A 72,089-nucleotide genomic window follows, 5' to 3' on the forward strand; every position below is an offset into this window, starting at 1 on the left:
GTACAATAAATACTGACCTGGACATGGCAATAAATAATGCCCTGGAGAGAGCAATAAATACTGACCTGGAGAGAACGGTAAATACTGACCTGGTGAGTACAATAAATACTTACCTGGGGAGTACAATAAATACTGACCTGGTGTGTACAATAAATACTGACCTGGAGAGTACAATTAATACTGACCTGGAGAGGACAATAAATATTGACCTGGACAGTGCAATAAACACTGACCTGGACAGTACAATAAATACTAACATGGAGGGTACAATAAATACTGACCTGGAGAATATAATAAATACTGACCAGGAGTGTACAATAAATACTGACCTGGAGAGTACAATAAATACTGACCTGGAGAGTACAATAAATACTGACCTGGAGCGGGCAATAAATACTGAACTGGAGTGTACAATAAATGCTGGCCTGGAGAGTACAATTAATACTGACCAGGAGAGGACAATAAATACTGACCTGGACAGTACAATAAACACTGACCTGGAAAGTAAAATAAATACTGACCTGGAGAGTACAATAAGTACTGACCTGGACAGTACAATAAATACTGACCTGGATTTTACAATAAATACTGACCTGGAGAGTACAATAAATACTGACCTGGAGAGTGCAATAATTTTATCACCTGGAGAGTGCAATAAATAACGACCTGGAGAATATAATAAATACTGACCTGGAGAGTACTATAAATATTGACCTGGAAAGTACAATAAATACTGACCTGGAGGGTACAATCAATACTGACCTGGAGAATACAATACATACTAACCTGAAGAGTACAATAAATACTGACCTGGAGAGGTCAATAAATACTGACCTGGACAGTACAATAAACACTGACCTGGATGGTACAATAAAAACTGACCTGGATATTCCAAAAATACTGACCTGGAGAGTACAATAAATACTGACCTGGAGAGTACAATAAATACTGACCTGGAGAAGGCAATAAATACTGACCTGGAGAGTACAATAAATACTGACCTGGAGAGTACATTAAATACAGACCAGGAGAGTACAATAAATATTGACCTGGAGATTACAATAAATACAATAAATACTGACCTGGAGAGTACGATAAATACTGACCTGGAAAGTACCATAAAAATGACCTGGAGAGGGTAATAACTACTGACCTGGAGAGTACAATAAACACTGACCTGGAGAGGGCAATAAACACTGAACTCGAGAGTACAAAAAATACTGACCTGGAGAGTACAATCAATACTGACCTGGGGAGTTCAATAAATACTGACCTGGAGTGTACAATAAATACTGACCTGGAGAGTACAATAAATACTGACCTGGAGAGTACAATAAATACTGACCTGGAGAGGGCAATAAATACTGACCTGGAGAGTACAATAAATACTGACCTGGAGAGTACCATAAAAAATTACCTGGAGAGGGTAATAAATACTCACCTGGAGAGTACAAAATGCACTGACCTGGGGAGGGCAATAAATACTGACCTGGAGAATACAATAAATACTGACCTGGAGAGTACAATATATACTGACCTGGAGAGCACAATAAATATTGACCTGGAGAGTACAATAAATATTCACCTGGAGAGGGCAATAAATACTGACCAGGAGAGGGCAATAAATATTGACCAGGAGAGTGCAATAAATACTGACCTGGAGAGTACAATATATAATGATCAGGAGAGAACAGTAAATACTGACCTGGAGAGGGCAATAAATATTGACCAGGAGAGTACAATGAATACTGATCTGGAGAGTTCAATAAATAGTGACCTTGAGAGTAAAATAAATACTGACCTGGAGAGGGCGATAAATACTGACCTGGAGATTACAATAAATACTGACCTGGAGAGTACAATGAATGGTGACCTGGAGAGTAAAATAAATACTGACCTGGAGAGTACAATAAATGCTGAATTGGAAAGTAAAATAAATACTGCCCTGGAGAGTGCAAAAAATACTGACATGGAGAGTGCAATAAATAATGACCTGGAGAGTACAATAAATACTGACCTGGAGAATACAATAAATAATGACCTGGAGAGTACAATAAATAGTGACCTGGTTGGTACAATAAATACTGACCTGGAGGGTACAATAAATACTGACCTGGAGAGAGCAATACATACTGCCCTGGAGAGGCCAATAAATACTGACCTGGATAGTACAATAAATACTGACCTCGAGTGTACAATAAATACTGACCTGTTGAGTACAATAAATACTGACCTGGAGAGTACATTAAATACTGACCTGGAGAGTACAATAAATACTGACCTGGACAGGGCAATAAATACTGCCCTGAAGAGAGCAATAAATACTGACCTGGAGAGAACAGGAAATACTGACCTGGAGAGTACAATAAATATTGACCTGGACAGTGCAATAAATACTGATCTGGAGAGTACAATAAATACAAACCTGGAGAGTACAATCAATACTGACCTGGAGAGTACAATAAATACTGACCTGGAGTGTACAATAAATACTGACCTGAAGAGTACAATAAATACTGACCTGGAGAGTACAATAAATACTGACCTGGAGAGGGCAATAAATACTGACCTGGAGAGTACAATAAATTCTGACCTGGAGAGTACATTAAATACTGACCTGGAGAATACAATAAATACAATAAATACTGACCTGGAGAGTACAAAAAATACTGACCTCGAGTGTAAAATAAATACTGTTCTGGTGAGTACAATAAATACTGACCTGGAGAGTACAAAAAAATACTGACCTGGACAGGGCAATAAATAATGCCCTGGAGAGAGCAATAAATACTGACCTGGAGAGAATAGTAAATACTGACCTGGAGAGTACAATAAATATTGACCTGGTGAGTACAATAAATACTTACCTGGGGAGTACAATAAATACTGACCTGGAGTGTACAATAAATACTGCCCTGGAGAGTACAACTAATACTGACCTGGAGAGGACAATAAATACTGAGCTGGACAGTGCAATAAACACTGACCTGGAGAGTACAATAAGTACTGACCTGGAGAGTACAATAAATACTGACCTGGAGAGAGCAATACATACTGCCCTGGAGAGGGCAATAAATACTGACTTGGAGAGTACAATAAATACTGAACTCGAGTGTACAATAAATACTGACCTGAGAGTACAATAAATAATGACTTGGAGAGTACAATAAATAGTGACCTGGTTGGTACAATAAATACTGACCTGGAGGGTACAATAAATACTGACCTGGAGAGAGCAATACATACTGCCCTGGAGAGGCCAATAAATACTGACCTGGAGAGTACAATAAATACTGACCTCGAGTGTACAATAAATACTGACCTGTTGAGTACAATAAATACTGACCTGGAGAGTACATTAAATACTGACCTGGAGAGTACAATAAATACTGACCTGGACAGGGCAATAAATACTGCCCTGGAGAGAGCAATAAATACTGACCTGGAGAGAACATGAAATACTGACCTGGAGAGTACAATAAATATTGACCTGGACAGTGCAATAAATACTGATCTGGAGAGTACAATAAATACTAACCTGGAGAGAAACATCAATACTGACCTGGAGAGTATAATAAATACTGACCTGGAGTGTACAATAAATACTGACATGAAGAGTACAATAAATACTGACCTGGAGAGTACAATAAAAACTGACCTGGAGAGGGCAATAAATACTGACCTGGAGAGTACAATAAATACTGACCTGGAATGTACATTAAATACTGACCTGGAGAGGACAATAAATACAATAAATACTGACCTGGAGAGTACAATAAATACTGACCTGGAGAGTACCATAAAAAAATGACCTGGAGAGGGTAATAAATACTGACCTGGAGAGTACAAAATGCACTGACCTGGGGAGGGCAATAAATACTGACCTGGAGAATACAATAAATACTGACCTGGAGAGTACAATATATACTGACCTGGAGAGCACAATAAATATTGACCTGGAGAGTACAATAAATATTCACCTGGAGAGGGCAATAAATGCTGACCAGGAGAGGGCAATAAATATTGACCACGAGAGTGCAATAAATACTGACCTGGAGACACAATAAATAATGATCTGGAGAGAACAGTAAATACTGACCTGGAGAGTACAATAAATATTGAACTGGTGAGTACAATAAATACTTACCTGTGGAGTACAATAAATGCTGACCTGGAGATTACAATAAATTCTAACCTGGAGAGGTAATAAATACTGACCTGGAGAGTACAATAAACACTGACCTGGAGAGCAAAATAAATATTGACCTGGAGAGTACAATAAATATTCACCTGGAGAGGGCAATAAATACTGACCTGGAGAGGGCAATAAATATTGACCAGGAGAGTACAATAAATACTGATTTGGAGAGTACAATAAATACTGCCCTGGAGAGTGCAATAAATACTGACATGGAGAGTGCAATAAATAATGACCTGGAGAGTACAATAAATAGTGACCTGGAGAGTACAATAAATACTGACCTGGAGAGTAGAATTAGTCGTGACCTGGTTGGTACAATAAATACTGACCTGGAGTGTACAATAAATACTCACCTGGAGAGAACAATACATACTGCCCTGGAGAGGGCAATAAATACTGACCTGGAGAGTACAAAAAATACTGACCTCGAGTGTACAATAAATACTGACCTGGTGAGTACAATAAATACTGACCTGGAGAGTACATTAAATACTGACCTGAAGAGTACAAAAAATACAATAAATACTGACCTGGAGAGTACAATAAATATTGACCTGGTGAGTACAATAAATACTTACCTGGGGAGTACAATAAATACTGACCTGGAGTGTACAATAAATACTGACCTGGAGAGTACAATTAATACTGACCTGGAGAGGACAATAAATACTGAGCTGGACAGTGCCATAAACACTGACCTGGAGAGGGCAATAAATACTAACCTGGAGAGTACAATAAATACTGAACTCCAGTGTACAATAAATACTGACCTGTTGAGTACAATAAATACTGACCTGGAGAGTACATTAAATACTGACCTGGAGAGTACAATAAATACTGACCTGGACATGGCAATAAATACTGCCCTGGAGAGAGCAATAAATACTGACCTGGATAGAACAGTAAATACTGACCTGGAGAGTACAATAAATATTGACCTGGACAGTGCAATAAATACTGTCCTGGAGAGTACAATAAATACTAACCTGGAGTGTACAATAAATATTGACATGGTGAGTACAATAAATACTGACCTGGTGAGTACAATAAATACTGACCTGGAGAGAACAGTAAATACTGACCTAGAGAGTACAATAAATATTGACCTGGTGAGTACAATAAATACTGACCTGGGGAGTACAATAAATACTGATCTGGAATGTACAATAAATACTGACCTGGAGAGTACAATTAATACTGACCTGGAGAGGACAATAAATACTGACCTGGACGGTGCAATAAACACTGACCTGGAGAGTACAATAAATACTAACCTGGAAAGTACAATAAATACTGACCTGGAGAATACAATAAATACTGACCAGGAGTGTACAATAAATACTGACCTGGAGAGTACAATAAATACTGAACTGGAGAGTACAATAAATACTGACCTGGAGAGGGCTATAAATACTGACCTGGAGAGTACAATAAATACTGACCTGGAGAGTACAATAAATACTGACCTGGAGATTACCATAAAAAAATGACCTGGAGAGGGTAAGAAATACTGACCTGGAGAGTACAATAATAACTAAACTCGAGTGTACAATAAATACTGACCTGTTGAGTACAATAAATACTGACCTGGAGAGTACTTTAAATACTAACCTGGAGAGTACAATGAATACTGACCTGGACAGGGCAATAAATACAGCCCTGGAGAGAGCAATAAATACTGACCTGGAGAGAACAGTAAAGACTGACCTGGAGAGTACAATAAATATTGACCTGGACAGTGCAATAAATACTGACCTGGAGAGTACAATAAATACTAACCTGGAGAGTACAATAAATATTGACATGGTGAGTACAATAAATACTGACCTGGTGAGTACAATAAATACTGACCTGGAGAGAACAGTAAATACTGACCTGGAGAGTACAATAAATATTGACCAGGTGAGTACAATAAATACTTACCTGGGGAGTACAATAAATACTGACCTGGAGTGTACAATAAATACTGAACTGGAGAGTACAATTAATACTGACCTGGAGAGGACAATAAATACTGACCTGGACAGTGCAATAAACACTGACCTGGAGAGTACAATAAATACTAACCTGGAGAGTACAATAAATACTGACCTGGAGAATACAATAAATACTGACCAGGAGTGTACAATAAATACTGACCTGGAGAGTACAATAAATACTGACCTGGAGAGTACAATAAATACTGACCTGGAGAGGGCAATAAATACTGACCTGGAGAGTACAATAAATACTGACCTGGAGAGTACAATAAATACTGACCTGGAGATTGCCATAAAAAATGACGAGGAGAGGGTAAGAAATAATAACCTGGAGAGTATAATATTCACTGACCTGGAGAGGGCAATAAATACTGACCTGGAGAGGACAATAAATACTGACCTGGACAGTGCAATAAACACTGACCTGGAGAGTACAATAAATACTAACCTGGAGAGGTAATAAATACTGACCTGGAGAGTACAATAAATACTGACCTGGAGAGCAAAATAAATATTGACCTGGAGGGTACAATAAATATTCACCTGGAGAGGTCAATAAATACTGACCTGGAGAGGGCAATAAATATTGACCTGGAGAGTGCAATAAATACTGACCTGGAGAGTACAATAAATACTGATCTGGAGAGAACAGTAAATACTGACCTGGAGAGAACAATAAATATTTACCTGGTGAGTACAATAAATACTTACCTGGGGAGTACAATAAATACTGCCCTGGAGTGTACAATAAATACTGACCTGGAGAGTACAATTAATACTGACCTGGAGAGGACAATAAATACTGAGCTGGACAGTGCAATAAACACTGACCTGGAGAGTACAATAAATACTGACCTGGAGAGTACAATAAATACTGACCTGGAGAGAGCAATACATACTGCCCTGGAGAGGGCAATAAATACTGACCTGGAGAGTACAATAAATACTGAACTCGAGTGTACAATAAATACTGACCTGTTGAGTACAATAAATACTGACCTGGAGAGTACATTAAATACTGACCTGGAGAGTACAATAAATATTGACCTGGACAGTGCAATAAACACTGACCTGGAGAGGGCAATAAATACTGTCCTGGAGAGTACAATAAATACTAACCTGGAGAGTACAATAAATATTGACATGGTGAGTACAATAAATACTGACCTGGTGAGTACAATAAATACTGACCTGGAGAGAACAGTAAATACTGACCTAGAGAGTACAATAAATATTGACCTGGTGAGTACAATAAATACATACCTGGGGAGTACAATAAATACTGACCTGGAGTGTACAATAACTACTGACCTGGAGAGTACAATTAATACTGACCTGGAGAGGACAATAAATACTGACCTGGACAGTGCAATAAACACTGACCTGGAGAGTACAATAAATACTAACCTGGAGAGTACAATAAATACTGACCTGGAGAATACAATAAATACTGACCAGGAGTGTACAATAAATACTGACCTGGAGCGTACAATAAATACTGACCTGGAGAGTACAATAAATACTGACCTGGAGAGGGCAATAAATACTGACCTGGAGAGTACAATAAATACTGACCTGGAGAGTACAATAAATACTGACCTGGAGATTACCATAAAAAATGACCTGGAGAGGGTAAGAAATACTGACCTGGAGAGTATAATATGCACTGACCTGGAGAGGGCAATAAATACTGACCTGGAGAGGACAATAAATACTGACCTGGAGAGTGCAATAAACACTGACCTGGAGAGGGCAATAAATACTGACCTGGAGAGTACAATAAATACTGATCTCGAGTGTACAATAAATACTGACCTGTTGAGTACAATAAATACTGACCTGGAGAGAACATTAAATACTGACCTGGAGAGTACAATAAATACTGACCTGGACAGGGCAATAAATACTGCCCTGGAGAGAGCAATAAATACTGACCTGGAGAGAACAGTAAATACAGACCTGGAGAGTACAATAAATATTGACCTGGACAGTGCAATAAATACTGACCTGGAGAGTACAATAAATACTAACCTGGAGAGTACAATAAATATTGACATGGTGTGTACAATAAATACTGACCTGGTGAGTACAATAAATACTGACCTGGAGAGAACAGTAAATACTGACCTGGAGAGTACAAAAAATATTGACCTGGTGAGTACAATAAATACTTACCTGGGGAGTACAATGAATACTGACCTGGAGTGTACAAATAATACTGACCTGGAGAGTACAATAAATACTGATCTGGAGAGTACAATAAATACTGCCCTGGAGAGTGCAATAAATACTGACATGGAGAGTGCAATAAATAATGACCTGGAGAGTACAATAAATAGTGACCTGGACAGTGCAATAAACACTGACCTGGAGAGTACAATAAATACTAACCTGGAGAGTACAATAAATACTGACCTGGAGAATACAATAAATACTGACCAGGAGTGTACAATAAATACTGACCTGGAGAGTACAATAAATACTGAACTGGAGAGTACAATAAATATTGACCTGGAGAGGGCAATAAATACTGACCTGGAGAGTGCAATAAACAATGACCTGGAGAGTACAATAAATAGTGACCTGGACAGTGCAATAAATACTGACCTGGAGAGTACAATAAATACTGAACTGGAGAGGGCAATAAATACTGACCTGGTGTTTACAATAAATGCTGGCCTGGAGAGTACAATTAATACTGACCAAGAGAGGACAATAAATACTGACCTGGACAGTACAATAAACACTGACCTGGAGAGTAAAATACATACTGACCTGGAGAGTACAATAAATTCTGATCTGGAGAGTACAATAAATACTGACCTGGAGAGTGCAATAATTTTATCACCTGGAGAGTGCAATAAATAATGACCTGGCGAATATAATAAATACTGACCTGGAGAGTACTATAAATATTGACCTGGAAAGTACAATAAATACTGACCTGGAGGGTACAATCAATACTGACCTGGAGAATACAATAAATACTAACCTGGAGAGTACAATAAATACTGACCTGGAGAGGACAATAAACACTGACCTGGAGAGTACAATAAATATTGACCTGGAGAGTACAATAAATACTCACCTGGAGAGGGCAATAAATACTGACCTGGACAGTACAATAAACACTGACCTGGAGAGTACAATAAATACTGACCTGGAGAGTACAATAAATACTGACCTGGAGAGTACATTAAATACAGACCTGGAGAGTACAATAAATACTGACCTGGAGATACAATAAATACAATAAATACTGACCTGGAGAGTACGATAAATACTGACCTGGAAAGTACCATAAAAATGACCTGGAGAGGGTAATAAATACAGACCTGGAGAGTACAATAAACACTGACCTGGAGAGGGCAATAAATACTGACCTGGAGAGTTCAAAAAATACTGACATGTTGAGTACAATAAATACTGACATGGAGAGTGCAATAAATAATGAGCTGGAGAGTACAATAAATATTGACCTGGAGAGTACAATAAATACTCACCTGGAGAGGGCAATAAATACTGACCTGGAGAGGGCAATAAATATTGACCAGGAGAGTGCAATAAATACTGACCTGGAGAGTACAATGAATACTGATCTGGAGAGTACAATAAATACTGACCTTGAGAGTAAAATAAATACTGACCTGGAGAGTACAATAAATACTGACCTGGAGAGGGCGATAAATACTGACCTGGAGATTACAATAAATACTGACCTGGAGAGTACAATAAATACTGAACTCGAGTGTACAATAAATACTGACCTGTTGCGTACAATAAATACTGACCTGGAGAGTACATTAAATACTGACCTGGAAAGTACAATAAATACTGACCTGGACAGGGCAATAAATACTGCCCTGGAGAGAGCAATAAATACTGACCTGGAGAGAACAGTAAATACTGACCTGGAGAGTACAATAAATATTGACCTGGACAGTGCAATAAATACTGACCTGGAGAGTACAATAAATACTAACCTGGAGAGAACAATCAATACTGACCTGGAGAGTACAATAAATACTGACCTGGAGTGTACAATAAATACTGACCTGAAGAGTACAATAAATACTGACCTGGAGAGGGCAATAAATACTGACCTGGAGAGTACAATAAATACTGACCTGGAGATTACTTTAAATACTGACCTGGAGAGTACAATAAATACAATTAATGCTGACCTGTAGAGTACAATAAATACTGACCTGGAGAGTACCATAAAAAATGACCTGGAGAGGTCAATAAATACTGACCTGGAGAGGGCAATAAATATTGACCAGGAGAGTGCAATAAATACTGACCTGGAGAGTACAATAAATACTGATCTGGAGAGTACAATAAATACTGCCCTGGAGAGTGCAATAAATACTGACATGGAGAGTGCAATAAATAATGACCTGGAGAGTACAATTAATCGTGACCTGGTTGGTACAATAAATACTGACCTGGAGTGTACAATAATTACTGAGCTGGAGAGAGCAATACATACTGCCCTGGAGAGTACATTCAATACTGACCTGGACAGGGCAATAAATAATGCCCTGGAGAGAGCAATAAATACTGACCTGGACAGAACAGTAAATACTGACCTGGAGAGTACAATAAATATTGACCTGGTGAGTAGAATAAATACTTACCTGGGGAGTATAATAAATACTGACCTGGAGAGTACAATAAATACTAACCTGGAGGGTACAATAAATACTGACCTGGAGAATACAATAAATACTGACCAGGATGTACAATAAATATTGACCTGGAGAGTACAATAAATACTGACCTGGAGAGTACAATAAATACTGACCTGGAGAGGGCAATAAATACTGACCTGGAGTTTACAATAAGTGCTGGCCTGGAGAGTACAATTAATACTGACCAGGAGAGGACAATAAATACTGACCTGGACAGTACAATAAACACTGACCTGGAGAGTAAAATAAATACTGACCTGGAGAGTACAATAAATACTGATCTGGAGAGTACAATAAATACTGACCTGGATTTTACAATAAATACTGACCTGGAGAGTACAATAAATACTGACCTGGAGAGTGCAATAATTTTATCACCTGGAGAGTGCAATAAATAATGACATGGCGAATATAATAAATACTGACGTTCGAGAGTACTATAAATATTGACCTGGAAATTACAATAAATACTGACCTGGAGGGTACAATCAATACTGACCTGGAGAATACAATAAATACTAACCTGGAGAGTACAATAAATACTGATCTGGAGAGTACAATAAATACTGACCTGGATTTTACAATAAATACTGACCTGGAGAGTACAATAAATACTGACCTGGAGAGTGCAATAATATTATCACCTGGAGAGTGCAATAAATAATGACCTGGCGAATATAATAAATACTGACCTGGAGAGTACTATAAATATTGACCTGGAAAGAACAATAAATACTGACCTGGTGGGTACAATCAATAGTGACCTGGAGAATACAAAAATACTAACCTGGAGAGTACAATAAATACTGACCTGGAGAGGACAATAAATACTGACCTGGACAGTACAATAAACACTGACCTGGAGAGTACAATAAAAACTGACCTGGATAGTACAATAAATACTCACCTGGAGAGTACAATAAATACTGACCTGGAGAGGACAATAAATACTGACTTGGAGAGGGCAATAAATACTGACCTGGAGAGTACAATAAATACTGACCTGGAGAGTACATTATATACAGACCTGGAGAGTAAAATAAATACTGACCTGGAGATACAATAAATACAATAAATACTGACCTGGAGAGTACGATAAATACTGACCTGGAAAGTACCATAAAAATGACCTGGAGAGGGTAATAAATACAGACCTGGAGAGTACAATAAACACTGACCTGGAGAGGGCAATAAATACTGACCTGGAGAGTTCAAAAAATACTGACCTGTAGAGTACAATAAATACTGACATGGAGAGTGCAATAAATAATGAGCTGGAGAGTACAATAAATATTGACCTGGAGAGTACAATAAATACTCACCTGGAGAGGGCAATAAATACTGACCTGGAGAGGAAAATAAATATTGACCAGGAGAGTGCAATAAATACTGACCTGGAGAGTACAATGAATACTGATCTGGAGAGTACAATAAATACTGACCTTGAGAGTAAAATAAATACTGACCTGGAGAGTACAATAAATACTGACCTGGAGAGGGCGATAAATACTGACCTGGAGATGACAATAAATACTGACCTGGAGAGTACAATGAATAGTGACCTGGAGAGTAAAATAAATACTGACCTGGAGAGTACAATAAATGCTGAACTGGAGAGTACAATAAATACTGCCCTGGAGAGTGCAATAAATACTGACATGGAGAGTGCAATAAATAATGACCTGGAGAGTACAATAAATACTGACCTGGAGAGTACAATAAATACTGACCTGGAGAGTACAATAAATAGTGACCTGGTTGGTACAATAAATATTGACCTGGTGAGTACAATAAATACTTACCTGGAGAGTACAAATACTGACCTGGAGAGTACAATAAATACTGAACTCGAGTGTACAATAAATACTGACCTGTTGCGTACAATAAATACTGACCTGGAGAGAGCAATAAATACTGACCTGGAGAGAACAGTAAATACTGACCTGGAGAGTACAATAAATATTGACCTGGACAGTGCAATAAATACTGACCTGGAGAGTACAATAAATACTAACCTGGAGAGTACAATCAATACTGACCTGGAGAGTACAATAAATACTGACCTGGAGTGTACAATAAATACTGACATGAAGAGTACAATAAATACTGACCTGGAGAGTACAATAAATACTGACCTGGAGTGGGTAATAAATACTGACCTGGAGAGTACAATAAATACTGACCTGGAGATTAAATTAAATACTGACCTGGAGAGTACAAAAAATACAATTAATGCTGACCTGGAGAGTACAATAAATACTGACCTGGAGAGTACCATAAAAAATGACCTGGAGAGGTCAATAAATACTGACCTGGAGAGGGCAATAAATATTGACCAGGAGAGTGCAATAAATACTGACAGGGAGAGTACAATAAATACTGATCTGGAGAGTACAATAAATACTGCCCTGGAGAGTGCAATAAATACTGACATGGAGAGTGCAATAAATAACAACCTGGAGAGTACAATAAATAGTGACCTGGAGAGTACATTAAATACTGACCTGGAAAGTACAATAAATACTGACCTGGACAGGGCAATAAATACTGCCCTGGAGAGAGCAATAAATACTGACCTGGAGAGAACAGTAAATACTGACCTGGAGAGTACAATAAATATTGACCTGGACAGTGCAATAAATACTGACCTGGAGAGTACAATAAATACTAACCTGGAGAGTACAATCAATACTGACCTGGAGAGTACAATAAATACTGACCTGGAGTGTACAATAAATACTGACCTGAAGAGTACAATAAATACTGACCTGGAGAGTACAATAAATACTGACCTGGAGAGGGCAATAAATACTGACCTGGAGAGTACAATAAATACTGACCTGGAGATTACTTTAAATACTGACCTGGAGAGTACAATAAATACAATTAATGCTGACCTGTAGAGTACAATAAATACTGACCTGGAGAGTACCATAAAAAATGACCTGGAGAGGTCAATAAATACTGACCTGGAGAGGGCAATAAATATTGACCAGGAGAGTGCAATAAATACTGACCTGGAGAGTACAATAAATACTGATCTGGAGAGTACAATAAATACTGCCCTGGAGAGTGCAATAAATACTGACATGGAGAGTGCAATAAATAATGACCTGGAGAGTACAATTAATCGTGACCTGGTTGGTACAATAAATACTGACCTGGAGTGTACAATAATTACTGAGCTGGAGAGAGCAATACATACTGCCCTGGAGAGTACATTCAATACTGACCTGGACAGGGCAATAAATAATGCCCTGGAGAGAGCAATAAATACTGACCTGGACAGAACAGTAAATACTGACCTGGAGAGTACAATAAATATTGACCTGGTGAGTAGAATAAATACTTACCTGGGGAGTATAATAAATACTGACCTGGAGAGTACAATAAATACTAACCTGGAGGGTACAATAAATACTGACCTGGAGAATACAATAAATACTGACCAGGATGTACAATAAATATTGACCTGGAGAGTACAATAAATACTGACCTGGAGAGTACAATAAATACTGACCTGGAGAGGGCAATAAATACTGACCTGGAGTTTACAATAAGTGCTGGCCTGGAGAGTACAATTAATACTGACCAGGAGAGGACAATAAATACTGACCTGGACAGTACAATAAACACTGACCTGGAGAGTAAAATAAATACTGACCTGGAGAGTACAATAAATACTGATCTGGAGAGTACAATAAATACTGACCTGGATTTTACAATAAATACTGACCTGGAGAGTACAATAAATACTGACCTGGAGAGTGCAATAATTTTATCACCTGGAGAGTGCAATAAATAATGACATGGCGAATATAATAAATACTGACGTTCGAGAGTACTATAAATATTGACCTGGAAATTACAATAAATACTGACCTGGAGGGTACAATCAATACTGACCTGGAGAATACAATAAATACTAACCTGGAGAGTACAATAAATACTGATCTGGAGAGTACAATAAATACTGACCTGGATTTTACAATAAATACTGACCTGGAGAGTACAATAAATACTGACCTGGAGAGTGCAATAATATTATCACCTGGAGAGTGCAATAAATAATGACCTGGCGAATATAATAAATACTGACCTGGAGAGTACTATAAATATTGACCTGGAAAGAACAATAAATACTGACCTGGTGGGTACAATCAATAGTGACCTGGAGAATACAAAAATACTAACCTGGAGAGTACAATAAATACTGACCTGGAGAGGACAATAAATACTGACCTGGACAGTACAATAAACACTGACCTGGAGAGTACAATAAAAACTGACCTGGATAGTACAATAAATACTGACCTGGAGAGTACAATAAATACTGACCTGGAGAGGACAATAAATACTGACTTGGAGAGGGCAATAAATACTGACCTGGAGAGTACAATAAATACTGACCTGGAGAGTACATTATATACAGACCTGGAGAGTAAAATAAATACTGACCTGGAGATACAATAAATACAATAAATACTGACCTGGAGAGTACGATAAATACTGACCTGGAAAGTACAATAAAAATGACCTGGAGAGGGTAATAAATACAGACCTGGAGAGTACAATAAACACTGACCTGGAGAGGGCAATAAATACTGACCTGGAGAGTTCAAAAAATACTGACCTGTAGAGTACAATAAATACTGACATGGAGAGTGCAATAAATAATGAGCTGGAGAGTACAATAAATATTGACCTGGAGAGTACAATAAATACTCACCTGGAGAGGGCAATAAATACTGACCTGGAGAGGAAAATAAATATTGACCAGGAGAGTGCAATAAATACTGACCTGGAGAGTACAATGAATACTGATCTGGAGAGTACAATAAATACTGACCTTGAGAGTAAAATAAATACTGACCTGGAGAGTACAATAAATACTGACCTGGAGAGGGCGATAAATACTGACCTGGAGATGACAATAAATACTGACCTGGAGAGTACAATGAATAGTGACCTGGAGAGTAAAATAAATACTGACCTGGAGAGTACAATAAATGCTGAACTGGAGAGTACAATAAATACTGCCCTGGAGAGTGCAATAAATACTGACATGGAGAGTGCAATAAATAATGACCTGGAGAGTACAATAAATACTGACCTGGAGAGTACAATAAATACTGACCTGGAGAGTACAATAAATAGTGACCTGGTTGGTACAATAAATATTGACCTGGTGAGTACAATAAATACTTACCTGGAGAGTACAAATACTGACCTGGAGAGTACAATAAATACTGAACTCGAGTGTACAATAAATACTGACCTGTTGCGTACAATAAATACTGACCTGGAGAGAGCAATAAATACTGACCTGGAGAGAACAGTAAATACTGACCTGGAGAGTACAATAAATATTGACCTGGACAGTGCAATAAATACTGACCTGGAGAGTACAATAAATACTAACCTGGAGAGTACAATCAATACTGACCTGGAGAGTACAATAAATACTGACCTGGAGTGTACAATAAATACTGACATGAAGAGTACAATAAATACTGACCTGGAGAGTACAATAAATACTGACCTGGAGTGGGTAATAAATACTGACCTGGAGAGTACAATAAATACTGACCTGGAGATTAAATTAAATACTGACCTGGAGAGTACAAAAAATACAATTAATGCTGACCTGGAGAGTACAATAAATACTGACCTGGAGAGTACCATAAAAAATGACCTGGAGAGGTCAATAAATACTGACCTGGAGAGGGCAATAAATATTGACCAGGAGAGTGCAATAAATACTGACAGGGAGAGTACAATAAATACTGATCTGGAGAGTACAATAAATACTGCCCTGGAGAGTGCAATAAATACTGACATGGAGAGTGCAATAAATAACAACCTGGAGAGTACAATAAATAGTGACCTGGAGAGTACAATAAATACTGACCTGGAGTGTACAATAAATACTGACCTGGAGAGAGCAATACATACTGCCCTGGACAGTACATTCAATACTGACCTGGACAGGGCAATAAATAATGCCCTGGAGAGAGCATTAAATACTGACCTGGACAGAACAGTAAATACTGACCTGGAGAGCACAATAAATATTGACCTGGTGAGTACAATAAATACTTACCTGGGGAGTACAATAAATACTGACCTGGACAGTACAATAAATACTAACCTGGAGGGTACAATAAATACTGACCTGGAGAATACAATAAATACTGACCAAGAGTGTGCAATAAATATTGACTTGGAGAGTACAATAAACACTGACCTGGAGAGTACAATAAATACTGACCTGGAGAGGGCAATAAATACTGACCTGGAGTTTACAATAAATGCTGGCCTGGAGAGTACAATTAATACTGACCAGGAGAGGACAATAAATACTGACCTGGACAGTACAATAAACACTGACCTGGAGAGTAAAATAAATACTGACCTGGAGAGTACAATAAATACTGATCTGGAGAGTACAATAAATACTGACCTGGATTTTACAATAAATACTGACCTGGAGAGTACAATAAATACTGACCTGGAGAGTGCAATAATTTTATCACCTGGAGAGTGCAATAAATAATGACCTGGCGAATATAATAAATACTGACCTTTGAGAGTACTATAAATATTGACCTGGAAATTACAATAAATACTGACCTGGAGGGTACATTCAATACTGACCTGGAGAATACAATAAATACTAACCTGGAGAGTACAATAAATACTGACCTGGAGAGGACAATAAATACTGACCTGGACAGTACAATAAACACTGACCTGGAGAGTACAATAAAAACTGACCTGGATAGTACAATAAATACTGACCTGAAGAGTACAATAAATACTGACCTGGAGAGGACAATAAATACTGACTTGGAGAGGGCAATAAATACTGACCTGGAGAGTACAATAAATACTGACCTGGAGAGTACATTAAATACAGACCTGGAGAGTACAATAAATACTGACCTGGAGATACAATAAATACAATAAATACTGACCTGGAGAGTGCGATAAATACTGACCTGGAAAGTACGATAAAAATGACCTGGAGAGGGTAATAAATACAGACCTGGAGAGTACATTAAACACTGACCTGGAGAGGGCAATAAATACTGACCTGGAGAGTTCAAAAAATACTGACCTGTAGAGAACAATAAATACTGACATGGAGAGTGCAATAAATAATGAGCTGGAGAGTACAATAAATATTGACCTGGAGAGTACAATATATAATGATCTGGAGAGAACAGTAAATACTGACCTGGAGAGGGCAATAAATATTGACCAGGAGAGTGCAATAAATACTGACCTGGAGAGTACAATGAATACTGATCTGGAGAGTACAATAAATACTGACCTTGAGAGTAAAATAAATACTGACCTGGAGAGGGCGATAAATACTGACCTGGAGATTACAATAAATACTGTCCTGGAGATTACAATGAATAGTGACCTGGAGAGTACAATAAATACTGACCTGGAGAGTACAATAAATGCTGAACTGGAGAGTACAATAAATACTGCCCTGGAGAGTGCAATAAATACTGACATGGAGAGTGCAATAAATAATGACCTGGAGAGTACAATAAATACTGACCTGGAGAGTACAATAAATACTGACCTGGAGAGTACAATAAATAGTGACCTGGTTGGTACAATAAATATTGACCTGGTGAGTACAATAAATACTTACCTGGAGAGTACAATAAATACTGACCTGGAGAGTACAATAAATACTGAACTCGAGTGTACAATAAATACTGACCTGTTGCGTACAATAAATACTGACCTGGAGAGTACATTAAATACTGACCTGGAGAGTACAATAAATACTGACCTGGACCGGGCAATAAATACTGCCCTGGAGAGAGCAATAAATACTAACCTGGAGAGTACAATCAATACTGACCTGGAGTGTACAATAAATACTGACCTGAAGAGTACAATAAATACTGACCAGGAGAGCACAATAAATACTGACCTGGAGAGGGCAATAAATACTGACCTGGAGAGTACAATAAATACTGACCTGGAGATTACATTAAATACTGACCTGGAGAGTACAATAAATACAATTAATACTGACCTGGAGAGTACAATAAATACTGCCCTGGAGAGTACCATAAAAAATGACCTGGAGAGGGTAATAAATACTGACCTGGAGAGTACAAAATGCACTGACCTGGGGTGGGCAATAAATACTGACCTGGAGAATACAATAAATACTGACCTGGAGAGTACAATATATACTGACCTGGAGAGCACAATAAATATTGACCTGGATAGTACAATAAATATTCACCTGGATAGTACAATAAATATTCACCTGGAGAGGGCAATAAATACTGACCATGAGAGGGCAATAAATATTGACCAGGAGAGTGCAATAGATACTGACCTGGAGAGTACAATGAATACTGATCTGGAGAGAACAGTAAATACTGACCTTGAGAGTAAAATAAATACTGACCTGGAGAGTACAATAAATACTGACCTGGAGAGGGCGATAAATACTGACCTGGAGATTACAATAAATACTGACCTGGAGAGTACAATGAATAGTGACCTGGAGAGTACAATAAATACTGACCTGGAGAGTACAATAAATGCTGAACTGGAGAGTACAATAAATACTGCCCTGGAGAGTGCAATAAATACTGACATGGAGAGTGCAATAAATAATGACCTGGAGAGTACAATAAATACTGACCTGGAGAGTACAATAAATACTGACCTGTAGAGTACAATAAATAGTGACCTGGTTGGTACAATAAATATTGACCTGGTGAGTACAATAAATAATTACCTGGAGAGTACAATAAATACTGACCTGGAGAGTACAATAAATACTGAACTCGAGTGTACAATAAATACTGACCTGTTGCGTACAATAAATACTGACCTGGAGAGTACAATAAATACTGACCTGAAGAGTACAATAAATAGTGACCAGGAGAGGGTAATAAATACTGACCTGGAGAGTACAATAAATACTGACATGGAGATTCCATTAAATACTGACCTGGAGAGTACATTAAATACAATTAATACTGACCTGGAGAGTACAATAAATACTGACCTGGAGAGTACCATAAAAAAAGACCTGGAGAGGGTAATAAATACTGACTTGGAGAGTACAAAATGCACTGAACTGGGGAGGGCAATAAATACTGACCTGGAGAATACAATAAATACTGACCTGGAGAGTACAATATATACTGACCTGGAGAGCACAATAAATATTGACCTGGAGAGTACAATAAATATTCACCTGGAGAGGGCAATAAATACTGACCAGGAGAGGGCAATAAATATTGACCAGGAGAGTGCAATAAATACTGACCTGGAGAGTACAATAAATACTGATCTGGAGAGAACAGTAAATACTGACCTGGAGAGTACAATAAATATTGAACTGGAGAGTATAACAAATACTTTCCTGTGGAGTACAATAAATGCTGACCTGGAGTGTACAATAAATACTGACTTGGAGAGTACAATTAATACTGACCTGGAAAGGACAATAAATACTGACCTGGACAGTGCAATAAACACTGACCTGGAGAGTACAATAAATACTAACCTGGAGAGGTAATAAATACTGACCTGGAGAGTACAATAAATACTGACCTGGAGCATACAATAAACACTGACCTGGAGAGCAAAATAAATATTGACCTGGAGAGTACAATAAATATTCACCTGGAGAGGGCAATCAATACTGACCTGTAGACGGAAATAAATATTGACCAGGAGAGTGCAATAAATACTGACCTGTAGAGTACAATAAATACTGATCTGGAGAGTACAATAAATACTGCCCTGGAGAGTGCAGTAAACACTGACAAGGAGAGCGCAATAAATAAAGACCTGGAGAGTACAATAAATAGTAACCTGGAGAGTACAATAAATACTGACCTGGAGAGTACAATTAATCGTGACCTATTTGGTACAATAAATACTGACCTGGAGTGTACAATAAATACTGACCTGGAGAGTAAAATAAATACTTACCTGGACAGGGCAATAAATAATGCCCTGGAGAGAGCAATAAATACTGACCTGGAGAGAACAGTAAATACTGACCTGGAGAGTACAATAAATATTGACCTGGTGAGTACAATAAATACTTACCTGGTGAGTACAATATATATTGACCTGGAGTGTACAATAAATACTGACCTGGAGAGTACAATTAATACTGACCTGGAGAGGACAATAAATATTGACCTGGACAGTGCAATAAACACTGACCTGGAGACTACAATAAATACTAACCTGGAGAGTACAATAAATACTGACCTGGAGAATACAATAAATACTGACCAGGAGTGTACAATAAATACTGACCTGGAGAGTACAATAAATACTGACCTGGAGAGTACAATAAATACTGTCCTGGCGAGTACAATAAATTCAATAAATACTGACCTAGAGAGTACAATAAATACTGGCCTGGAGATTACCATAATAAATGACCTGGAGAGGGTAAGAAATACTGACCTGGAGAGTATAATATGCACTGACCTGGAGAGGGCAATAAATAATGACCTGGAGAGGGCAATAAAGACTGACCTGGAGAGAGCAATAAATATTGACCAGGAGAGAGCAATAAATATTGACCAGGAGAGTGCAATAAATACTGACCTGCATGAGTACAATAAATAATGAACTGGAGAGTATAATAAATAGTGACCTGGAGAGGGCAATAAATACTGACCAGGAGAGTACAATAAATACTGACCTGGAGAGTACAATAAATAATGACCTGGAGAGTACAATGAATACGGACCTGGAGAGGGTAATAAATACTGACCTGGAGAGTAAAATAAATACTGACCTGGAGAGTACAATAAATACTGACCAGGAGAGCATAATAAATAGTGACCTGGAGATTACAAACATCACTGAGCTGGAGAATACAATAACTACTGATCTTACCTTAAATACTGGCCTGGAGAATACAATAAATACTGACCCGGAGAGGGCAATAAATACTGACTTGGAGAGTACAATAAATACAATAAATACTGACCTGGAGAGTACAATAAATACTGTCCTGGAGAGTACAATAAACACTGACCTGGAGAGGGCAATAGATACTGACCTGGAGAGTACAATAAATACTGACCGGGAGAGTACAATCAATACTGACCTGGAGAGCACAATAAATATTGACCTGGAGAGTACAATAAATACTCACCTGAAGAGGGCAATAAATACTGACCTGGCGAGGTCAATAAATATTGACCAGGATAGTGCAATAAATACTGACCTGGTGAGTACAATAAATAATGACCTGGAGAGTACATTAAATACTGACCTGGAGAGTACAATAAATACTCACCTGGAGAGGGCAATAAATACTGCCCTGGAGAGAGCAATAAGTACTGACCTGGAGTGTACAGTAAATACTGACCTGGAGAGAACAATAAATACTGACCTGGAGAGCACAATAAATATTGACGTGGAGAGTACAATAAATACTCACCTGGAGAGGGCAATAAATACTGACCTGGAGAGGGCAATAAATATTGACCAGGAGAGTGCAATAAATACTGACCTGGAGAGTACAATAAATACTGATCTGGAGAGTACAATAAATACTGACCTTGAGAGTAAAATAAATACTGACCTGGAGAGTACAATAAATACTGACCTGGAGAGGGGAAGAAATACTGACCTGGAGATTACAATAAATATTGACCTGTAGATTACAATAAATAGTGACCTGGAGAGTACAATAAATAATGACCTGGAGAGTGCAATAAATACTGACCTGGAGAGTACAATAAATACTGACCTCGAGTGTTAAATAAATACTGACCTGGTGAGCACAATAAATGGTGACCTGGAGAGTACATTAAATACTGACCTGGAGAGTAAAATAAATACTCACCTGGAGAGGGCAATAAATACTGCCCTGGAGAGAGCAATAGGTACTGACCTGGTGTGTACAGTAAATACTGACCTGGAGATTACAATAAATATTGACCTGCTGAGTACAATAAATACTGACCTGGGGAGTACGATAAATACTGACCTGGAGAGGGTAATAAATACTGACCTGGACAGTACAATAAATACTGACCTGGAGAGTACAGTAAATACTGACCTGGAGAGGGTAATATGTACTGACCTGGAGAGTACAATAAATAATGGCCTGGAGAGTACAATAAATACTGACCTGGAGAGGGAAATAATACTGACCTGGATAGTACAATAAATACTGACCTGGAGAGTACATTAAATACTGACCTGGAGAGAACAATAAATACAATAATTACTGACCTGGAGAGTACAATACATACTGACCTGGAGAGTACAATAAACACTGACCTGGAGAGTGCAATAAATACTGACCTGGAGAGTGCAATAAATACTGACCTGGCAGCACAATAAATATTGACCTGCAGAGTACAATAAATACTCACCTGGAGAGGGCAATAAATACTGACCTGGAGAGGGCAATAAATATTGACCATGAGAGTGCAATAAATACTGACCTGGAGAGTACAATAAATACTGACCTGGAGAGGGCAATAAATACTAACCTGGAGAGTACAATAAATACTGACCTGGAGAGTACATTAAATACAGACCTGGAGAGTACAATAAATACTGACCTGCAAAGTACAATAAAAATGACCTGGAGAGGGTAATAAATACAGACCTGGAGAGTACAATAAACACTGACATGGAGGGTGCAATAAATAATGACCTGGAGAGTACAATAAATACTGACATGGAGAGTGCAATAAATAATGACCTGGAGAGTACAATAAATATTGACCTGGAGAGTACAATATATACTCACCTGGAGAGGGCGATAAATACTGACCCGGAGATTACAATAAATACTGACCTGGAGAGTACAATGAATCGCGACCTGGAGAGTACAATAAATACTGACCTGGAGAGTACAATAAATGCTGAACTGGAGACTACAATAAATACTGCCCTGGAGAGTGCAATAAATACTGACATGGAGAGTACAATAAATACTGACCTGGAGAGTACAATAAATACTGACCTGGAGAGTACAATCAATACTGACCTGGAGAGTACAATAAATACTGAACTCGAGTGTACAATAAATACTGACCTGTTGAGTACAATAAATACTGACCTGGAGAGTACATTAAATACTGACCTGGAGAGTACAATAAATACTGACCTGGACAGGGCAATAAATACTGCCCTGGAGAGAGCAATAAATACTGACCTGGAGAGAACAGTAAATACTGACCTGGAGAGTACAATAAATATTGACCTGGACAGTGCAATAAATACTGACCTGGAGAGTACAATAAATACTAACCTGGAGAGTACAATCAATACTGACCTGGAGAGTTCACTAAATACTGACCTGGAGTATACAATAAATACTGACCTGAAGAGTACAATAAATACTGACCTGGAGAGTACAATAAATACTGACCTGGAGATTACATTAAATACTGACCTGGAGAGTACAATAAATACAATTAATACTGACCTGGAGAGTACAATAAATACTGACCTGGAGAGTACCATAAAAAATGACCTGGAGAGGGTAATAAATACAGAACTGCAGAGTACAAAATGCACTGACCTGGGGAGGGCAATAAATACTGACCTGGAGAATACAATAAATACTGACCTGGAGAGTACAATATATACTGACCTGGAGAGCACAATAAATATTGACCTGGAGAGTACAATAAATTTTCACCTGGAGAGGGCAATAAATACTGACCAGGAGAGGGCAATAAATATTGACCAGGAGAGTGCAATAAATACTGACCTGGAGAATATAATAAATACTGATCTGGAGAGAACAGTAAATACTGACCTGGAGAGTACAATAAATATTGAACTGGTGAGTACAATAAATACTTACCTGTGGAGTACAATAAATGATGACCTGGAGTGTACAATAAATACTGACCTGGAGAGTACAATTAATACTGACCTGGAAAGGACAATAAATACTGACCTGGACAGTGCAATAAACACTGACCTGGAGAGTACAATAAATACAAACCTGGAGAGGTAATAAATACTGACCTGGAGAGTACAATAAATACTCACCTGGAGAGGGCAATAAATACTGCCCTGGATAGGGCAATAAATATTGACCAGGAGAGTGCAATAAATACTGACCTGGAGAGTACAATAAATACTGATCTGGAGAGTACAATAAATACTGACCTGGTGAGTACAATAAATACTGACCTGGAGAGTACATTAAATACTGACCTGGAGAGTACAATAAATACTCACCTGGAGAGGGCAATAAATACTGCCCTGGAGAGAGCAATAAGTACTGACCTGGAGTGTACACTAAATACTGACCTGGTGAGTACAATAAATACTGACCTGGAGAGTACAACAAATACTGACCTGGAGAGCACAATAAATATTGACGTGTAGAGTACAATAAATACTCACCTGGAGAGGGCAATAAATACGGACCTGGAGAGGGAAATAAATATTGACCAGGAGAGTGCAATAAATACTGACCTGGAGAGTACAATAAATACTGATCTGGAGAGTACAATAAATACTGACCTTGAGAGTACAATAAATACTGACCTGGAAAGTACAATAAATACTGACTTGGAGAGGGTAATAAATACTGACCTGGAGATTACAATAAATATTGACCTGTAGATTACAATAAATAGTGACCTGGAGAGTACAATAAATAATGACCTGGAGAGTGCAATAAATACAGACCTGGAGAGTACAATAAATACTGACCTCGAGTGTTAAATAAATACTGACCTGGTGAGCACAATAAATGCTGACCTGGAGAGTACATTAAATACTGACCTGGAGAGTACAATAAATACTCAGCTGGAGAGGACAATAAATACTGCCCTGGAGAGAGCAATACGTACTGACCTGGAGTGTACAGTAAATACTGACCTGGAGATTACAATAAATATTGACCTGCTGAGTGCAATAAATACTGACCTGGAGTGTACATTAAATTCTGACCTGGAGAGTACAGTAAATACTGACCTGGATTGTACAATAAATACAATAAATACTGACCTGGAGAGGACGGTAAAAAATGACCAGGAAAGGGATAATACATACTGACCTGGAGAGTACAATAAACACTGACCTTGAGAGGGCAAAGAATACTGACCTGGAGAGTACAATAAATACTGACCTGGAGAGCACAATAAATATTGACCTGGAGAGTACAATAAATACTCACCTGGAGAGGGCAATAAATACTGACCTGGAGAGGGCAATAAATATTGTACAGGAGAGTGCAATAAATACTGACCTGGAGAGTACAATAAATACTGATCTGGAGAGTACAATAAATACTTACCTTGAGAGTACAATAAATACTAACCTGGAGAGTACAATAAAAACTGACCTGGAGGGTGCAAAAAATAATGACCTGGAGAGTACAATAAATAGTGACCTGGCGAGTACATTAAATACTGACTTGGAGAGTACAATAAAAACTGACCTGGTTGGTACAAATAATACTGACCAGGAGGGTACAATAAATACTGACCTGCAGTGTACAATAAATAAATACCTGGAGAATATAATAAATACTGACCTGGAGAGGGCAATAAATACTGCCCTCGAGAGGGCAATAAATACTGACCTGGAGAGTACAATAAATACTGACCTCGAGTGTCCAATAAATACTGACCTGGTGAGTACAATAAATACTGACCTGGAGAGTACAATATATACTGACCTGGAGAGCACAATAAATATTGACCTGGAGAGTACAATAAATATTCACCTGGAGAGGGCAATAAATACTGACCAGGAGAGGGCAATAAATATTGACCAGGAGAGTGCAATAAATACTGACCTGGAGAATATAATAAATACTGATCTGGAGAGTACAATAAATACTGACCTCGAGTGTCCAATAAATACTGACCTGGTGAGTACAATAAATACTGACCTGGAGAGTACATTAAATACTGACGTGTAGAGTACAAAAAATACTCACCTGGAGAGGGCAATAAATACTGACCTGGAAAGTACAATAAACACTGACCTGGAGAGTACAATAAGTACTTACTTGGAGAGTACAATAGATACTGACCTGGAGAGTACGATAAATACTGACCTGGAGAGGGTAATACATACTGACCTGGACAGTACAATAAATACTGACCTGGAGAGTACAGTAAATACTGACCTGGAGAGGGTAATATGTACTGACCTGGAGAGTGCAATAAATAATGGCCTGGAGAGTACAATAAATACTGACCTGGAGAGGGCAATAAATACTGACCTGGATAGTGCAATAAATACTGACCTGGAGAGTACATTAAATACTGACCTGGAGAGTACAATAAATACTGACCTGGAGAGTACAATAAATACAATAATTACTGACCTGGAGAGTACAATAAATACTGTCCTGGGGAGTACCATAAAAAAGGAACTGGAGACGGTAATAAATACTGACCTGGAGAGGACAATAGACACTGACCTGGAGAGCACAATAAATATTGACCTGGAGAGTACAATAAATACTCACATGAAGAGGGCAATAAATACTGACCTGGAGTGTACATTAAATTCTGACCTGGAGAGTACAGTAAATACTGACCTGGATTGTACAATAAATACAATAAATACTGACCTGGAGAGGACGGTTAAAAATGACCAGGAAAGGGATAATACATACTGACCTGGAGAGTACAATAAACACTGAACTGGAGAGGAAAAAGAATACTGACCTGGAGAGGGCAATAAATATTGTACAGGAGAGTGCAATAAATACTGACCTGGAGAGTACAATAAATACTGATCTGGAGAGTACAATAAATACTTACCATGAGAGTACAATAAATACTGACCTGGAGAGTACAATAAATAGTGACCTGGAGATTACAATAAAAACTGACCTGGAGGGTGCAACAAATAATGACCTGGAGAGTACAATAATTAGTGACCTGGAGAGTACATTAAATACTGACTTGGAGAGTACAATAAATACTGACCTGGTTGGTACAAATAATACTGACCAGGAGGGTACAATAAATACTGACCTGCAGTGTACAATAAATAAATACCTGGAGAGCATAATAAATACTGACCTGGAGAGGGCAATAAATACTGCCCTCGAGAGGGCAATAAATACTGACCTGGAGAGTACAATAAATACTGACCTCGAGTGTCCAATAAATACTGACCTGGTGAGTACAATAAATACTGACCTGGAGAGTAAATTAAATACTGACGTGGAGAGTACAATAAATACTCACCTGGAGAGGGCAATAAATACTGACCTGGACAGTACAATAAACACTGACCTAGAGAGTACATTAAATACTTACTTGGAGAGTACAATAGATACTGACCTGGAGAGTACAATAAATACTGACCTGGAGTGTACAATAAATACTGACCTGGAGAGTACAATAAATACTGACCTGGAGAGTACAATAAGTACTGACCTGGAGAGTACAATAAATACTGACCTGGACAGGGCAATAAATACTGCCCTGGAGAGAGCAATAAATACTGACCTGGAGAGAACAGTAAATACTGACCTGGAGAGTACAATAAATATTGACCTGGACAGTGCAATAAATACTGACCTGGAGAGTACAATAAATACTAACCTGGAGAGTACAATCAATACTGACCTGGAGAGTACACTAAATACTGACCTGGAGTGTACAATAAATACTGACCTGAAGAGTACAATAAATACTGACCTGGAGAGTACAATAAATACTGACCTGGAGATTACATTAAATACTGACCTGGAGAGTACAATAAATACAATTAATACTGACCTGGAGAGTACAATAAATACTGACCTGGAGAGTACCATAAAAAATGACCTGGAGAGGGTAATAAATACAGACCTGGAGAGTACAAAATGCACTGACCTGGGGAGGGCAATACATACTGACCTGGAGAATACAATAAATACTGACCTGGAGAGTACAATATATACTGACCTGGAGAGCACAATAAATATTGACCTGGAGAGTACAATAAATATTCACCTGGAGAGGGCAATAAATACTGACCAGGAGAGGGCAATAAATATTGACCAGGAGAGTGCAATAAATACTGACCTGGAGAATATAATAAATACTGATCTGGAGAGAACAGTAAATACTGACCTGGACAGTACAATAAATATTGAACTGGTGAGTACAATAAATACTTACCTGTGGAGTACAATAAATGCTGACCTGGAGTGTACAATAAATACTGACCTGGAGAGTACAATTAATACTGACCTGGAAAGGACAATAAATACTGACCTGGACAGTGCAATAAACACTGACCTGGAGAGTACAATAAATACAAACCTGGAGAGGTAATAAATACTGACCTGGAGAGTACAATAAATACTGACCGGGAGAGTACAATAAACACTGACCTGGAGAGCAAAATAAATATTGACCTGGAGAGTACAATAAATACTCACCTGGAGAGGGCAATAAATACTGCCCTGGATAGGGCAATAAATATTGACCAGGAGAGTGCAATAAATACTGAACTGGAGAGTACAATAAATACTGATCTGGAGAGTACAATAAATACTGACCTGGTGAGTACAATAAATACTGACCTGGAGAGTACATTAAATACTGACCTGGAGAGTACAATAAATACTCACCTGGAGAGGGCAATAAATACTGCCCTGGAGAGAGCAATAAGTACTGACCTGGAGTGTACAGTAAATACTGACCTGGTGAGTACAATAAATACTGACCTGGAGAGTACAACAAATACTGACCTGGAGAGCACAATAAATATTGACGTGTAGAGTACAATAAATACTCACCTGGAGAGGGCAATAAATACGGACCTGGAGAGGGAAATAAATATTGACCAGGAGAGTGCAATAAATACTGACCTGGAGAGTACAATAAATACTGATCTGGAGAGTACAATAAATACTGACCTTGTGAGTACAATAAATACTGACCTGGAAAGTACAATAAATACTGACTTGGAGAGGGTAATAAATACTGACCTGGAGATTACAATAAATATTGACCTGTAGATTACAATAAATAGTGACCTGGAGAGTACAATAAATAATGACCTGGAGAGTGCAATAAATACAGACCTGGAGAGTACAATAAATACTGACCTCGAGTGTTAAATAAATACTGACCTGGTGAGCACAATAAATGCTGACCTGGAGAGTACATTAAATACTGACCTGGAGAGTACAATAAATACTCACCTGGAGAGGACAATAAATACTGCCCTGGAGAGAGCAATACGTACTGACCTGGAGTGTACAGTAAATACTGACCTGGAGATTACAATAAATATTGACCTGCTGAGTGCAATAAATACTGACCTGGAGTGTACATTAAATTCTGACCTGGAGAGTACAGTAAATACTGACCTGGATTGTACAATAAATACAATAAATACTGACCTGGAGAGGACGATAAAAAATGACCAGGAAAGGGATAATACATACTGACCTGGAGAGTACAATAAACACTGACCTGGAGAGGGCAAAGAATACTGACCTGGAGAGTACAATAAATACTGACCTGGAGAGCACAATAAATATTGACCTGGAGAGTACAATAAATACTCACCTGGAGAGGGCAATAAATACTGACCTGGAGAGGGCAATAAATATTGTACAGGAGAGTGCAATAAATACTGACCTGGAGAGTACAATAAATACTGATCTGGAGAGTACAATAAATACTTACCTTGAGAGTACAATAAATACTAACCTGGAGAGTACAATAAAAACTGACCTGGAGGGTGCAAAAAATAATGACCTGGAGAGTACAATAAATAGTGACCTGGCGAGTACATTAAATACTGACTTGGAGAGTACAATAAAAACTGACCTGGTTGGTACAAATAATACTGACCAGGAGGGTACAATAAATACTGACCTGCAGTGTACAATAAATAAATACCTGGAGAATATAATAAATACTGACCTGGAGAGGGCAATAAATACTGCCCTCGAGAGGGCAATAAATACTGACCTGGAGAGTACAATAAATACTGACCTCGAGTGTCCAATAAATACTGACCTGGTGAGTACAATAAATACTGACCTGGAGAGTACATTAAATACTGACGTGGAGAGTAAAATAAATACTCACCTGGAGAGGGCAATAAATACTGACCTGGACAGTACAATAAACACTGACCTGGAGAGTACAATAAATACTGAACTGGAGAGGGTAATATGTACTGACCTGGAGAGTGCAATAAATAATGGCCTGGAGAGTACAATAAATACTGACCTGGAGAGGGCAATAAATACTGACCTGGAGAGTACATTAAATACTGACCTGGAGAGTACAATAAATACTGACCTGGAGAGTTCAATAAATACAATAATTACTGACCTGGAGAGTACAATAAATACTGTCCTGGGGAGTACCATAAAAGAGGAACTGGAGACGGTAATAAATACTGACCTGGAGAGGACAATAAACACTGACCTGGAGAGCACAATAAATATTGACCTGGAGAGTACAATAAATACTCACATGAAGAGGGCAATAAATACTGACCTGGAGTGTACATTAAATTCTGACCTGGAGAGTACAGTAAATACTGACCTGGATTGTAAAATAAATACAATAAATACTGACCTGGAGAGGACGGTTAAAAATGACCAGGAAAGGGATAATACATACTGACCTGGAGAGTACAATAAACACTGAACTGGAGAGGGCAAAGAATACTGACCTGGAGAGGGCAATAAATATTGTACAGGAGAGTGCAATAAATACTGACCTGGAGCATACAATAAATACTGATCTGGAGAGTACAATAAATACTTACCATGAGAGTACAATAAATACTGACCTGGAGAGTACAATAAATAGTGACCTGGAGATTACAATAAAAACTGACCTGGAGGGTGCAACAAATAATGACCTGGAGAGTACAATAATTAGTGACCTGGAGAGTACATTAAATACTGACTTGGAGAGTACAATAAATACTGACCTGGTTGGTACAAATAATACTGACCAGGAGGGTACAATAAATACTGACCTGCAGTGTACAATAAATAAATACCTGGAGAGTATAATAAATACTGACCTGGAGAGGGCAATAAATACTGCCCTCGAGAGGGCAATAAATACTGACCTGGAGAGTACAATAAATACTGACCTCGAGTGTCCAATAAATACTGACCTTGTGAGTACAATAAATACTGACCTGGAGAGTAAATTAAATACTGACGTGGAGTGTACAATAAATACTCACCTGGAGAGGGCAATAAATAATGACCTGGACAGTACAATAAACACTGACCTGGAGAGTACATTAAATACTTACTTGGAGAGTACAATAGATACTGACCTGGAGAGTACAATAAATACTGACCTGGAGTGTACAATAAATACTGACCTGGAGAGTACAATAAATACTGACCTGGAGAGTACAATAAGTACTGACCTGGAGAGGGCAATAAATACTAACCTGGACAGGGCAATAAATACTGCCCTGGAGAGAGCAATAAATACTGACCTGGAGAGTACAGTAAATACTGACCTGGAGTGTACAATAAATACTATAAATACTGACCTGGAGAGCACCATAAAAAAATCACCAGGAGAGGGTAATACATACTGACCTGGAGAGTACAATAAACCCTGACCTGGAGAGTACAATAAATACTGACCTGGAGTGTACAATAAATACTGACATGGAGAGTGCAATAAATAATGACCTGGAGAGTACAATAAAAATTGACCTGGAGAGTACAATAAATACTCACCTGGAGAGGGCGATAAATACTGACCTGGAGATTACAATAAATACCGACCTGGAGAGTACAATGAATCGTGACCTGGAGAGTACAATAAATACTGACCTGGAGAGTACAATAAATGCTGAACTGGAGAGTACAATAAATACTGCCCTGGAGAGTGCAATAAATACTGACATGGAGAGTGCAATAAATAATGACCTGGAGAGTACAATAAATACTGACCTGGAGAGTACAATAAATACTGACCTGGAGAGTACAATCAATACTGTCCTGGAGAGTACAATAAATACTGAACTCGAGTGTACAATAAATACTGACCTGTTGAGTACAATAAATACTGACCTGGAGAGTACATTAAATACTCACCTGGAGAGTACAATAAATACTGACCTGGACAGGGCAATAAATACTGCCCTGGAGAGAGCAATAAATACTGACCTGGAGAGAACAGTAAATACTGACCTGGAGAGTACAATAAATATTGACCTGGACAGTGCAATAAATACTGACCTGGAGAGTACAATAAATACTAACCTGGAGAGTACAATCAATACTGACCTTGAGCGTACACTAAATACTGACCTGGAGTGTACAATAAATACGGACCTGAAGAGTACAATAAATACTGACCTGGAGAGTACAATAAATACTGACCTGGAGATTACATTAAATACTGACCTGGAGAGTACAATAAATACAATTAATACTGACCTGGAGAGTACAATAAATACTGACCTGGAGAGTACCATAAAAAATGACCTGGAGAGGGTAATAAATACAGACCTGGAGAGTACAAAATGCACTGACCTGGGGAGGGCAATAAATACTGACCTGGAGAATACAATAAATACTGACCTGGAGAGTACAATATATACTGACCTGGAGAGCACAATAAATATTGACCTGGAGAGTACAATAAATATTCACCTGGAGAGGGCAATAAATACTGACCAGGAGAGGGCAATAAATATTGACCAGGAGAGTGCAATAAATACTGACCTGGAGAATATAATAAATACTGATCTGGAGAGAACAGTAAATACTGACCTGGAGAGTACAATAAATATTGAACTGGTGAGTACAATAAATACTTACCTGTGGAGTACAATAAATGCTGACCTGGAGTGTACAATAAATACTGACCTGGAGAGTACAATTAATACTGACCTGGAAAGGACAATAAATACTGACCTGGACAGTGCAATAAACACTGACCTGGAGAGTACAATAAATATAAACCTGGAGAGCAAAATAAATATTGACCTGGAGAGTACAATAAATACTCACCTGGAGAGGGCAATAAATACTGCCCTGGAGAGGGCAATAAATATTGACCAGGAGAGTGCAATAAATACTGACCTGGAGATTACAATAAATACTGATCTGGAGAGTACAATAAATACTGACCTGGTGAGTACAATAAATACTGACCTGGAGAGTACATTAAATACTGACCTGGAGAGTACAATAAATACTCACCTGGAGAGGGCAATAAATACTGCCCTGGAGAGAGCAATAAGTACTGACCTGGAGTGTACAGTAAATACTGACCTGGTGAGTACAATAAATACTGACCTGGAGAGTACAACAAATACTGACCTGGAGAGGGCAATAAATACGGACCTGGAGAGGGCAATAAATATTGACCAGGAGAGTGCAATAAATACTGACCTGGAGAGTACAATAAATACTGATCTGGAGAGTACAATAAATACTGACCTTGAGAGTACAATAAATACTGACCTGGAGAGTACAATAAATACTGACCTGGAGATGGTAATAAATACTGACCTGGAGATTACAATAAATATTGACCTGTAGATTACAATAAATAGTGACCTGGAGAGTACAATAAATAATGACCTGGTGAGCACAATAAATGCTGACCTGGAGAGTACATTAAATACTGACCTGGAGAGTACAATAAATACTCACCTGGAGAGGACAATAAATACTGCCCTGGAGAGAGCAATACGTACTGACCTGGAGTGTACAGTAAATACTGACATGGAGATTACAATAAATATTGCCCTTCTGAGTACAATAAATACTGACCTGGGGAGTACGATAAATACTGACCTGGAGAGGGTAATAAATACTGACCTGGACAGTACAATAAATACTGACCTGGAGAGTACAATAAATACTGACATGGAGAGGGTAATATGGACTGACCTGGAGAGTACAATAAATAATGGCCTGGAGAGTACAATAAATACTGACCTGGAGAGGGCAATAAATACTAACCTGGAGAGTACATTAAATACTGACGTTGAGAGTACAATAAATACTCACCTGGAGAGGGCAATAAATACTGACATGGACAGTACAATAAGTACTGACCTGGAGAGGGCAATAAATACTAACCTGGAGAGTACAATAAATACTGACCTGGAGAGTACATTAAATACTGACCTGGAGAGTACAGTAAATATTGACCTGGAGTGTACAATAAATACTATAAATACTGACCTGGAGAGGACCATAAAAAAATCACCAGGGAGGGTAATACATACTGACCTGGAGAGTACAATAAACACTGACCTGCAGAGGGCAATAAATACTGACCTGGAGAGTACAATAAATACTGACCTGGCAGCACAATAAATATTGACCTGCAGAGTACAATAAATACTCACCTGGAGAGGGCAATAAATACTGACCTGGAGAGGGCAATAAATATTGACCAGGAGAGTGCAAAAAATACTCACCTGGAGAGGGCAATAAATACAGACCTGGAGACTACAATAAATACTGACCTGGAGAGTACAATAAATACAATAAATACTGACCTGGACAGTACGATAAATACTGACCTGGAAAGTACCATAAAAATGACCTGGAGAGGGCGATAAATACTGTCCTGGAGATTACAATAAATACTGACCTGGAGAGTACAATGAATAGTGACCTGGAGCGTACAATAAATACTGACCTGGAGAGTACAATAAATGCTGAACTGGAGAGTACAATAAATACTGCCCTGGAGAGTGCAATAAATACTGACATGGAGAGTGCAATAAATAATGACCTGGAGAGTACAATAAATACTGACCTGGAGAGTACAATAAATACTGACCTGGAGAGTACAATAAATAGTGACCTGGTGACTACAATAAATACTGACCTGGGGAGTACATTAAATACTGACCTGGAGAGTACCATAAAAAATGACCTGGAGAGGGTAATAAATACTGACCTGGTGAGTAGAATAAAAACTGACCTGGAGAGCACATTAAATACTGACCTGGAGAGTACAATAAATACAATAAATACTTACCTGCAGAGTACAATAAACACTGACCTGGAGAGGGCAATAGATACTGACCTGGAGAGTACAATAAATACTGACCTGGAGAGTACAATAAATACTGACCTGGAGAACACAATAAATATTGACCTGGAGAGCACAATAAATACTCACCTGAAGAGGGCAATAAATACTGACCTGGAGAGGTCAATAAATATTGACCAGGATAGTGCAATAAGTACTTACCTGGAGTGTACAGTAAATACTGACCTGGAGAGTACAATAAATGCTGACCTGGAGAGCACAACAAATGTTGACCTGGAGAGTACAATAAATACTCACCTGGAGAGGGCAATAAATACTGACCTGGAGAGGGCAATAAATATTGACAAGGAGAGTGCAATAAATACTGACCTGGAGAGTACAATAAATACTGATCTGGAGAGTACAATAAATAGTGACCTTGAGAGTACAATAAATACTGACCTGGAGAGTACAATAAATACTGACCTGGAGAGGGTTATAAATACGGACCTGGAGATTACAATCAATACTGACCTGTAGAGTACAATAAATAGTGACCTGGAGAGTACAATATATACTGACCTGGAGAGTACAATAAATACTGACCTGGAGCGGGTAATAAATACTGAGCTGGACAGTACAATAAATACTGACCTGGAGAGTACAATAAATACTGACCTGGAGAGGGTAATATGTACTGACCTGAAGAGTACAATAAATACTGGCCTGGAGAGTACAATAAATACTGGCCTGGAGAGGGCAATAAATACTGACCTGGAGAGTACAATAAATACTGACCTGGAGAGTACATTAAATACTGACCTGGAGAGTACAATAAATACTGACCTGGAGAGTACAATAAATACAATAAATACTGACCTGGAGAGTACAATAAATACTGTCCTGGAGAGTACCATAAAAAATGACCTGGATAGTACAATAAATACTGACCTGGAGAGTACGATAAATACTGACCTGGAGAGCACAATAAATACTAATCTGGAGAGTACAATAAATACTGATCTTGAGAGTACAATAAATACTGACCTGGAGAGTACAATAAATAGTGACCTGGAGAGTACAATAATACTGACCTGGAGGGTACAATAAATGCTGAACTGGAGAGTTCAATAAATACTGCCCTGGAGAGTGCAATAAATACTGACCTGGAGAGTGCAATAAATAATGACCTGTAGTGTACAATATATATTGACCTGGAGAGTACAATAAATACTGACCTGCAGAGTACAATAAATGATGACCTGGAGAGTATAATAAATACTGACCTGCAGAGGGCAATAAATACTGACCTGGAGAGTACAATAAATACAGACCTGGAGAGTACAATAGATACTGACCAGGATAGTGCAATAAATACTGACCTGGAGAGTACAATAAATACTGATTTGGAGAATACAATAAATCCTGACGTTGAGAGTTCAATAAATACTGCCCTGGAGAGTGCAATAAATACTGACATGGAGAGTGCAATAAATAATGACCTGTAGTGTACAATAAATAGTGACCTGGAGATTACAATAAATACTGACCTGTAGAGGGTAATAAATAATGACCTGGACAGTACAATAAATACTGACCTGGAGAATACAATAAATACTGACCTGGATAGGGTAATATGTACTGACAAGGAGAGGACATTAAATACTGACCTGGAGAGTACAATAAATACTGACCTGGAGAGTAAAATAATACTGACCTGGAGAGTACAATAAATAGTGACCTGGAGAGTACAATAATACTGACCTGGAGGGTACAATAAATGCTGAACTGGAGAGTTCAATAAATACTGCCCTGCAGAGTACAATAAATGATGACCTGGAGAGTATAATAAATACTGACCTGCAGAGGGCAATAAATACTGACCTGGAGAGTACAATAAATACAGACCAGGAGAGTACAGTGAATACTGACCTGGAGAGTACAATAAATACGGACATGGATAGGGTAATAAATACTGACCTGGAGAGTACCATAAATACTGACCTGGAGAGTACAATAAATAATGACCAAGAGAATATAATAAATAGTGACCTGGAGATTACAATAATCACTGAGCTGGAGAACACAATAACTCCTGACCTGGTAAGTACAATATATACTGACCTGGAGAGTGCAATAAATGCTGACCTGGAGAGTATAATAAATGCTGATCTGGAGATTACAATAAATACTGCCCTGAAGAGTGCAATAATTTCTGACATGGAGAGTGCAATTAATACTGACCTGAGAGGACAATAAATACTGCCCTGGACAGTACAATAAACACTGACCTGGAGAGTACAATAAATACTGACCTGGAGAGTACAATAGATACTGACCAGGATAGTGCAATAAATACTGACATGGAGAGTACAATAAATACTGATCTGGAGAATACATTAAATACTGACGTTGAGAGTTCAATAAATACTGCCCTGGAGATTACAATAAATACTGACCTGGAGAGGGTAATAAATAATGACCTGGACAGTACAATAAATACTGACCTGGAGAATGCAATAAATACTGACCTGGAGAGGGTAATATGTACTGACCTGGAGAGTACATTAAATACTGACCTGGAGAGTACAATAAATACTGAACTGGAGAGTACAATAAATACTGACCTGGAGAGTACATTAAATACTGACCTGGAGAGTACAATAAATACTGACCTGGAGAATACAATAAATACTGACCTGGAGAGGGTAATATGTACTGACCTGGAGAGTACATTAAATACTGACCTGGAGAGTACAATAAATACAATAAATACTGACCTGGAGAATACAATAAATACTGTCCTGGAGAGTACCATAAAAAATTACCTGGTGAGGGTAATAAATACTGACCTGGAGAGTGCAATAAACACTGATCTGGAGAGGGCAATAGATACTGACCTGGAGAGTACAATAAATACTGACCTGGAGAGTACAATAAATACTGACCTGGAGAGCACAATAAATATTGACCTGGAGAGTACAATAATAACTCACCTGAAGAGGGCAACAAATGCTGAACTGGAGAGTTCAATAAATACTGCCCTGGAGAGTACAATAAATACTGGCCTGCAGAGTACAATAAATGATGACCTGGAGAGAACAATGAATACGGACCTGGAAAGTACAATAGATACTGACCTGGAGAAGGCAATAAATACTGACCTGGAGAGGGCAATAAATATTGACCAGGAGAGTGCAATAAATGCTGACCTGGAGAGTACAATAAATGCTGACCTGGAGTTTACATTAAATACTGCCCTGAAGAGTGCAATAATTTCTGACATGGAGAGTGCAATAAATAATGACTTGGAGAGTACAATAAATACTGATCTGGAGAGTACAATAAATACTGACCTTGAGAGTAAAATAAATACTGACCTGGAGAGTACAATAAATAGTGACCTGGAGAGTACAAATATACTGACCTGGAGAGTACAATAAATGCTGAACTGGAGAGTTCAATAAATTACTGCCCTGCAGAATGCAACAAATACTGACCTGGAGATTGCAATAAATAATGACCTGTAGTGTACAATAAATAGTGACCTGGAAAGTACAATAAATACTGACCTGCAGAGTACAATAAATGATGACCTGGAGAGTATAATAAAGACTGACCTGGAGAGGTCAATAAATACAGAACTGGAGAGTACAGTGAATACTGACCTGGAGACTACAATAAATATTGATCTGCAGAGTACAATAAATACTGACCTGGAGAGTACGATAAATACTGACCTGGAGAGTACAATAAATACTGACCAGGAGAGTACAATAAATAGTGACCTGGAGATTACAATAATCACTGAGCTGGAGAATACAATAGTGACTGACCTGGAAAGTACAATAGATACTGACCTGGAGAGGGCAATAAATACTGACCTAGAGAGGGCAAAAAATATTGACCAGGAGAGTGCAATAAATGCTGACCTGGAGAGTACAATAAATGCTGACCTGGAGTTTACAATAAATACTGCCCTGAAGAGTGCAATAATTTCTGACATGGAGAGTGCAATAACTAATGACCTGGAGAGGACAATAAATACTGACATGGACAGTACAATAAACACTGACATGGAGAGTACAATATAAACTGACCTGGAGAGTACAATAAATACTGACCTGGAGAGTACAATAAATACTGACCTGGAGTTTATAATAAATACTGACCTGGAGAGTACAATTAATACTGACCTGGAGAGGACAATAAATACTGACCTGGACAGTACAATAAATACTGACCTGGAGAGTACAATAAATAGTGACCTGGAGAGTACAAATATACTGACCTGGAGAGTACAATAAATGCTGCCCTGGAGAATGCAACAAATACTGACCTGGAGAGTGCAATAAATAATGACCTCTAGTGTACAATAAATAGTGACCTGGAATGTACAATAAATATTGACCTGCAGATTACAATAAATGATGACCTGGAGAGTATAATAAATACTGACCTGGAGAGGTCAATAAATACAGACCTGGAGAGTACAGTGAATACTGACCTGGAGAGTACAATAAATATTGATCTGCAGAGTACAATAAATACTGACCTGGAGAGTACGATAAATACTGACCTGGAGAGTACAATAAATACTGACCAGGAGAGTACAATAAATAGTGACCTGGAGATTACAATAATCAATGAGCTGGAGAATACAATAACTACTGACCTGGAAAGTACAATAGATACTGACCTGGAGAGGTCAATAAATGCTGACCTGGAGAGGGCAATAAATATTGACCAGGAGAGTGCAATAAATGCTGATCTGGAGAGCACAATAAATGCTGACCTGGAGTTTACAATAAATACTGCCCTGAAGAGTGCAATAATTTCTGACATGGAGAGTGCAATAAATAATGCCCTGGAGAGGACAATACATATTGACCTGGACAGTACAATAAACACTGACATGGAGAGTACAATATAAACTGACCTGGAGAGTACAATAAATACTGACCTGGAGAGTACAATAAATACTGACCTGGAGTTTATAATAAATACTGACCTGGAGAGTACAATTAATACTGACCTGGAGAGGACAATAAATACTGACCTGGACAGTACAATAAACAATGACCCTGAGTGTACAATAAATACTGACCTGGAGAGTACAATAGATACTGACCAGGATAGTGCAATAATAATGACCTGGAGAGTACAATAAATACTGATCTGGAGAGTACAATAAATACTGACCTGGAGAGTACAATAATACATACCTGGAGAGTATAATAAATGCTGAACTGGAGAGTTCAACAAATACTGCCCTGGAGAAGGCAATAAATACTGACCTGGAGAGTGCAATAAATAATGACCTGTAGTGTACAATAAATAGTGACCTGGAGAGTACAATAAATACTGAACTGCAGAGTACAATAAATGATGACCTGGAGAGTATAATAAAGACTGACCTGGAGAGGTCAATAAATACAGAACTGGAGAGTACAGTGAATACTGACCTGGAGACTACAATAAATATTGATCTGCAGAGTACAATAAATACTGACCTGGAGAGTACGATAAATACTGACCTGGAGAGTACAATAAATACTGACCAGGAGAGTACAATAAATAGTGACCTGGAGATTACAATAATCACTGAGCTGGAGAATACAATAATGACTGACCTGGAAAGTACAATAGATACTGACCTGGAGAGGGCAATAAATACTGACCTAGAGAGGGCAATAAATATTGACCAGGAGAGTGCAATAAATGCTGACCTGGAGAGTACAATAAATGCTGACCTGGAGTTTACAATAAATACTGCCCTGAAGAGTGCAATAATTTCTGACATGGAGAGTGCAATAACTAATGACCTGGAGAGGACAATAAATACTGACATGGACAGTACAATAAACACTGACATGGAGAGTACAATATAAACTGACCTGGAGAGTACAATAAATACTGACCTGGAGAGTACAATAAATACTGACCTGGAGTTTATAATAAATACTGACCTGGAGAGTACAATTAATACTGACCTGGAGAGGACAATAAATACTGACCTGGACAGTACAATAAATACTGACCTGGAGAGTACAATAAATAGTGACCTGGAGAGTACAAATATACTGACCTGGAGAGTACAATAAATGCTGCCCTGGAGAATGCAACAAATACTGACCTGGAGAGTGCAATAAATAATGACCTCTAGTGTACAATAAATAGTGACCTGGAATGTACAATAAATATTGACCTGCAGATTACAATAAATGATGACCTGGAGAGTATAATAAATACTGACCTGGAGAGGTCAATAAATACAGACCTGGAGAGTACAGTGAATACTGACCTGGAGAGTACAATAAATATTGATCTGCAGAGTACAATAAATACTGACCTGGAGAGTACGATAAATACTGACCTGGAGAGTACAATAAATACTGACCAGGAGAGTACAATAAATAGTGACCTGGAGATTACAATAATCAATGAGCTGGAGAATACAATAACTACTGACCTGGAAAGTACAATAGATACTGACCTGGAGAGGTCAATAAATGCTGACCTGGAGAGGGCAATAAATATTGACCAGGAGAGTGCAATAAATGCTGATCTGGAGAGCACAATAAATGCTGACCTGGAGTTTACAATAAATACTGCCCTGAAGAGTGCAATAATTTCTGACATGGAGAGTGCAATAAATAATGCCCTGGAGAGGACAATACATACTGACCTGGACAGTACAATAAACACTGACATGGAGAGTACAATATAAACTGACCTGGAGAGTACAATAAATACTGACCTGGAGAGTACAATAAATACTGACCTGGAGTTTATAATAAATACTGACCTGGAGAGTACAATTAATACTGACCTGGAGAGGACAATAAATACTGACCTGGACAGTACAATAAACAATGACCCTGAGTGTACAATAAATACTGACCTGGAGAGTACAATAGATACTGACCAGTATAGTGCAATAATAATGACCTGGAGAGTACAATAAATACTGATCTGGAGAGTACAATAAATACTGCCCTGAAGAGTGCAATAATTTCTGACATGGAGAGTGCAATAAATAATGCCCTGGAGAGGACAATAAATACTGACCTGGACAGTACAATAAACACTGACATGGAGAGTACAATATAAACTGACATGGAGAGTACAATAAATACTGACCTGGAGAGTACAATAAATACTGACCTGGAGTTTATAATAAATACTGACCTGGAGAGTACAATTAATACTGACCTGGAGAGGACAATAAATACTGACCTGGACAGTACAATAAACAATGACCCTGAGTGTACAATAAATACTGACCTGGAGAGTACAATAGATACTGACCAGGATAGTGCAATAATAATGACCTGGAGAGTACAATAAATACTGATCTGGAGAGTACAATAAATACTGACCTGGAGAGTACAATAATACATACCTGGAGAGTATAATAAATGCTGAACTGGAGAGTTCAACAAATACTGCCCTGGAGAATGCAATAAATACTGACCTGGAGAGTGCAATAAATAATGACCTGTAGTGTACAATAAATAGTGACCTGGAGAGTACAATAAATACTGACCTGCAGAGTACAATAAATGATGACCAGGAGAGATCAATAAATACAGACCTGGAGAGTACAGTGAATAGTGACCTGCAGAGTACAATAAATACTGATCTGCAGAGTACAATAAAAACTGACCTGGAGATTACAATGAATACGGACCGGGAGTGGGTAATAAATACTGACCTGGAGAGTACGATAAAAACTGACCTGGAGAGTACAGTAAATAATGACCAGGAGAGTACAATAAATAGTGTTCTGGAGATTACAATAATCACTGAGCTGGAGATTACAATAACTACTGACCTGGAAAGTACAATAGATACTGACCTGGAGAGGGAAATAAATACTGACCTGGAGCGGGCAATAAATATTGACCAGGAGAGTGCAATAAATGCTGACCTGGAGAGTACAATAAATGCTGACCTGGAGATTCCAATAAATACTGTCCTGAAGAGTGCAATAATTTCTGACATGGAGAGTGCAATAAATAATGACCTGGACAGTACAATAAACACTGACATGTAGTGTACCATAGAAACTGACCTGGAGAGTACAATAAATACTGACCTGGAGAGTACAATAAATACTGACCTGGAGTTTACAATAAATACTGACCTGGAGAGTACAATTAATACTTACCTGGAGAGTACAATAAATACTGACCTGTGTGTACAATAAATACTGACCTGGAGAGGGTAATAAATACTGACAAGACAGTACAATAAATACTGACCTGGAGAGTACAATAAATACTGACCTGGAGAGGGTAATATGTACTGACCTGGAGAGTGCAATAAATACTGGCCAGGAGAGTACAATAAATTGTGACCTGGAGAGGGCAATAAATACTGACCTGGAGAGTACATTAAATACTGGTCTGGAGAGTACAATAAATACTGACCTGGAGAGTACAATAAATACAATAAATACTGACCTGGAGTGTACAATAAATACTGTCCTGGAGTGTTCCATAAAAATGACCTGAAGAGGGTAATAAATACTAATCTGGAGAGTACACTAAACACTGACCTGGAGAGAGCTATAGATACTGACCTGGAGAGTACAATAAATACTCACTAGGAGAGGGCAATAAATACTGACCTGGAGAGTACAACAAAAACTGACCTGGAGAGTACATTAAATACTGACCTGGAGAGTACAGTAAATACTGACCTGGAGTGTACAATAAATACAATAAATGCTGACCTGGAGAGGACCATAAATAATGACCAGGAGAGGGTAATACATACTGACCTGGAGAGTACAATAAACACTGACCTTGAGAGGGCAATAATTACTGACCTGGAGAGTTCAATAAATACTGACCTGGAGAGCACAATAAATATTGACCTGGAGAGTACAATAAATACTCACCTGGAGAGGGCAATAAATAATGACCTGTAGAGGGCAATAAATATTGACCAGGAGAGTTCAATAAATACTGACCTGGAGAGTACAATAAATACTGACCTGGAGAGTACAATAAATACTGACCTGGAGAGAGTAATAAATAGTGATCTGGAGATTACAAGAAATACTGACCTGTAGAGTACAATAAATAGTGACCTGGAGAGTACAATAAATACTGACCTGGAGAGTGCAATAAATAATGACCTGGAGAGTACAATAAATAGTGACCTGGAGAGTACAATAAATACTGAGATGGAGAGTACAATAAATACTGACCTGTTGGGTACAAATAATACTGATCAGGAGGGTACAATAAATACTAACCTGCAGAGTACAATAAATAAAGACCTGGAGAGTATAGTATATACTGACCTGGAGAGGGCAATAAATACTGCCCTGGAGAGGGCAATAAATACTGACCTGGAGAGTACCATAAATACTGACCTCGAGTGTCCAATAAATACTGACCTGGTGAGTACAATAAATGCTGATTTGGAGAGTACATTAAATACTGACCTGGAGAGCACAATAAATACTCACCTGGAGAGGGCAATAAATACTGCCCTGGAGAGAACAATAAGTACTGACCTGGAGTGTACAGTAAATAATGACTTGGAGAGTACAATAAATATTGACCTGGTGAGTACAATAAATACAGACCTGGGGAGAACAATAAATACTGACCTTGAGAGGGTAATAAATACTGACCTGGACAGTACAATAAAAACTGACCTGGAGAGTACAATAAATATTGACTAGGAGAGGGTAATATGTACTGACCTGGAGAGTATAATAAATACTGGCCTGGAGAGTACAAAGAAAAGTGACCTGGAGAGGGTAATAAATACTGACCTGGAGAGTGCAATAAATACTCACCTGGAGAGGGCAATAAATACTGACCTGGAGAGTGCAATCAATACTGAACTGGAGAGTACAATAAATACTGACCTTGAGACTACAATAAATACTAACCTGGAGAGTACAATAAATACTGACCTGGAGAGGGTAATAAATAGTGACCTGGAGATTACAATAAATATTGACCTGTAGAGTACAATAAATAGTGACCTGGATTTTACAATAAATACTGGCCTGGAGAGTACAATAAATACTGACCTGGAGAGGGCAATAAATACTGACCTGGAGAGTACAATAAATACTGACCTGGAGAGTACATTAAATACTGACTTGAAGAGTAAATAAATACTGACCTGGAGAGTACAATAAATACTGATCTGGAGAGTACAATAAATACTGACCTTGAGAGCACAATAAATACTGACCTGGAGTGTACAATAAATGGTGACCTGGAGACTACAATAAATACTGACCTGGAGAGTACAATAAATGCTGAACTGGAGAGCTCAATAAATACTGCCCTGGAAAGTGCAATAAATACTGACCTGGAGAGTGCATTAAATAATGTCCTGTAGAGTACAATAAATAGTGACCTGGAGAGTACAATAAATACTGACCTGCAGAGTACAATAAATGATGACCTGGAGAGCATAATAAATACTGACCTGGAGAGGGCAATATATACTGACCTGGAGAGTTCAATAAATACTGACCTGGAGAGTACAGTGAATACTGACCTGGAGAGTACAATAAATATTGATCTGCAGAGGACAATAAATAATGACCTGGAGAGGGAAATAAATACTGACCTGGAGAGTATAATAAATACTGACCTGGAGAGTACAATAAATACTGAACTGGAGAGTACAATGAATACGGACCTGGAGAGGGTAATAAATACTGACCTGGAGAGTACGATAAATACTGACCTGTTGAGGACAATAAATCATGACCAGGAGAGTTACAATAACTAGTGACCTGGAGATTACAATAATCACTGAGCTGGAGAATACAATAACTACTGACCTGGAAAGTACAATAAATACTGACCTGGAGAGGGCAATAAATACTGACCTGGACAGTACATTAAATACTGACCTGGAGAGTACAATAAATACTCACCTGGAGAGGGCAATAAATACTGCCCTGGAGAGAGCAACAAGTACTGACCTGGAGTGTACAGTAAATACTGAGTTGGAGAGTACAATAAATATTGACCTGGTGAGTACAATAAATACTGACCTGGGCAGAACAATAAATACTGACCTGGAGAGGGTAATAAATACTGACCTGGACAGTACAATAAAAACTGACCTGGAGAGTACAATAAATATTGACCTGGAGAGGGTAATATGTACTGACCTGGAGAGTATAATAAATACTGGCCTGGAGAGTGCAATAAATAGTGACCTGGGGAGGGTAATAAATACTGACCTGGAGAGTGCAATAAATACTGACCTGTAGAGCACAATAAATATTGACCTGGAGAGGGCAATAAATACTGATCTGGAGAGGACAATAAATACTGATCTGGACAGTACAATAAAACTGACCTGGAGAGTACAATAAATACTGACCTGGAGAGTACAATAGATACTGACCTTGGGAGTAAAATAAATACTGACCTGGAGTGTACAATAAATACTGACCTGGAGAGTACAATAAATACAATACATACTGACCTAGTGAGTACAATAAATACAGACCTGGAGAGTACAGTGAATATGACATGGAGAGTACAATAAATACTGATCTGCAGATTACAATAAATAATGACCTGGAGAGTATAATAAATACTGACCTGGAGAGGGCAATAAATAATGACCTGGAGAGTACAATAAATACTGACCTCGAGTGTCCAATAAATACTGACCTGGTGAGTACAACAAATACTGACCTGGAGAATACAATAAATACTGACCGGGAGTTTACACTAAATACTGACCTGGAGAGTACAAATAATACTGACCAGGAGGTTACAATGAATATTGACCTGCAGAGTACAATAAATAAAGACCTGGAGAGTATAATAAATACTGACCTGGATAGGGCAATAAATACTGCCCTGGAAGAGCAATAAATACTGACCTGGAGAGTAAATAAATACTGACCTCGAGTGTCCAATAAATACTGACCTGGTGAGTACAATAAATACTGACCTGGAGAGTACACTAAATACTGACCTGAAGAGTACAATAAATAATCACCTGGAGAGTGCAATAAATACTGCCCTGGAGAGAGCAATAAGTACTGACCTGGAGTGTACAGTAAATACTGACCTGGAGAGTACAATAAATATTGACCTGGTGACACAATAAATTCTGACCTGGAGAGTACGATAAATACTGACCTGGAGAGTACAATAATTAATGACCAGGAGAGTACAATAAATAGTGACCGGGAGATTACAATAATCACTGAGCTGGAGAATACAATAACTACTGACCTGGAGAGGACAATAAATACTGATCTGGACAGTACAATAAACACTGACCTGGAGAGTACAATAAATACTGACCTGGAGAGTACAATAGATACTGACCTGGAGAGTACAATAAATACAGACCTGGAGAGTACAATAAATACTTACCTGGAGAGTACAACGAATACGGACCTGGAGTGGGTAATAAATACTGACCTGGAGAGGGCAATAAATACTGACCTGGAGAGTACAATAAATAGTGACCTGGAGAGTACAATAAATACTGACCTGGAGAGTACAATAAATACTGACCGGGAGTTTACACTAAATACTGACCTGGAGAGTACAAATAATACTGACCAGGAGGTTACAATGAATATTGACCTGCAGAGTACAATAAATAAAGACCTGGAGAGTATAATAAATACTGACCTGGATAGGGAAATAAATACTGCCCTGGAGAGTGCAATAAATACTGGCCAGGAGAGTACAATAAATAGTGACCTGGAGAGGGCAATAAATACTGACCTGGAGAGTACATTAAATACTGGTCTGGAGAGTACAATAAATACTGACCTGGAGAGTACAATAAATACAATAAATACTGACCTGGAGTGTACAATAAATACTGACCTGGAGAGGGTAATAAATACTGACCTGGACAGTACAATAAAAACTGACCTGGAGAGTACAATAAATATTGACCTGGAGAGGGTAATATGTACTGACCTGGAGAGTATAATAAATACTGGCCTGGAGAGTGCAATAAATAGTGACCTGGGGAGGGTAATAAATACTGACCTGGAGAGTGCAATAAATACTGACCTGTAGAGCACAATAAATATTGACCTGGAGAGGGCAATAAATACTGATCTGGAGAGGACAATAAATACTGATCTGGACAGTACAATAAAACTGACCTGGAGAGTACAATAAATACTGACCTGGAGAGTACAATAGATACTGACCTGGAGAGTAAAATAAATACTGACCTGGAGTGTACAATAAATACTGACCTGGAGAGTACAATAAATACAATACATACTGACCTAGTGAGTACAATAAATACAGACCTGGAGAGTACAGTGAATATGACATGGAGAGTACAATAAATACTGATCTGCAGATTACAATAAATAATGACCTGGAGAGTATAATAAATACTGACCTGGAGAAGGCAATAAATAATGACCTGGAGAGTACAATAAATACTGACCTCGAGTGTCCAATAAATACTGACCTGGTGAGTACAACAAATACTGACCTGGAGAATACAATAAATACTGACCGGGAGTTTACACTAAATACTGACCTGGAGAGTACAAATAATACTGACCAGGAGGTTACAATGAATATTGACCTGCAGAGTACAATAAATAAAGACCTGGAGAGTATAATAAATACTGACCTGGATAGGGCAATAAATACTGCCCTGGAAGGGCAATAAATACTGACCTGGAGAGTAAAATAAATACTGACCTCGAGTGTCCAATAAATACTGACCTGGTGAGTACAATAAATACTGACCTGTAGAGTACACTAAATACTGACCTGGAGAGTACAATAAATAATCACCTGGAGAGTGCAATAAATACTGCCCTGGAGAGAGCAATAAGTACTGACCTGGAGTGTACAGTAAATACTGACCTGGAGAGTACAATAAATATTGACCTGGTGACACAATAAATTCTGACCTGGAGAGTACGATAAATACTGACCTGGAGTGTACAATAAATACAATAAATGCTGACCTGGAGAGGACCATAAATAATGACCAGGAGAGGGTAATACATACTGACCTGGAGAGTACAATAAACACTGACCTGGAGAGGGCAATAATTACTGACCTGGAGAGTTTAATAAATACTGACCTGGAGAGCACAATAAATATTGACCTGGAGAGTACAATAAATACTCACCTGGAGAGGGCAATAAATACTGACCTGGAGAGGGCAATAAATATTGTCCAGGAGAGTTCAATAAATACTGACCTGGAGAGTACAATAAACACTGACCTGGAGAGTACAATAAATACTGACCTGGAGAGAGTAATAAATAGTGATCTACAGATTACAAGAAATACTGACCTGTAGAGTACAATAAATAGTGACCTGGAGAGTACAATAAATACTGACCTGGAGAGTGCAATAAATAATGACCTGGAGAATACAATAAATAGTGACCTGGAGAGTACAATAAATACTGAGATGGAGAGTACAATAAATACTGACCTGTTGGGTACAAATAATACTGACCAGGAGGGTACAATAAATACTAACCTGCAGAGTACAATAAATAAAGACCTGGAGAGTATAGTATATACTGACCTGGAGAGGGCAATAAATACTGACCTGGAGAGTACCATAAATACTGACCTCGAGTGTCCAATAAATACTGACCTGGTGATTACAATAAATACTGACCTGGAGAGTACATTAAATACTGACCTGGAGAGCACAATAAATACTCACCTGGAGTGGGCAATAAATACTGCCCTGGAGAGAACAATAAGTACTGACCTGGAGTGTACAGTAAATAATGACTTGGAGAGTACAATAAATATTGACCTGGTGAGTACAATAAATACAGACCTGGGGAGAACAATAAATACTGACCTTGAGAGGGTAATAAATACTGACCTGGACAGTACAATAAAAACTGACCTGGAGAGTACAATAAATATTGACTAGGAGAGGGTAATATGTACTGACCTGGAGAGTATAATAAATACTGGCCTGGAGAGTACAAAGAAAAGTGACCTGGAGAGGGTAATAAATACTGACCTGGAGAGTGCAATAAATACTCACCTGGAGAGGGCAATAAATACTGACCTGGAGAGTGCAATCAATACTGAACTGGAGAGTACAATAAATACTGGCCTGGAGAGTACAATAAATACTGACCTGGAGAGGGCAATAAATATTGACCTGGAGAGTACAATAAATACTGACCTGGAGAGTACATTAAATACTGACTTGAAGAGTAAATAAATACTGACCTGGAGAGTACAATAAATACTGATCTGGAGAGTACAATAAATACTGACCTTGAGAGCACAATAAATACTGACCTGGAGTGTACAATAAATGGTGACCTGGAGACTACAATAAATACTGACCTGGAGAGTACAATAAATGCTGAACTGGAGAGCTCAATAAATACTGCCCTGGAAAGTGCAATAAATACTGACCTGGAGAGTGCATTAAATAATGACCTGTAGAGTACAATAAATAGTGACCTGGAGAGTACAATAAATACTGACCTGCAGAGTACAATAAATGATGACCTGGAGAGCATAATAAATACTGACCTGGAGAGGGCAATATATACTGACCTGGAGAGTTCAATAAATACTGACCTGGAGAGTACAGTGAATACTGACCTGGAGAGTACAATAAATATTGATCTGCAGAGGACAATAAATAATGACCTGGAGAGGGAAATAAATACTGATCTGGAGAGTATAATAAATACTGACCTGGAGAGTACAATAAATACTGAACTGGAGAGTACAATGAATACGGACCTGGAGAGGGGAATAAATACTGACCTGGAGAGTACGATAAATACTGACCTGTTGAGGACAATAAATCATGACCAGGAGAGTTACAATAACTAGTGACCTGGAGATTACAATAATCACTGAGCTGGAGAATACAATAACTACTGACCTGGAAAGTACAATAAATACTGACCTGGAGAGGGCAATAAATACTGACCTGGACAGTACATTAAATACTGACCTGGAGAGTACAATAAATACTCACCTGGAGAGGGCAATAAATACTGCCCTGGAGAGAGCAACAAGTACTGACCTGGAGTGTACAGTAAATACTGAGTTGGAGAATACAATAAATATTGACCCGGTGAGTACAATAAATACTTACCTGGGCAGAACAATAAATACTGACCTGGAGAGGGTAATAAATACTGACCTGGACAGTACAATAAAAACTGACCTGGAGAGTACAATAAATATTGACCTGGAGAGGGTAATATGTACTGACCTGGGAGTATAATAAATACTGGCCTGGAGAGTACAATAAATAGTGACCTGGGGAGGGTAATAAATACTGACCTGGAGAGTGGAATAAATACTGACCTGTAGAGCACAATAAATATTGACCTGGAGAGGGCAATAAATACTGATCTGGAGAGGACAATAAATACTGATCTGGACAGTACAATAAAACTGACCTGGAGAATACAATAAATACTGACCTGGAGAGTACAATAGATACTGACCTGGAGAGTAAAATAAATACTGACCTGGAGTGTACAATAAATACTGACCTGGAGAGTACAATAAATACAATACATACTGACCTAGTGAGTACAATAAATACAGACCTAGAGAGTACAGTGAATATGACATGGAGAGTACAATAAATAAAGACCTGGAGAGTATAATAAATACTGACCTGGATAGGGCAATAAATACTGCCCTGGAGAGGGCAATAAATACTGACCTGGAGAGTACAATAAATACTGACCTCGAGTGTCCAATAAATACTGACCTGGTGAGTACAATAAATACTGACCTGGAGAGTACACTAAATACTGACCTGGAGAGTACAATAAATAATCACCTGGAGAGTGCAATAAATACTGCCCTGGAGAGAGCAATAAGTACTGACCTGGAGTGTACGATAAATACTGACCTGGAGAGTACAATAATTAATGACCAGGAGAGTACAATAAATAGTGACCGGGAGATTACAATAATCACTGAGCTGGAGAATACAATAACTACTGACCTGGAGAGGACAATAAATACTGATCTGGACAGTACAATAAACACTGACCTGGAGAGTACAATAAATACTGACCTGGAGAGTACAATAGATACTGACCTGGAGAGTACAATAAATACAGACCTGAAGAGTACAATAAATACTTACCTGGAGAGTACAACGAATACGGACCTGGAGTGGGTAATAAATACTGACCTGGAGAGGGCAATAAATACTGACCTGGAGAGTACAATAAATAGTGACCTGGAGAGTACAATAAATACTGACCTGGAGAGTACAATAAATACTGACCGGGAGTTTACACTAAATACTGACCTGGAGAGTACAAATAATACTGACCAGGAGGTTACAATGAATATTGACTTGCAGAGTACAATAAATAAAGACCTGGAGAGTATAATAAATACTGACCTGGATAGGGAAATAAATACTGCCCTGGAGAGGGCAATAAATACTGACCTGGAGAGTACAATAAATACTGACCTCGAGTGTGCAATAAATACTGACCTGGTGAGTACAATAAATACTGACCTGGAGAGTACACTAAATACTCACCTGGAGGGGGTAATAAATACTGACCTGGACAGTACAATAAATACTGACCTGGAGAGGGTAATATGTACTGACCTGGAGATTACAATAAATACTGACCTGGAGAGTACAATAAATACTGACATTGAGAGGGCAATAAATACTGACCTGGACAGTACAATAAAAACTGACCTGGAGAGTACAATAAATATTGACCTGGAGAGGGTAATATGTACTGACCTGGGAGTATAATAAATACTGGCCTGGAGAGTACAATAAATAGTGACCTGGGGAGGGTAATAAATACTGACCTGGAGAGTGGAATAAATACTGACCTGTAGAGCACAATAAATATTGACCTGGAGAGGGCAATAAATACTGATCTGGAGAGGACAATAAATACTGATCTGGACAGTACAATAAAACTGACCTGGAGAGTACAATAAATACTGACCTGGAGAGTACAATAGATACTGACCTGGAGAGTAAAATAAATACTGACCTGGAGTGTACAATAAATACTGACCTGGAGAGTACAATAAATACAATACATACTGACCTAGTGAGTACAATAAATACAGACCTAGGGAGTACAGTGAATATGACATGGAGAGTACAATAAATAAAGACCTGGAGAGTATAATAAATACTGACCTGGATAGGGCAATAAATACTGCCCTGGAGAGGGCAATAAATACTGACCTGGAGAGTACAATAAATACTGACCTCGAGTGTCCAATAAATACTGACCTGGTGAGTACAATAAATACTGACCTGGAGAGTACACTAAATACTGACCTGGAGAGTACAATAAATAATCACCTGGAGAGTGCAATAAATACTGCCCTGGAGAGAGCAATAAGTACTGACCTGGAGTGTACGATAAATACTGACCTGGAGAGTACAATAATTAATGACTAGGAGAGTACAATAAATAGTGACCGGGAGATTACAATAATCACTGAGCTGGAGAATACAATAACTACTGACCTGGAGAGGACAATAAATACTGATCTGGACAGTACAATAAACACTGACCTGGAGTGGGTAATAAATACTGACCTGGAGAGGGCAATAAATACTGACCTGGAGAGTACAATAAATAGTGACCTGGAGAGTACAATAAATACTGACCTGGAGAGTACAATAAATACTGACCGGGAGTTTACACTAAATACTGACCTGGAGAGTACAAATAATACTGACCAGGAGGTTACAATGAATATTGACTTGCAGAGTACAATAAATAAAGACCTGGAGAGTATAATAAATACTGACCTGGATAGGGAAATAAATACTGCCCTGGAGAGGGCAATAAATACTGACCTGGAGAGTACAATAAATACTGACCTCGAGTGTGCAATAAATACTGACCTGGTGAGTACAATAAATACTGACCTGGAGAGTACACTAAATACTCACATGGAGGGGGTAATAAATACTGACCTGGACAGTACAATAAATACTGACCTGGAGAGGGTAATATGTACTGACCTGGAGATTACAATAAATACTGACCTGGAGAGTACAATAAATACTGACATTGAGAGGGCAATAAATACTGACCTGGACAGTACAATAAAAACTGACCTGGAGAGTACAATAAATATTGACCTGGAGAGGGTAATATGTACTGACCTGGGAGTATAATAAATACTGGCCTGGAGAGTACAATAAATAGTGACCTGGGGAGGGTAATAAATACTGACCTGGAGAGTGGAATAAATACTGACCTGTAGAGCACAATAAATATTGACCTGGAGAGGGCAATAAATACTGATCTGGAGAGGACAATAAATACTGATCTGGACAGTACAATAAAACTGACCTGGAGAGTACAATAAATACTGACCTGGAGAGTACAATAGATACTGACCTGGAGAGTAAAATAAATACTGACCTGGAGTGTACAATAAATACTGACCTGGAGAGTACAATAAATACAATACATACTGACCTAGTGAGTACAATAAATACAGACCTAGAGAGTACAGTGAATATGACATGGAGAGTACAATAAATAAAGACCTGGAGAGTATAATAAATACTGACCTGGATAGGGCAATAAATACTGCCCTGGAGAGGGCAATAAATACTGACCTGGAGAGTACAATAAATACTGACCTCGAGTGTCCAATAAATACTGACCTGGTGAGTACAATAAATACTGACCTGGAGAGTACACTAAATACTGACCTGGAGAGTACAATAAATAATCACCTGGAGAGTGCAATAAATACTGCCCTGGAGAGAGCAATAAGTACTGACCTGGAGTGTACGATAAATACTGACCTGGAGAGTACAATAATTAATGACCAGGAGAGTACAATAAATAGTGACCGGGAGATTACAATAATCACTGAGCTGGAGAATACAATAACTACTGACCTGGAGAGGACAATAAATACTGATCTGGACAGTACAATAAACACTGACCTGGAGAGTACAATAAATACTGACCTGGAGAGTACAATAGATACTGACCTGGAGAGTACAATAAATACAGACCTGAAGAGTACAATAAATACTTACCTGGAGAGTACAACGAATACGGACCTGGAGTGGGTAATAAATACTGACCTGGAGAGGGCAATAAATACTGACCTGGAGAGTACAATAAATAGTGACCTGGAGAGTACAATAAATACTGACCTGGAGAGTACAATAAATACTGACCGGGAGTTTACACTAAATACTGACCTGGAGAGTACAAATAATACTGACCAGGAGGTTACAATGAATATTGACTTGCAGAGTACAATAAATAAAGACCTGGAGAGTATAATAAATACTGACCTGGATAGGGAAATAAATACTGCCCTGGAGAGGGCAATAAATACTGACCTGGAGAGTACAATAAATACTGACCTCGAGTGTGCAATAAATACTGACCTGGTGAGTACAATAAATACTGACCTGGAGAGTACACTAAATACTCACCTGGAGGGGGTAATAAATACTGACCTGGACAGTACAATAAATACTGACCTGGAGAGGGTAATATGTACTGACCTGGAGATTACAATAAATACTGACCTGGAGAGTACAATAAATACTGACATTGAGAGGGCAATAAATACTGACCTGGACAGTACAATAAAAACTGACCTGGAGAGTACAATAAATATTGACCTGGAGAGGGTAATATGTACTGACCTGGGAGTATAATAAATACTGGCCTGGAGAGTACAATAAATAGTGACCTGGGGAGGGTAATAAATACTGACCTGGAGAGTGGAATAAATACTGACCTGTAGAGCACAATAAATATTGACCTGGAGAGGGCAATAAATACTGATCTGGAGAGGACAATAAATACTGATCTGGACAGTACAATAAAACTGACCTGGAGAGTACAATAAATACTGACCTGGAGAGTACAATAGATACTGACCTGGAGAGTAAAATAAATACTGACCTGGAGTGTACAATAAATACTGACCTGGAGAGTACAATAAATACAATACATACTGACCTAGTGAGTACAATAAATACAGACCTAGAGAGTACAGTGAATATGACATGGAGAGTACAATAAATAAAGACCTGGAGAGTATAATAAATACTGACCTGGATAGGGCAATAAATACTGCCCTGGAGAGGGCAATAAATACTGACCTGGAGAGTACAATAAATACTGACCTCGAGTGTCCAATAAATACTGACCTGGTGAGTACAATAAATACTGACCTGGAGAGTACACTAAATACTGACCTGGAGAGTACAATAAATAATCACCTGGAGAGTGCAATAAATACTGCCCTGGAGAGAGCAATAAGTACTGACCTGGAGTGTACGATAAATACTGACCTGGAGAGTACAATAATTAATGACCAGGAGAGTACAATAAATAGTGACCAGGAGATTACAATAATCACTGAGCTGGAGAATACAATAACTACTGACCTGGAGAGGACAATAAATACTGATCTGGACAGTACAATAAACACTGACCTGGAGAGTACAATAAATACTGACCTGGAGAGTACAATAGATACTGACCTGGAGAGTACAATAAATACAGACCTGAAGAGTACAATAAATACTTACCTGGAGAGTACAACGAATACGGACCTGGAGTGGGTAATAAATACTGACCTGGAGAGGGCAATAAATACTGACCTGGAGAGTACAATAAATAGTGACCTGGAGAGTACAATAAATACTGACCTGGAGAGTACAATAAATACTGACCGGGAGTTTACACTAAATACTGACCTGGAGAGTACAAATAATACTGACCAGGAGGTTACAATGAATATTGACTTGCAGAGTACAATAAATAAAGACCTGGAGAGTATAATAAATACTGACCTGGATAGGGAAATAAATACTGCCCTGGAGAGGGCAATAAATACTGACCTGGAGAGTACAATAAATACTGACCTCGAGTGTGCAATAAATACTGACCTGGTGAGTACAATAAATACTGACCTGGAGAGTACACTAAATACTCACCTGGAGGGGGTAATAAATACTGACCTGGACAGTACAATAAATACTGACCTGGAGAGGGTAATATGTACTGACCTGGAGATTACAATAAATACTGACCTGGAGAGTACAATAAATACTGACATTGAGAGGGCAATAAATACTGACCTGGACAGTACAATAAAAACTGACCTGGAGAGTACAATAAATATTGACCTGGAGAGGGTAATATGTACTGACCTGGGAGTATAATAAATACTGGCCTGGAGAGTACAATAAATAGTGACCTGGGGAGGGTAATAAATACTGACCTGGAGAGTGGAATAAATACTGACCTGTAGAGCACAATAAATATTGACCTGGAGAGGGCAATAAATACTGATCTGGAGAGGACAATAAATACTGATCTGGACAGTACAATAAAACTGACCTGGAGAGTACAATAAATACTGACCTGGAGAGTACAATAGATACTGACCTGGAGAGTAAAATAAATACTGACCTGGAGTGTACAATAAATACTGACCTGGAGAGTACAATAAATACAATACATACTGACCTAGTGAGTACAATAAATACAGACCTAGAGAGTACAGTGAATATGACATGGAGAGTACAATAAATAAAGACCTGGAGAGTATAATAAATACTGACCTGGATAGGGCAATAAATACTGCCCTGGAGAGGGCAATAAATACTGACCTGGAGAGTACAATAAATACTGACCTCGAGTGTCCAATAAATACTGACCTGGTGAGTACAATAAATACTGACCTGGAGAGTACACTAAATACTGACCTGGAGAGTACAATAAATAATCACCTGGAGAGTGCAATAAATACTGCCCTGGAGAGAGCAATAAGTACTGACCTGGAGTGTACGATAAATACTGACCTGGAGAGTACAATAATTAATGACCAGGAGAGTACAATAAATAGTGACCGGGAGATTACAATAATCACTGAGCTGGAGAATACAATAACTACTGACCTGGAGAGGACAATAAATACTGATCTGGACAGTACAATAAACACTGACCTGGAGAGTACAATAAATACTGACCTGGAGAGTACAATAGATACTGACCTGGAGAGTACAATAAATACAGACCTGAAGAGTACAATAAATACTTACCTGGAGAGTACAACGAATACGGACCTGGAGTGGGTAATAAATACTGACCTGGAGAGGGCAATAAATACTGACCTGGAGAGTACAATAAATAGTGACCTGGAGAGTACAATAAATACTGACCTGGAGAGTACAATAAATACTGACCGGGAGTTTACACTAAATACTGACCTGGAGAGTACAAATAATACTGACCAGGAGGTTACAATGAATATTGACTTGCAGAGTACAATAAATAAAGACCTGGAGAGTATAATAAATACTGACCTGGATAGGGAAATAAATACTGCCCTGGAGAGGGCAATAAATACTGACCTGGAGAGTACAATAAATACTGACCTCGAGTGTGCAATAAATACTGACCTGGTGAGTACAATAAATACTGACCTGGAGAGTACACTAAATACTCACCTGGAGGGGGTAATAAATACTGACCTGGACAGTACAATAAATACTGACCTGGAGAGGGTAATATGTACTGACCTGGAGATTACAATAAATACTGACCTGGAGAGTACAATAAATACTGACATTGAGAGGGCAATAAATACTGACCTGGACAGTACAATAAAAACTGACCTGGAGAGTACAATAAATATTGACCTGGAGAGGGTAATATGTACTGACCTGGGAGTATAATAAATACTGGCCTGGAGAGTACAATAAATAGTGACCTGGGGAGGGTAATAAATACTGACCTGGAGAGTGGAATAAATACTGACCTGTAGAGCACAATAAATATTGACCTGGAGAGGGCAATAAATACTGATCTGGAGAGGACAATAAATACTGATCTGGACAGTACAATAAAACTGACCTGGAGAGTACAATAAATACTGACCTGGAGAGTACAATAGATACTGACCTGGAGAGTAAAATAAATACTGACCTGGAGTGTACAATAAATACTGACCTGGAGAGTACAATAAATACAATACATACTGACCTAGTGAGTACAATAAATACAGACCTAGAGAGTACAGTGAATATGACATGGAGAGTACAATAAATAAAGACCTGGAGAGTATAATAAATACTGACCTGGATAGGGCAATAAATACTGCCCTGGAGAGGGCAATAAATACTGACCTGGAGAGTACAATAAATACTGACCTCGAGTGTCCAATAAATACTGACCTGGTGAGTACAATAAATACTGACCTGGAGAGTACACTAAATACTGACCTGGAGAGTACAATAAATAATCACCTGGAGAGTGCAATAAATACTGCCCTGGAGAGAGCAATAAGTACTGACCTGGAGTGTACGATAAATACTGACCTGGAGAGTACAATAATTAATGACCAGGAGAGTACAATAAATAGTGACCGGGAGATTACAATAATCACTGAGCTGGAGAATACAATAACTACTGACCTGGAGAGGACAATAAATACTGATCTGGACAGTACAATAAACACTGACCTGGAGAGTACAATAAATACTGACCTGGAGAGTACAATAGATACTGACCTGGAGAGTACAATAAATACAGACCTGAAGAGTACAATAAATACTTACCTGGAGAGTACAACGAATACGGACCTGGAGTGGGTAATAAATACTGACCTGGAGAGGGCAATAAATACTGACCTGGAGAGTACAATAAATAGTGACCTGGAGAGTACAATAAATACTGACCTGGAGAGTACAATAAATACTGACCGGGAGTTTACACTAAATACTGACCTGGAGAGTACAAATAATACTGACCAGAAGGTTACAATGAATATTGACTTGCAGAGTACAATAAATAAAGACCTGGAGAGTATAATAAATACTGACCTGGATAGGGAAATAAATACTGCCCTGGAGAGGGCAATAAATACTGACCTGGAGAGTACAATAAATACTGACCTCGAGTGTGCAATAAATACTGACCTGGTGAGTACAATAAATACTGACCTGGAGAGTACACTAAATACTCACCTGGAGGGGGTAATAAATACTGACCTGGACAGTACAATAAATACTGACCTGGAGAGGGTAATATGTACTGACCTGGAGATTACAATAAATACTGACCTGGAGAGTACAATAAATACTGACATTGAGAGGGCAATAAATACTGACCTGGACAGTACAATAAAAACTGACCTGGAGAGTACAATAAATATTGACCTGGAGAGGGTAATATGTACTGACCTGGGAGTATAATAAATACTGGCCTGGAGAGTACAATAAATAGTGACCTGGGGAGGGTAATAAATACTGACCTGGAGAGTGGAATAAATACTGACCTGTAGAGCACAATAAATATTGACCTGGAGAGGGCAATAAATACTGATCTGGAGAGGACAATAAATACTGATCTGGACAGTACAATAAAACTGACCTGGAGAGTACAATAAATACTGACCTGGAGAGTACAATAGATACTGACCTGGAGAGTAAAATAAATACTGACCTGGAGTGTACAATAAATACTGACCTGGAGAGTACAATAAATACAATACATACTGACCTAGTGAGTACAATAAATACAGACCTAGAGAGTACAGTGAATATGACATGGAGAGTACAATAAATAAAGACCTGGAGAGTATAATAAATACTGACCTGGATAGGGCAATAAATACTGCCCTGGAGAGGGCAATAAATACTGACCTGGAGAGTACAATAAATACTGACCTCGAGTGTCCAATAAATACTGACCTGGTGAGTACAATAAATACTGACCTGGAGAGTACACTAAATACTGACCTGGAGAGTACAATAAATAATCACCTGGAGAGTGCAATAAATACTGCCCTGGAGAGAGCAATAAGTACTGACCTGGAGTGTACGATAAATACTGACCTGGAGAGTACAATAATTAATGACCAGGAGAGTACAATAAATAGTGACCGGGAGATTACAATAATCACTGAGCTGGAGAATACAATAACTACTGACCTGGAGAGGACAATAAATACTGATCTGGACAGTACAATAAACACTGACCTGGAGAGTACAATAAATACTGACCTGGAGAGTACAATAGATACTGACCTGGAGAGTACAATAAATACAGACCTGAAGAGTACAATAAATACTTACCTGGAGAGTACAACGAATACGGACCTGGAGTGGATAATAAATACTGACCTGGAGAGGGCAATAAATACTGACCTTGAGAGTACAATAAATAGTGACCTGGAGAGTACAATAAATACTGACCTGGAGAGTACAATAAATACTGACCGGGAGTTTACACTAAATACTGACCTGGAGAGTACAAATAATACTGACCAGGAGGTTACAATGAATATTGACTTGCAGAGTACAATAAATAAAGACCTGCAGAGTATAATAAATACTGACCTGGATAGGGAAATAAATACTGCCCTGGAGAGGGCAATAAATACTGACCTGGAGAGTACAATAAATACTGACCTCGAGTGTGCAATAAATACTGACCTGGTGAGTACAATATATACTGACCTGGAGAGTACACTAAATACTCACCTGGAGGGGGTAATAAATACTGACCTGGACAGTACAATAAATACTGACCTGGAGAGGGTAATATGTACTGACCTGGAGATTACAATAAATACTGACCTGGAGAGTACAATAAATACTGACATTGAGAGGGCAATAAATACTGACCTGCAGAGTACAATAAATACTGACCTGGAGAGTACATTAAATACTGACCTGAAGAGTACAATAAATACTGACCTGGAGAGTACAATAAATGCTGAACTGGAGAGTACAATAAATACTGCCCTGGAGATTGCAATAAATACTGACCTGGAGAGTGCAATAAATAATGACCTGTAGAGTACAATAAATAGTGACCTGGAGAGTACAATAAATACTGACCTGCAGAGTACAATAAATGATGACCTGGTGAGCATAATAAATACTGACCTGGAGAGTACAATAAATACTGACCTGGAGAGTACAGTGAATACTGACCTGGAGTGTACAATAAATACTGATCTGCAGAGTACAATAAATAATGACCTGGAGAGTATAATAAATACTGACCTGGAGAGGGCAATAAATACTGATCTGGAGAGTACAATAAATACTGACCTGGAGAGTACAATTAATACTGACCTGGAGAGGACAATAAATACTGATCTGGACAGTACAATAAACACTGACCTGGAGAGTACAATAAATACTGACCTGGAGAGTACAATAGATACTGACCTGGAGAGTAAAATAAATACTGACCTGGAGTGTACAATAAATACTGACCTGGAGAGTACAATAAATACAATACACACTGACCTAGTGAGTACAATAAATACAGACCTGGAGAGTACAGTGAATACTGACATGGAGAGTACAATAAATACTGATCTGCAGAGTACAATAAATAATGACCTGGAGAGTATAATAAATACTGACCTGGAGAGTACAATAAATACTTACCTGGAGAGTACAATGAATACGGACCTGGAGTGGGTAATACATACTGACCTGGAGAGGGCAATAAATACTGACCTGGAGAGTACAATAAATACTGACCTCGAGTGTCCAATAAATACTGACCTGGTGAGTACAATAAATACTGACCTGGAGAGTACACTAAATACTGACCTGGTGAGTACAATAAATACTCACCTGGAGAGTGCAATAAATACTGCCCTGGAGAGAGCAATAAGTACTGACCTGGAGTGTACAGTAAATACTGACCTGGAGAGTACAATAAATATTGACCTGGTGAGACAATAAATTCTGACCTGGAGAGTACAATAAATACTGCCCTGGAGATTGCAATAAATACTGACCTGGAGAGTGCAATAAATAATGACCTGTAGAGTACAATAAATAGTGACCTGGAGAGTACAATAAATACTGACCTGCAGAGTACAATAAATGATGACCTGGAGAGCATAATAAATACTGACCTGGAGAGGGCAATAAATACTGACCTGGAGAGTGCAATAAATAATGACCTGGATAGCACAATAAATAGTGACCTGGAGAGTACAATAAATACTGACCTGCAGAGTACAATAAATGATGACCTGGAGAGCATAATAAATACTGACCTGGAGAGGGCAATAAATACTGACCTGGAGAGTACAATAAATACTGACCTGGAGAGTACAGTGAATACTGACCTGGAGTGTACAATAAATACTGATCTGCAGAGTACAATAAATAATGACCTGGAGAGTATAATAAATACTGACCTGGAGAGGGCAATAAATACTGATCTGGAGAGTACAATAAATACTGACCTGGAGAGTACAATTAATACTGACCTGGAGAGGACAATAAATACTGATCTGGACAGTACAATAAACACTGACCTGGAGAGTACAATAAATACTGACCTGGAGAGTACAATAGATACTGACCTGGAGAGTAAAATAAATACTGACCTGGAGTGTACAATAAATACTGACCTGGAGAGTACAATAAATACAATACACACTGACCTAGTGAGTACAATAAATACAGACCTGGAGAGTACAGTGAATACTGACATGGAGAGTACAATAAATACTGATCTGCAGAGTACAATAAATAATGATCTGGAGAGTATAATAAATACTGACCTGGAGAGTACAATAAATACTTACCTGGAGAGTACAATGAATACGGACCTGGAGTGGGTAATACATACTGACCTGGAGAGGGCAATAAATACTGACCTGGAGAGTACAATAAATACTGACCTCGAGTGTCCAATAAATACTGACCTGGTGAGTACAATAAATACTGACCTGGAGAGTACACTAAATACTGACCTGGAGAGTACAATAAATACTCACCTGTTGAGTGCAATAAATACTGCCCTGGAGAGAGCAATAAGTACTGACCTGGAGTGTACAGTAAATACTGACCTGGAGAGTACAATAAATATTGACCTGGTGAGACAATAAATTCTGACCTGGAGAGTACGATAAATACTGACCTGGAGAGTACAATAAATAATGACCAGGAGAGTACAATAAATAGTGACCGGGAGATTACAATAATCACTGAGCTGGAGAATACAATAACTACTGACCTGGAGAGGACAATAAATACTGATCTGGACAGTAAAATAAACACTGACCTGGAGAGTACAATAAATACTGACCTGGAGAGTACAATAGATAGTGACCTGGAGAGTAAAATAAATACTGACCTGGAGTGTACAATAAATACTGACCTGGAGAGTACAATAAATACTGACCTGGAGAGTACAATAAATACTGACCTGGAGATTACATTATATACTGACCTGGAGAGTACAGTAAATACTGACCTGGAGAGTACAATAAATACAATACATACTGACATAGTGAGTACAATAAATACAGACCTGGAGAGTACAGTGAATACTGACATGGAGAGTACAATAAATACTGATCTGCAGAGTACAATAAATAATGACCTGGAGAGTATAATAAATACTGACCTGGAGAGGTCAATAAATACTGACCTGGAGAGTACAATAAATACTGACCTGGAGAGTACAATAAATACTTACCTGGAGAGTACAACGAATACGGACCTGGAGTGGGTAATAAATACTGACCTGGAGAGGGCAATAAATACTGACCTGGAGAGTACAATAAATAGTGACCTGGAGAGTACAATAAATACTGACCTGGAGAGTACAATAAATACTGACCGGGAGTTTACACTAAATACTGACCTGGAGAGTACAAATAATACTGACCAGGAGGTTACAATGAATATTGACCTGCAGAGTACAATAAATAAAGACCTGGAGAGTATAATAAATACTGACCTGGATAGGGAAATAAATAATGCCCTGGAGAGGGCAATAAATACTGACCTGGAGAGTACAATAAATACTGACCTCGAGTGTGCAATAAATACTGACCTGGTGAGTACAATAAACACTGACCTGGAGAGTACACTAAATACTGACCTGGAGAGCACAATAAATACTCACCTGGAGATTGCAATAAATACTGCCCTGGAGAGAGCAATAAGTACTGACCTGGAGTGTACAGTAAATACTGACCTGGAGAGTACAATAAATAATGACCAGGAGAGTACAATAAATAGTGACCGGGAGATTACAATAATCACTGAGCTGGAGAATACAATAACTACTGACCTGGAAAGTACAATAGATACTGACCTGGAGAGGGCAATAAATACTTACCTGGAGAGGGAAATAAATGGTGACTTGAAGAGTACAATAAATATTGCCCTGAAGAGTGCAATAATGTCTGACATGGAGAGTGCAATAAATCATGACCTGGAGAGGACAATAAATACTGACCTGGACAGTACAATAAACACTACCATGGAGAGTACAAAAAACTGATCTGGAGAGTACAATTAATACTGACCTGGAGAGGACAATAAATATTGACCTGGACAGTACAATAAACACTGACCTGGTGAGTACAATAAATACTGACCTGGAGAGTACAATAGATACTGACCTTGAGAGTACAATAAACACTGACCTGGAGTGTACAATAAATACTGACCTGGAGAGTACAATAAATACTGACGAGGAGAGTACATGAAATACTGACCTGGAGAGTACAGTAAATACTGACCTGGAGTGTACAATAAATACAATAAATTCTGACCTGGAGAGGACCATGAAAAATGACCAGGAGAGGGTAATACATACTGACCTGGAGAGTACAATAAACACTGACCTGGAGAGGGCAATAAATAATGACTTGGAGAGAACAATAAATACTGACCTGTAGAGCACAATAAATATTGACCTGGACAGTACAATAAATACTCACCTGGAGAGGGCAATAAATACTGACCTGGAGAGGGCAATAAATATTGACCAGGAGAGTGCAATAAATACTGACCTGGAGAGTACAATAAATAATGATCTGGAGAGTACAATAAATACTGACCTTGAGAGTACAATAAATACTGACCTGGAAAGTACAATAAATACTGACCTGGAGAGGGTAATAAATACTGACCTGGAGATTACAATAAATAGTGACCTGGAGAGTACAATAAATACTGACCTGGAGAGTACAATAAATAGTGACCTGGAGAGTAAAATAAATACTGACCTGGACAGTACAATAAATACTGACCTGGAGTTTACAATAAATACTGAACTGGAGAGTACAATTAATACTGACCTGGAGAGGACAATAAATACTGACCTGGACAGTACAATAAACATTGACCCGGACAGTACAATAAATAGTGACCTGGAGTGTACAATAGATTTTGACCTGGAGAGTAAAATAAATACTGACCTGGAGTGTACAATGAATACTGACCTGGAGAGTACAATAAATACTGACCTGGAGAGTACAATAAATACTTACCTGGAGAGTACATTAAATACTGACCTGGAGAGTACAGTAAATACTGACCTGGAGAGTACAAAAAATACAATACATACTGAGCTAGAGAGTACAATAAATACAGACCTGGAGAGTACAGTGAATACTGACATGGAGAGTACAATAAATACTGATCTGCAAAGTACAATAAATAATGACCTGGAGAGTATAATAAATACTGACCTGGAGAGGGCAATAAATACTGACCTGGAGAGTACAATAAATACTGACCTGGAGAGTACAATAAATACTTAACAGGAGAGTACAACGAATACGGACCTGGAGAGGGTAATAAATACTGACCTGGAGAGGGCAATAAATACTGACCTGGAGAGTACAATAAATAGTGACGTGGAGAGTACAATAAATACTGACCTGGAGAGTACAATAAATTCTGACCTGGAGTTTACAATAAATACTGACATGGAGAGTACAATTAATACTGACCCGAAGGGTACAATGGATATTGACCTGCAGAGTACAATAAATAAAGACCTGGAGAATATAATAAATACTGACCTGGGTAGGGCAATAAATACTGCCCTGGAGAGGGCAATAAATACTGACCTGGTGAGTACATTAAATACTGACCTGGAGAGTACACTAAATACTGACCTGGAGAGTACAATAAATACTCACCTGGAGAGGGCAATAAATACTGCCCTGGAGAGAGCAATAAGTACTGACCTGGAGTGTACAGTAAATACTGACCTGGAGAGTACAATAAATATTGACCTGGTGACACAATAAATACTAACCTGGAGAGTACGATAAATACTGACATGGAGAGTACAATAAATACTGACCTGGAGAGTACAATAAATACTCACCTGGAGAGGGCAATAAATACTGCCCTGGAGAGAGCAATAAGTACTGACCTGGAGTGTACAGTAAATACTGACCAGGAGAGTACAATAAATAGTGACCGGGAGATTACAATAATCACTGAGCTGGAGAATACAATAACTACTGACCTGCAAAGTACAATAGATACTGACCTGGAGAGGGCAATAAATACTGACCTGGAGAGGGCAATAAATATTGACCAGGAGAGTGCAATAAATGCTGACCTGGAGAATGCAATAAATGCTGACCTGGAGAGTACAATAAATACTGCCCTGAAGACTGCAATAATGTCTGACATGGAGAGTGCAATAAATAATGACCTGGAGAGGACAATAAATACTGACCTGGACAGTACAATAAACACTGACATGGAGAGTACAATAAAAACTGACCTGGAGAGTACAATATATACTGACCTGGAGAGTACAATAAATACTGACCTGGCGTTTACAATAAATACTGACCTGGTGAGTACAATAAATACTGACCTGTAGAGTACAATAGATAGTGACCTGGAGAGTACAATAAATACTGACCTGGAGATTACAATAAATACTGGCCTGGATAATACAATAAATACTGACCTGGAGAGGGCAATATATACTGACCTGGAGAGTACAATAAATACTGACCTGGAGAGTACATTAAATTCTGACCTGAAGAGAACAATAAATACTTACCTGGAGAGTACAACGAATACGGACCTGGAGTGGGTAATAAATACTGACCTGGAGAGGGCAATAAATACTGACCTGGAGAGTACAATAAATAGTGACCTGGAGAGTACAATAAATACTGACCTGGAGAGTACAATAAATACTGACCGGGAGTTTACACTAAATACTGACCTGGAGAGTACAAATAATACTGACCAGGAGGTTACAATGAATATTGATCTGCAGAGTACAATAAATAAAGACCTGGAGAGTATAATAAATACTGACCTGGATAGGGAAATAAATACTGCCCTGGAGAGGGCAATAAATACTGACCTGGAGAGTACAATAAATACTGACCTCGAGTGTGCAATAAATACTGACCTGGTGAGTACAATAAATACTGACCTGGAGAGTACACTAAATACTGACCTGGAGAGGGTAATAAATACTGACCTGGACAGTACAATAAATACTGACCTGGAGAGGGTAATATGTACTGACCTGGAGATTACAATAAATACTGACCTGGAGAGTACAATAAATACTGACCTGGAGAGGGCAATAAATACTGACCTGCAGAGTACAATAAATACTGACCTGGAGAGTACATTAAATACTGACCTGCAGAGTACAATAAATGATGACCTGGAGAGCATAATAAATACTGACCTGGAGAGGGCAATAAATACTGACCTGGAGAGTTCAATAAATACTGACCTGGAGAGTACAGTGAATACTGACCTGGAGTGTACAATAAATACTGATCTGCAGAGTACAATAAATAATGACCTGGAGAGTATAATAAATACTGACCTGGAGAGGGCAATAAATACTGATCTGGAGAGTACAATAAATAATGACCAGGAGAGTACAATAAATAGTGACCGGGAGATTACAATAATCACTGAGCTGGAGAATACAATAACTGCTGACCTGGAGAGGACAATAAATACTGATCTGGACAGTACAATAAACACTGACCTGGAGAGTACAATCAATACTGACCTGGAGAGTACAATAGATAGTGACCTGGAGAGTAAAATAAATACTGACCTGGAGTGTACAATAAATACTGACCTGGAGAGTACAATAAATACTGACCTGGAGAGGGCAATAAATACTGACCTGGAGAGTACAATAAATACTGACCTGGAGAGTACAATAAATACTTACCTGGAGAGTACAACGAATACGGACCTGGAGTGGGTAATAAATACTGACCTGGAGAGGGCAATAAATACTGACCTGGAGAGTACAATAAATAGTGACCTGGAGAGTACAATAAATACTGACCTGGAGAGTACAATAAATACTGACCGGGAGTTTACACTAAATACTGACCTGGAGAGTACAAATAATACTGACCAGGAAGTTACAATGAATATTGACCTGCAGAGTACAATAAATAAAGACCTGGAGAGTATAATAAATACTGACCTGGATAGGGAAATAAATACTGCCCTGGAGAGGGCAATAAATACTGACCTGGAGAGTACAATAAATACTGACCTTGAGTGTGCAATAAATACTGACCTGGTGAGTACAATAAATACTGACCTGGAGAGTACACTAAATACTGACCTGGAGAGTACAATAAATACTCACCTGGAGAGTGCAATAAATACTGCCCTGGAGAGAGCAATGAGTACTGACCTGGAGTGTACAGCAAATACTGACCTGGAGTTACAATAAATATCGACCTTGTGACACGATAAATTCTGACCTGGAGAGTACGATAAATACTGACCTGGAGAGTACAATAAATAATGACCAGGAGAGTACAATAAATAGTGACCGGGAGATTACAATAATCACTGAGCTGGAGAATACAATAACTACTGACCTGGAAAGTACAATAGATACAGACCTGGAGAGGGCAATAAATACTTACCTGGAGAGGGAAATAAATATTGACCAGGAGAGTGCAATAAATGCTGCCCTGGAGAGTACAATAAATGGTGACTTGGAGAGTACAATAAATACTGCCCTGAAGAGTGCAATAATGTCCGACATGGAGAGTGCAATAAATCATGACCTGGAGAGGACAATAAATACTGACCTGGAAAGTACAATAAACACTGACATGGAGAGTACAAAAAACTGATCTGGAGAGTACAATTAATACTGACCTGGAGAGGACAATAAATATTGACCTGGACAGTACAATAAACACTGACCTGGTGAGTACAATAAATACTGACCTGGAGAGTACAATAGACACTGACCTTGAGAGTACAATAAACACTGACCTGGAGTGTACAATAAATACTGACCTGGAGAGTACAATAAATACTGACGAGGAGAGTACATGAAATACTGACCTGGAGAGTACAGTAAATACTGACCTGGAGTGTACAATAAATACAATAAATTCTGACCTGGAGAGGACCATGAAAAATGACCAGGAGAGGGCAATAAATAATGACCTGGAGAGTACAATAAATACTGACCTGTAGAGCACAATAAATACTGACCTTGAGAGTACAATAAATACTGACCTGGAAAGTACATTAAATGCTGACCTGGAGAGGGTAATAAATACTGACCTGGAGATTACAATAAATAGTGACCTGGAGAGTACAATAAATACTGACCTGGAGAGTACAATAAATAGTGACCTGGAGAGTAAAATAAATACTGACCTGGACAGTACAATAAATACTGACCTGGAGTTTACAATAAATACTGAACTGGAGAGTACAATTAATACTGACCTGGAGAGGACAATAAATACTGACCTGGACAGTACAATAAACATTGACCTGGACAGTACAATAAATAGTGACCTGGAGTGTACAATAGATTTTGACCTGGAGAGTAAAATAAATACTGACCTGGAGTGTACAATAAATACTGACCTGGAGAGTACAATAAATACTGACCTGGAGAGTACAATAAATACTTACCTGGAGAGTACATTAAATACTGACCTGGAGAGTACTGTAAATACTGACCTGGAGAGTACAATAAATACTTACCAGGAGAGTACAACGAATACGGACCTGGAGAGGGTAATAAATACTGACCTGGAGAGGGCAATAAATACTGACCTGGAGAGTACAATAAATAGTGACGTGGAGAGTACAATAAATACTGACCTGGAGAGTACAATAAATTCTGACCTGGAGAGGGCAATAAATTCTGACCTGAAGAATACAATAAATACTGACCTGGAGAGGGCAATAAATACTGATCTGGAGAGCGCAATAAATACTGGCCTGGAGAGGTCAATAAATATTGACCAGGGTAGTGCAATAAATACTGACCTGGAGAGTACAATAAATACTGAACTGGAGAGTACAATAAATACTCACCTTGAGAGTACAATAAATACTGACCTGGAGTGTACAATAAATAGTGACCTGGAGAGTACAATGAATACTGAGCTGGAGACACAATCAATTCTG

Source organism: Pristiophorus japonicus, unplaced genomic scaffold (genome assembly GCF_044704955.1).
Source record: "Pristiophorus japonicus isolate sPriJap1 unplaced genomic scaffold, sPriJap1.hap1 HAP1_SCAFFOLD_30, whole genome shotgun sequence".
In the NCBI taxonomy this organism is placed as follows: domain Eukaryota; kingdom Metazoa; phylum Chordata; class Chondrichthyes; family Pristiophoridae; genus Pristiophorus; species Pristiophorus japonicus.